The sequence below is a fragment of the Megalobrama amblycephala genome, linkage group LG19 (assembly GCF_018812025.1).
Source record: "Megalobrama amblycephala isolate DHTTF-2021 linkage group LG19, ASM1881202v1, whole genome shotgun sequence".
NCBI classification, from domain to species: Eukaryota; Metazoa; Chordata; class Actinopteri; order Cypriniformes; family Xenocyprididae; genus Megalobrama; species Megalobrama amblycephala.
In genome coordinates this window covers 2,145,260-2,217,348 of record NC_063062.1, presented here as the reverse complement: position 1 = coordinate 2,217,348, position 72,089 = coordinate 2,145,260, and the positions used below count along the sequence as shown (strand labels likewise).

General features: G+C 35.9%; 4 protein-coding genes across 6 annotated transcripts in view; 2 read left to right on the top strand and 2 right to left on the bottom strand.

Moving 5' to 3' along the window:
* secisbp2l (SECIS binding protein 2-like) overlaps positions 1 to 21,473 on the bottom strand; it is a 44,463-nt gene extending 22,990 nt beyond the window's left edge. The window contains exons 1-3 of one of the 2 annotated variants that reach the window (XM_048167959.1): positions 21,363 to 21,473; positions 21,091 to 21,184; positions 17,437 to 17,590 (exon numbers count right to left, since the gene is read on the bottom strand). Coding sequence is in view for 1 of the 2 variants with exons in the window: in XM_048167958.1 (XP_048023915.1) it covers positions 21,091 to 21,093 (3 nt within the window). In the remaining variant the exon portion in view is untranslated. The remainder of the gene's footprint in view (positions 1 to 17,436; positions 17,591 to 21,090; positions 21,185 to 21,362) is intronic. The other variant, XM_048167958.1, reaches the window with a different exon arrangement.
* A 2,122-nt stretch (positions 21,474 to 23,595) lies between these two features.
* Positions 23,596 to 32,577, top strand: fgf7 (fibroblast growth factor 7). Of its 2 annotated transcripts, none has more exons than XM_048167962.1 (4): positions 23,596 to 23,973; positions 25,215 to 25,658; positions 31,228 to 31,334; positions 31,482 to 32,577. In XM_048167962.1, the coding sequence occupies exons 2-4, from the start codon at positions 25,376 to 25,378 to the stop codon at positions 31,695 to 31,697; spliced, it is 606 nt and encodes a 201-aa protein (XP_048023919.1). In that variant the 5' UTR covers positions 23,596 to 23,973; positions 25,215 to 25,375; the 3' UTR covers positions 31,698 to 32,577. The 2 variants fall into 2 exon arrangements, with proteins under 2 accessions (XP_048023919.1, XP_048023920.1); XM_048167963.1 differs by having other exon boundaries at positions 25,188 to 25,658.
* Positions 32,578 to 41,469: 8,892 nt separating this feature from the next.
* Positions 41,470 to 47,533, top strand: dtwd1 (DTW domain containing 1). Its single transcript, XM_048167961.1, has 4 exons — positions 41,470 to 41,691; positions 43,450 to 43,593; positions 43,668 to 43,863; positions 47,123 to 47,533. Exons 1-4 carry the CDS (start codon positions 41,494 to 41,496, stop codon positions 47,347 to 47,349), a joined length of 765 nt encoding a protein of 254 aa, XP_048023918.1. The 5' UTR covers positions 41,470 to 41,493; the 3' UTR covers positions 47,350 to 47,533.
* On the bottom strand, positions 47,341 to 69,439 carry LOC125253813 (NAD(P) transhydrogenase, mitochondrial-like). The gene is made up of 21 exons (XM_048167954.1): positions 69,180 to 69,439; positions 66,572 to 66,801; positions 66,285 to 66,502; positions 66,114 to 66,201; positions 64,361 to 64,449; positions 64,091 to 64,278; positions 63,877 to 64,010; positions 63,602 to 63,793; positions 63,335 to 63,488; positions 61,260 to 61,421; positions 61,074 to 61,184; positions 60,833 to 60,978; positions 60,558 to 60,753; positions 58,701 to 58,934; positions 58,449 to 58,609; positions 56,397 to 56,576; positions 56,158 to 56,317; positions 52,288 to 52,369; positions 49,624 to 49,742; positions 47,777 to 47,892; positions 47,341 to 47,693 (listed from the first exon to the last, which is right to left on the bottom strand). The coding sequence occupies exons 1-21, from the start codon at positions 69,280 to 69,282 to the stop codon at positions 47,547 to 47,549; spliced, it is 3,210 nt and encodes a 1,069-aa protein (XP_048023911.1). The 5' UTR covers positions 69,283 to 69,439; the 3' UTR covers positions 47,341 to 47,546.
* Positions 69,440 to 72,089: the final 2,650 nt, after the last annotated feature.

Genomic DNA, 72,089 nt, shown 5'->3' with positions numbered 1-72,089 from the left:
ATCATGTTTATTTTAGGAGATACAAGAAGTGAATAGGGAAAGAAATTATATATAAATATTCCTATTAATTATTAGATATTATTATGAAAATGTTGCCAATTTTTACTCCCATTATTTCACTTCTTTTGCTCCAAGGACACAATAATATGCAAATTAGATACAGCGTATAGATGCATTGTATTGAATGGGAAAATGCATGACTATTTTACCCACATATTGCATAAAATAAAATGGCATATCAATTAATTCCATTATATCTTTCATAACATAGTTGAGAATCATCTTTATACAAAACAATCCTGAAGCCTAAAAATATATAATAATAAATATATATAAATAATAAATAGATATAATAAATTAATCTGATGAAAAAATGAGCAAAGTTGCAGTTTAGAGCTGAAATAATCTGATATATTTCAGAGAGAGAGAGACCAGGGAATTTATGTAGGATATGACCTAATTTTGTCCATTATTGGATTGTGGAAACATAATTAGACTACAGTATTATTGGCTAGTATTAATGTTTGCAGCCTTACGCCAACTGAACGAAATGGTGTCTCAGAAACAAAATTGTTTTTCTTTTTTCTGAATTGTTTACAACGAAGAACATTTATTAAAGGGTTAATTCACCCAAAAATTAAAATTCTGTCATTTATTACTCACCCTCATGTCAATCCACACATCTTTTGTGTCGAATCATGATTCGGATCGCGTGTCAAACCACCAACGGCTGAAATCACGTGACTTTGGCGCTCCGAATCATGATTCGACACGCTGATTCATAACGCTCCGAAGCTTCCTGAAGCAGTGTTTTGAAATCTGCCATCACTAAATAAGTTGTTATTTTGTTTTTTTTGGCGCACCAAAAATATTCTTCACTTTATAATATTAATATTGAACCACTGTACTCACATGACCTGATTTAAATATGTTTTTAGTACATTAATGGATCTTGTCATTGCTGGCTATGCAGGCCTCACTGAGCCATCGGATTTCATCAAAAATATCTTAATTTGTGTTCTGAAGATGAACGAAGGTCTCACGGGTGTGGAACGACATGAGGGAGAATAATAAATGACATAATTTTCATTTTTGGGTGAACTAACCCTTTAATAAAGTCAGTTTTGTCATTTGTCATAAGTCAAATTGACCCGAGTCGCTGTTGCAATGTGATTTAGACAATAATCAAGCATGTGATTCCTTCATTATCACCAACACCAAGCAACACTTAACCTTAAACATGACACTGATGTGACACCCAGCATTGTAAAGCTCAGATTTGTTTTGTACATTTTCCCAAAATTAATGATGTCATTGTGTTCTGTGAATTCATGAAAAGAAAGCTCTATTTTTAACCCAACCCATACATCCCACAAAACAATACTGTTCTCACTATTCTTCAAAACAACCCTAGAATTACTGGCACAGAAAACATAAACCAGCCATTGAGTTCAGAGATTTCACAGACACAAACTATAGGATTTCTGATATTATCTGATGGGCCGGACCCACACAAGTGTGCACTTACACACTTCATGCCTTTATAGGGTGTGACTTACACAGTATACAGCATAAATGAGTACACCCCCTATGAACAAATACAAAATATGTATTTCCTTTATAATCACTAATACAATTCATGGAAAGATGGCAAAACTAAAATGTTTTAAACATAATAAAAACTGAGATATATATATCATTAATTGCCATAAAATAAGTAAATTAGCCAATTTTGTTTAAAATAAGGAGTGCAGAAATGAGTACACCCTAGATTTAATTCAACAAATGTATAATATTATAGCACTTAGTATGCACTCCATAATTTTGAATATACTGCTCTGACCCTTCTTGGCACGGAGTGTACAAGTTCATGACAAATTGTCACATCTGTCCTGGATGATGAGCTCCTTAAATGCCCTGATCTTTAATGGGGAGTGTTGCTCAACTCGTCTCAGGTGCTCAAGAGTGTTAAGATTGAGTGCAATACATGTCCACAGGAGGGTTTTCACCTCATTATCATGTTGAAAAAATGCCCAACAATGCAGGGAATGAGGAAACATCTTCTGTTTCAAGTTTGTGTATCAAATTACACAGTGGTGTTGGAATTCATGACAGCATTGATAAAGCACAACTCCCTCACACCTTCAGCACTCACACATCCCTATATAAGAGCTTTACTACCTCTGAACTTTACTGTGGGAACCAGGCACTTCTCACTGTACTCCTCCTCTAGCAACACCAGAATATTTTGGATGCTGTTAGATACAAAATGATTGATTTGGTCTCATGACACCAGAGTATTGATTCCTAGAATCTATATTTTGTAAATATGGGCTTTGGAAATGGCTAACTGACTTTATTGTGCTTTGGCTACAGTAGTAGTTCCAGTGAGAACAACAACCACACAGCAAAAAAATCCCACAGTTAAATCAACTCTGCTCAGAGTACATATGGCCCCTCTCTAAATAACACTGAAGCAGAGTTAAATTTAATGAGATAATTAAGCGATTAATATAGTAATGACTGCGCATTAGTGATGAACACCTGCTGTTAACAAGCAGAATCACTCAAGAAATAAGAAAAAACACAAGAACTTCAAGTGACTTAAGTCACAGCCTTATTAGTTGCTTAATTATCTCATTAACTTTAACTCTGCTTCAGTGTTACTTTAACACTATTTAGAGAGGAATCATATGCACTCTGAGCAGAGCTGATTTAACTCTGGGGATTTTGCTGTGCATGCATGTCATTTCTGCAGGCTGCATCTTACTCTGTGAGATAAACAGTCACTCTTTTCATAGCTTCTGCTGGCTCTGAGACACTCGCTTGGTATTTCTCCTGCTCTTTGTCTAACAAAAAAAAAACCCTCATCACTAAATGAAAGCTTAAAATGAAGGTCTGATTATTCCATTGATTTTGAATTTTTGTGTTACTTTTGCTGTATTTTCACACTTAAAACAATGATTTGGTAATCCTCTTGTACCACTGTCCTCTTTTGTGCTAAGAAATAAGTCTCCTGACAGTTCTCTCCCAAGTGCTTCCATTGTTGTCAGCATTAAGAAGCAGCAATAACCAGCAGAAGCGTAGCAGATCTATTCCACCAAGACCAAACACTCAGAGAGTTGTCATGACAGGAATCTATTTGTACCAGAAATTTTATAACAGACCTTTTCATGATGCAATCTGGATAGAAAGCTTTTGTTAAGATGTTATTAATTTATAGAAATTAATTTAGTTTGTCTTAAATATTTTGTTCTATGGAGTATTTTGTATGTTTTATTACTCTTGATGCTTACTTTATGTCTGTTTTACTAATGTATTTTGTTTATTTGTAATGCAAAGCTAAAAAAGGTTTAATATTAAAAGTTTAATATTATCATCATTTCAGTTCATGTCACTCTATCAATGGAAAGCCTGACAACTCTCACATTCACCTACAGGTGGCGCTGTTGTATTTCATTCTATCAGGGGGGAAAAAAACATGGATCTCAAACTTACTTGCTTGCCTTAGTAAAATGACCTGAAAACCTAGGTGAAAAAAGTACATTGCTATAATATACTTAAAGTGCTCTATTTTCATGCACTAATTTTGTACTTAATATACTAAAAGTTCTTCTTTAGTACTTCTTAAGAACATCTAAGTGTACTCAACTGGGCTATTTTGAGACAGCATGAAATATGAACTAAAATGTGCTTTTAATATACTATCTCTGTTTTTAAAAAAATGTATTTACTTATAGTACATTTGAACCCATAGTGTGCTACAAGTGGTAACTAAATATATTTTTTAAATACAGAGTATATTAAAAGCACATTTTAGTTCATATTTCATGCTGTCTCAAATAGCACAGTTGAGTACACTTAGATGTTCTTAAGATGATCTTAAGAAGTACTAAAGAAGAATTTTTTAGTATATTAAGTACAAAATTAGTGCACGAAAATAGAGCACTTTAAGTATATTATTGAAATGCTGTTTTGTTCACCTGGGAATCTGAAAGCGATCAAAGCGCTGCTCACCTGTGTGTGCTCATTAGAGTATTTGTTGTGTAATTAACAGACACATATAAAAAACACAATTAAATTAAACACTTGTGGTTGTGACTAAACAAACTAGGAATTCTTCTCACTGCCAGATGGAACAGCCCAGAATTAGTGCGTCCCAAATCATGCAAGCTACACTGAAAATAGTATGATAAAGGTGTCTGGATGATTTACAGTCTGGAAGCTTTTCAAAGTCCATCCACACATGCTTTTCGGGTAATATTACCCACGAGCCCTTGTGCAAAGGATCTGGAGGAGGTCAATACCGTTCTCTCTTGACTTTATTAATTTTGTTCTAACACTTGTGCACAAAATCAATCAATATGCATCAATGGGAATTGTTACGTATTAAGACATTATTATTTAGTATTATTGGCATAGTGTGAAAAATACTATAGTGTTTTTGAACCATACTATAGTAAATTGTAGTATACTGTATATATTATAGTATTTACAACACTTTGTTAATGAATGCTACAGCATAATGTAGTATTAACTATAGTGAACTGATAAACTATAATAAATACTGTAGTATACTTTAGTTTTTACTACAGTAAACTGTAGTGTATATTGTAGTATAATATACCATAAAGTTGTAGAAAACTTAGTACAATATTGGGTAAAATAATTTGTTTATATTACTATTAGTTGTTATATTATCACAGCAACTACAGAATTACCACAATAATAATTAAGTACTTTACTGTAGTATGGTTCAAAAACACTATAGTATTTACTATAAATTACTATAGTATTTTTTCACCTGGGTATCACTGGCTGCTAACTACATCTAGCCTAGTGAATAGTAGGATATAAGTGTATATCTACCACATAAGAAAAAAATGTTTTATAAATCATAATTATGACACTAAAAGTCGAAATTATGACTTAAAACTCAAAGTTTTCATAACTATGACACAGAAAGTCATAATTTCGACTTATCTTATAATTTTGACTTTTTAATATCACAATTATGACTTTGTATGTTATTGTGATTTATCAAAACATGTTTTTTATGTGGCTTTCATACACTTATGTGTCCTGCTGTCAAACACATCTAAATGAGACTTTATCGCCCATTTAATGTCAGTTTTCCAATAAAATTTTTATGCCTCTGCTAATGAGCATTAATGTAAGCCTGTTTTTGACCCTCACTTATTTTTGGCACGCATCCACTGCTGCTCTGTGCGTGTAATTTTATGGGTTAAAAAAAGTCAGACAGAGTTTTAGATCTCACGGAGGAGCGTGCGCAGCCCCCCTCCGGTCACCATAACGGGATGCGTGACTACACATGTTGTGTTTTTACTTTTTACAAGGCTTGCGCGTGATTCTGCTTTTATACACTCATTTAAGTCCACGGGGTTGTTTTTTACACATCAAACCCCAGACGCCCTGAGAGCACGCGCACCGCTGGAGTCTCGCACGCAACCACATGCGCGCGCGCAGACTCGAACCATGTGGATGCGATGAGGCCACACACACTCATACAGAGTTTCTGGGACAAGCCTTCTATCTTTTCTCACAGCATTATTATTGATGCCTTATGACTGATGGCTTGTTCTTACAATTATTCAAAGAAACTGAGAAGAGAGGAGACAGAGATCAGACTTCTGACCGAATCCATCAATGTCATACACTTATGCACATCTCTCATAGACTACCATTGTTTATAAATTGAGATGAAGACCCTATAGACTACATTCATACACATTATGACATTATAGCTTTTTTTTTAATTAAGACTCATTTATGATTACTGACTTTTTACAGCATCTGTCCCTTACCTAGCTAAAAGGAAACGTTCTCAGAAGTTATGAACAAACATTCTTCCAGTAACGTTTGTTCAAAGTTATCTGTTCCTTAATAACATTCTCAAAACATCAGCACAAAAATATTATTTACACGTCATTCATGGAATGTTTTTCTGAAACATTTTATTAAGACACTAGGCTTAATGTTTTAAACATTTTTTCAGATGGTTCAGAGAACATTCAGAAGTAACGATTCAAAAATGATAAAATTTAGAAAACATTCCCTTAATGTTTTCTCTAACATTCACATAACCAAGATGTGTTTCTGAATTTGGTTGCTTTGTGAGTATTTGCAGTGTTTCTGTATTTGGTTGCTTTGAGTATTTGCAGTGTTTCTATTTGGTTGCTTTGTGAGTATTTGCAGTGTTTCTGTATTTGGTTGCTTTGTGAGTATTTGCAGTGTTTCTGTATTTGGTTGCTTTGTGAGTATTTGCAGTGTTTCTGTATTTGGTTGCTTTGTGAGTATTTGCAGTGTTTCTGTATTTGGCTGCTTTGTGAGTATTTGCAGTGTTTCTGTATTTGGTTGCGTTGTGAGTATTTGCAGTGTGTTTCTGTATTTGGTTGCGTTGTGAGTATTTGCAGTGTTTCTGTATTTGGTTGCATTGTGAGTATTTGCAGTGTTTCTGTATTTGGTTGCTTTGTGAGTATTTGCAGTGTGTTTCTGTATTTGGTTGCGTTGTGAGTATTTGCAGTGTGTTTCTGTATTTGGTTGCTTTGTGAGTATTTTCAGTGTGTTTCTGTATTTGGTTGCTTTGTGAGTATTTGCAGTGTTTCTGTATTTGGTTGCGTTGTGAGTATTTGCAGTGTTTCTGTATTTGGTTGCGTTGTGAGTATTTGCAGTGTTTCTGTATTTGGTTGCTTTGTGAGTATTGGCTGCAAGTTTCTGTATTTGGTTGCGTTGCAAGTGTTTGCGGCACATTTCTGTATTTTGTTGCATTTTGAGTATTTGCAGTGTTTCTGTATTTGGTTGCATTGTAAGCATTTGCAGCGCGTTTCTGTATTTGGTTGCTTTGTGAGTATTTGCAGTGTTTCTGAATATGGTTGCTTTGTGAGTATTTGCAGTGTTTCTGTGTTTGGTTGCTTTGTGAGTATTTGCAGTGTGTTTCTGTATTTGGTTGTGTTGTGAGTATTTGCAGTGTGTTTCTGTATTTGGTTGCTTTGTGAGTATTTGCAGTGTTTCTATATTTGGTTGCTTTGTGAGTATTGGCTGCAAGTTTCTGTATTTGGTTGCGTTGTGAGTATTTGCAGTGTGTTTCTGTATTTGGTTGCTTTGTGAGTATTTGCAGTGTTTCTATATTTGGTTGCTTTGTGAGTATTTGCAGTGTTTCTATATTTGGTTGCTTTGTGAGTATTTGCAGTGTGTTTCTGTATTTGGTTGCTTTGTGAGTATTTGCAGTGTGTTTCTGTATTTGGTTGCGTTGTGAGTATTTGCAGTGTTTCTGTATTTGGTTGCGTTGTGAGTATTTGCAGTGTTTCTGTATTTGGTTGCTTTGTGAGTATTTGCAGTGTGCAAGTGTTTGCGGCACATTTCTGTATTTTGTTGCATTTTGAGTATTTGCAGTGTTTCTGTATTTGGTTGCATTGTAAGCATTTGCAGCGCGTTTCTGTATTTGGTTGCTTTGTGAGTATTTGCAGTGTTTCTGAATATGGTTGCTTTGTGAGTATTTGCAGTGTTTCTGTGTTTGGTTGCTTTGTGAGTATTTGCAGTGTGTTTCTGTATTTGGTTGTGTTGTGAGTATTTGCAGTGTGTTTCTGTATTTGGTTGCTTTGTGAGTATTTGCAGTGTTTCTATATTTGGTTGCTTTGTGAGTATTGGCTGCAAGTTTCTGTATTTGGTTGCGTTGTGAGTATTTGCAGTGTGTTTCTGTATTTGGTTGCTTTGTGAGTATTTGCAGTGTTTCTATATTTGGTTGCTTTGTGAGTATTTGCAGTGTTTCTATATTTGGTTGCTTTGTGAGTATTTGCAGTGTGTTTCTGTATTTGGTTGCTTTGTGAGTATTTGCAGTGTTTCTATATTTGGTTGCTTTGTGAGTATTTGCAGTGTGTTTCTGTATTTGGTTGCGTTGTGAGTATTTGCAGTGTTTCTGTATTTGGTTGCGTTGTGAGTATTTGCAGTGTTTCTGTATTTGGTTGCTTTGTGAGTATTTGCAGTGTGTTTCTGTATTTGGTTGCGTTGTGAGTATTTGCAGTGTGTTTCTGTATTTGGTTGCTTTGTGAGTATTTTCAGTGTGTTTCTGTATTTGGTTGCTTTGTGAGTATTTGCAGTGTTTCTGTATTTGGTGGCGTTGTGAGTATTTGCAGTGTTTCTGTATTTGGTTGCGTTGTGAGTATTTGCAGTGTTTCTGTATTTGGTTGCGTTGTGAGTATTTGCAGTGTGTTTCTGTATTTGGTTGCTTTGTGAGTATTGGCTGCAAGTTTCTGTATTTGGTTGCGTTGCAAGTGTTTGCGGCACATTTCTGTATTTTGTTGCATTTTGAGTATTTGCAGTGTTTCTGTATTTGGTTGCATTGTAAGCATTTGCAGCGCGTTTCTGTATTTGGTTGCTTTGTGAGTATTTGCAGTGTTTCTGAATATGGTTGCTTTGTGAGTATTTGCAGTGTTTCTGTGTTTGGTTGCTTTGTGAGTATTTGCAGTGTGTTTCTGTATTTGGTTGTGTTGTGAGTATTTGCAGTGTGTTTCTGTATTTGGTTGCTTTGTGAGTATTTGCAGTGTTTCTATATTTGGTTGCTTTGTGAGTATTGGCTGCAAGTTTCTGTATTTGGTTGCGTTGTGAGTATTTGCAGTGTGTTTCTGTATTTGGTTGCTTTGTGAGTATTTGCAGTGTTTCTATATTTGGTTGCTTTGTGAGTATTTGCAGTGTTTCTATATTTGGTTGCTTTGTGAGTATTTGCAGTGTGTTTCTGTATTTGGCTGCTTTGTGAGTATTTGCAGTGTTTCTATATTTGGTTGCTTTGTGAGTATTTGCAGTGTGTTTCTGTATTTGGTTGCTTTGTGAGTATTTGCAGTGTTTCTGTATTTGGTTGCGTTGTGAGTATTTGCAGCGCATTTCTGTATTTGGTTGCTTTGTGAGTATTTGCAGTGTTTCTGTATTTGGTTGCGTTGTGAGTATTTGCAGTGTTTCTGTATTTGGTTGCGTTGTGAGTATTTGCAGTGTTTCTGTATTTGGTTGCGTTGTGAGTATTTGCAGTGTGTTTCTGTATTTGGTTGCTTTGTGAGTATTTGCAGTGTTTCTGAATTTGGTTGCTTTGTGAGTATTTGCAGTGTTTCTGTGTTTGGTTGCTTTGTGAGTATTTGCAGTGTGTTTCTGTATTTGGTTGTGTTGTGAGTATTTGCAGTGTGTTTCTGTATTTGGTTGCTTTGTGAGTATTTGCAGTGTTTCTATATTTGGTTGCTTTGTGAGTATTTGCAGTGTTTCTATATTTGGTTGCTTTGTGAGTATTGGCTGCAAGTTTCTGTATTTGGTTGCGTTGTGAGTATTTGCAGTGTGTTTCTGTATTTGGTTGCTTTGTGAGTATTTGCAGTGTTTCTATATTTGGTTGCTTTGTGAGTATTTGCAGTGTGTTTCTGTATTTGGTTGCTTTGTGAGTATTTGCAGTGTTTCTATATTTGGTTGCTTTGTGAGTATTTGCAGTGTGTTTCTGTATTTGGTTGCTTTGTGAGTATTTGCAGTGTTTCTATATTTGGTTGCTTTGTGAGCAGGGCTTGACATTAACACCCGCCAACCCGCCAAATGCGGGTAGATTTCAGCTGTGGCGGGTAAGACAGCCACTCTCACTAGCCACTTTGGCGGGTTGAATATAATTTCAGTTTACAGCCAAATGATCGTCGAAGATCGTTGTAGCACAAAATTACAATCCAATCACACAATTCGTTATTTACGTGCAGTTAGTGAAGGAGGGATAGGCGGAATTGCGCTGAATGACACACAACAGAAGCGCTCTGTCGCGTGCGCGATCAGTTCTCCTCGCGCCTGAATAGTAAAATACATGTACACACAGATGTCTAAATGTCCATCGTGTGGAGTATCTCGCGTGAATACAGTCGGTTATGGCTTAAGTGGACGTAAACAGGTGGGTAATAACTGGATATGCGTCAGTTACGTCCATGCATTCAGCAGCCCAATTAAATAGGCCTACCTGTCTGTCATTAATGTTAATCAAACAACAAAATATGTTAAATAAATGTAGGCTATATGTTAAATAAACCTACTGTATCTGAAAAAAGATTATTTTTTAATGTACTATTGTTTTTGTAATTTGCTTCTTTGTTCTTTTATATAGCCTAACACAATTTCTCATATTAGCCCATGCTCATATTGTCCACCTCTTGCCCACCTGTACATACCAGCTGATATACAATGTAGTCTTGATTTGGGTGGTCAATCTGCATTTAAAAGTTTGGAAGGGTTTTAAATCTTCTAAATCAAGTAAAATGACTCAAAATAAAGTAATTTAAGCATAACAAAGTCAACTTTAATCATATAAAATGTAATTTACCAACATCAAAATTGTGGCCAGTGAAAATGCTGAGTGGCTAGTAACTTTGGAAAACCACTAGCCACAGTGGCTGGTGAGCAAAAAAGTTAATGTCAAGCCCTGTTTGTGAGTATTTGCAGCGCATTTCTGTATTTGGTTGCGTTGTGAGTATTTGCAGTGTTTCTGTATTTGGTTGCGTTGTGTTTATTTGCAGCGTTTCTGTATTTGGTTGCTTTGTGAGTATTTGCAGCGCATTTCTGTATTTGGTTGCGTTGTGAGTATTTGCAGTGTTTCTGTATTTGGTTGCGTTGTGTTTATTTGCAGCGTTTCTGTATTTGGTTGCTTTGTGAGTATTTGCAGTGTTTCTATATTTGGTTGCTTTGTGAGTATTTGCAGTGTTTCTATATTTGGTTGCTTTGTGAGTATTTGCAGTGTTTCTATATTTGGTTGCTTTGTGAGTATTGGCTGCAAGTTTCTGAATTTGGTTGCGTTGTAAGCATTTGTGGCGCGTTTCTGTATTTGGTTGCATTTTGAGTATTTGCTGCAAGTTTCTGAATTTGGTTGCTTTTTGAGTATTTGCAGCGCATTTCTGTATTTGGTTGCTTTGTGAGTATTTGCAGCGCATTTCTGTATTTGGTTGCGTTGTGAGTATTTGCAGTGTTTCTGTATTTGGTTGCGTTGTGAGTATTTGCAGCGCATTTCTGTATTTGGTTGCTTTGTGAGTATTTGCAGCACATGTGTTGTCAAACTGATGAAGATGTTTTCTTAATTTGCTGGTGTTTTTTCTATCTCCTTTTGTACCTCCTTTTCAACATGAGGGTGAATTAATGATGACAGAATGTTGTTTTTTTTCCTGAACTATTCCTTTGAGAGGATCTATTATATTTTTGAGAACATGTTGTCCTTCACATAATGAAATGAAGTTCACACACATTCACGCAGATGCTCTGATGTCCTCACTATATCAAGCCTTTTTCTCATCAAATCATTAGAATACACTCGAATCAGATGCAGAGACAGTCATTCGACTTTGAGAATCTGATGTGACATGATGCAGGTGAAGTGAGTCTGATGTGTTTGCGATGTTTACCAGATACAGATGTTCACTCATAAAGACCTTCATGTCGCTGTTTGCAATGAAAAGCTGAAGCTGTGAGGAAAAAGAAGAACATCAGTCCACTGGAACAATAAGATCATAATATCATTCTCTGTCTTTCAGTGGGCCGACTGTCTGAAGTAAATATTATCACACAAATTACAGCCTATCATCATCTGGCACTTTGCTCACATTTGACCATGGAAACTGTAAACTGTTTTTCACCTCTGACACAAACTCTCCGTAACTCCAGGACGGATTGTGTGCAGGTGTAAAAGATGATGTAATGTGAGTAATGAGACATGATTATGCAAGTTAAAGCATAAAACTATTGTTATGGACGTAGATATTGAAGTCTTTGCCAACGGCGTTCTCAGCCAAGCTCTAATGAATCTCAAGTGAGTTTCAGCAGGTCTGCCCTGACTGACCATCACTGGAAAACAACAGAAAACAGCTCCACATGTGCTCAGCGAGAGAACGCTTCTGAAAGATGAACGGCTTTGAGACATTAGTAACAGCAGGTCAACATGACCAGATTCTCCTTGAGACCTGCAGCCGAGTGTCGTGTAAAGCTGCGCTGTGGTCCTCCAAATCCCTCCGGGACCGTTTCCCACTTCCCACCAGAACAAAAAAAATCCAGCTCTGATTTACTGTTGGATAATCAGTCGTGTTTACCCGAGGTGGGGGGGCACAGTCTGTGTGGCCACGACAGAGAATCATCTGCCCTGAGCGAAAGAGAGAGAGAGAACGGATGATAATATCATGCCATGATGACATGCAGATCCTGCAGCTCCACACAGACACTCGGAGCAGATGCAAGAGTCTGCAAATTACACCTTTGCATGCGAACTGTGAACAGATGTGAGGAGCAATTAGAGAGGTGCACACACACACACACACACTTAACTATATAAGTGAGGACAGACTGTTATTGTTTTTGTATACAGAGATACTGTAAAAATACTATAGACTAAACCAAAAACACTCAAAAAAATAATACGTTGGATTTACTTAATTTTTTTTATGTCAACAGGTTCCACGTAACTTGGTTATTTTGCATTTAATTAACGTTATTTATGTCAGTTAACTTAAATTTATTACATAAGGTTAAAGGATTAGTTCACTTTCAAATTAAAATTTCCTGATAATTTACTCACCTCCATATCATCCAAGATGTTCATGTCTTTCTCTCTTCAGTTGAAAATAAATCAAGGTTTTTGATGAAAAAATTCCAGGATTTTTCTCCATATAGTGGACTTCACTGGACTTATTGTTATATACTTGCACTAGCATATTGTATATGACAATTTCGTTCAAAGTTTGACCTGTGGAGGGCAGTAATACACTTAGCAGTGTCTACACTGCTGGAATTCTAATAGAGAAGAAGAAGAAAACTAGTTCAAGATGAGCATTTATGGTTAAAATGTATAAATTTATTTATTTTTTTTAGAAAATTGACAATGGTTTCTCTAGATAAGACTCTTATTCCACATCTGGGATCATGTAGAGCTCTTTGAAGCTGCACTGAAACTGACATTTGGACCTTCAACCCGTTGAACCCCAGTGAAGTCCACTATATGGAGAAAAATCCTGGAATGTTTTCCTCTTTTCTTTTCGACTGAAGAAAGAAAGACATGAACATCTTGAATGACATGGAGGTGAGTAAATTATCAGGAAAAATGTATCTAAAAGTGGACTAATCCTTTAACTCAACGCTATTTAGTTGAACCAGGTCAACATTCTTAATTTTGTCCAAAACCATTAAGTTTAATTATCCTAAAATTAATATCAAACAGAAATGAAAACAAATAATACAGTTTAATTGTTTAGTTCAAGATCAATTTTCACAACTTTTACTAAATCTTTACACTGTAAATATTGTTAGGTGTTAGCCAGAAGATGGTTTTATTCCATCTATGGCATGCCCAAAATAGTTGTTTTTATTATTAAAACAACTTTAATTGTTGTTAGCTAACCCAAGCATATGTTCTACACTTCACCACAATGGTAACCCCAAAACTATTAACATAACAGAAACTTTTAAAAACCAACATAATAGAACAGTAAACATTAAAAAGTCTCTCCATTTTCTAATGTTGCTAAAAAACTGCTTAAAATAACACTTTATTTCAACATTTACCCAAATCAGCCCCTTTGCAAAGCATGATGGGAAGTCAAAGTCCTGTTTGATTGAGTCCTGGTTGAGTTAACTTGATTGAAACATGTTATTTTATTATAAAAACATCAAGTTAAGTCAAAAAGTAATCGTTTCAAGTCAGTTCAACATTTGAACCAGAAACCTAATACAATGATGTTGAATTAAAATAAGTTGTTTAAATAAAGTGAACAGCATCGAAAAATCATTTTTTGGACTGCACACTAAAAAGTTTTACATTAAATCTAAACTGCATTAAATAAGATGACATCTTCACCCTTTATTAAAATATTAAATATTTTGTAATCACATTGCGACTGATAATAATGCAATGAAACATGCCGACATCATTTTTGTCCAGACTGTCTTACAAAACACATGCTGTCACAGTTATGCTCAGTTTGGGTATCATTTTCATTGTTTTCAGTCGCTGTTTAGTCTACCTTAGTTAGTTTTCCCTTGTTCTTCTTAGTTTCCCGCCACTAGTTTGTTACTCCTTGGTTACTCATTAATTAGATCACACCTGTTTGTGTTCAGTTTCATTATGTTGAGTTTATAAGCCCTTCAGCTCTGCCTGGTGTTGTTGTGTTTTACATGCTGTTTCATTTGTGTTTCATCACTCTTGGATTTGATTAATAAATAACATTTCAATTTGAATGATTTCGTCTATCTTCTTCATCCTCTGACTCAACGTTACACATGCAAAAACAAGAAACAGTGAAATATTAATAACTGATATGTATGCTTTTTCCTGTCAGCTTTTGTTTTTATATGCATTTTTTTTTTGCATATAAAATAAACTTGCAGCTGTATTTTGCCTTTTTTTGCCAAACAATTTTGTCAGATAAACACCCTGTTTAGTGTTTTGTTCTTTCCTCATATTTAAAAATATTTAAAAAATATCAAATATTTTGATGTTTCAGTTGAACTTGTAGCGTCATTAACAGCAAATATCCCCTATTCGGACATCACTTACATATACAGTAGATGATATGTTGATAATCACATTTCCATTTAGCAACAATCTTTTCTTCAGCTCAGGCATAAAACCACATCTGTTATCTCACACACACACACACACATGTGCAGCTCCAGTGCAGACGAGTTCATGATAGTTCACACAGTTCATGATAGCGATTGCTGAAATAAAGCGAGCGGACCGCACAGCTCACGGGTCAAAGCATTACATCACACTGATGATGACAGGAGCCTCGCATCACCCACCCAAACACATGCGTTTGATGGACATGCCGTCTGGCAGCGATTCTGTCTTTAGCAGAGAACAGACATCCACTCGGCTTCAGGAAAAACACTGGATCCTCTCAATCAGTCTCTTCTAAACTTCACCTATACTGTACTATGAATATATTTGTATATACTACACTCTTTATTGGGATCGATGGTTCCATGAAGAACCTTTAACATCCACCTTTCCTTTGCAAAAAAAAGGTTCTGTATAGCGGAAAAACGTTCTTTAGATCATTAAAATGTTCTTCACACTAAGAAAAAAAAATGGTTCTTTTAAGAACTGATCACTGAAAGGTTCTTTGAGGAACCAAAAATGATTCTTCTATGGCATTACTGTGAAAACAAACCTTTTTTTTCAATCCTCTGTTGCTCTCACTGTAAAAAAAAAATATATATATATATATTTTCAGGATTTGTTCTCAGAACATTTTTTCTTTTGTCAAATCAACTTCAATAATTAATGTGGTTCAGATAACATATATTTTGAGTTTTTGTTGATTAAACCAATCGCCTGCATTGTATTAACGCAAATTTCACCAGGTAACTTACTTTTTTAAGTAAAACCAACAATCCTTTTTACAGTGTGGTACTTCTTGACCAATTGACCCTTCGCCTGGAGTTTGACTGACAAACGATCTAACCAATCAGAACACCGAATCCGCCATTTTGTCCGACAAAGCAGTCAGGAGTTATGCTGCGTTCACACCGAACATGTCTGGGGCGACTGATATACATGTTAAGTCAATGTAAATGCGCGTCTAGACGTCCTGCGGCACGAATCAAGCGTCTGACCCCCTAGACGCTCGAGTTGAAAAATCCGAACATTGGCGAATATTCGCGGCGCGTTAACCAATCAGAGACTCTGCTTTGGTAGTCACATGTTTATGATGTTATCAGCGGTGTAGACGAGAACAAAGATGGAGGACAAATTAATAGTCGCTGTGTGTGGCCACCCTGAGCTCTATGATGTGTCATCATATTTTTATGGAGACAGGAATAAAAAGGACCTTGCCTGGAAGAGGATAAGCGAGGAAATCTGGTTAGTTGTAATATGCTTTGCATGATTTTAGCTGTTGATACTAGCCTGCCTTACATCCATATCTGCCATTATCTAGCAAGGAGGCCGGCAAATACACTGGGCAGCACGCCAGGCAGAAGCCCTTCCCATGATGCGAATTCGCGTCTGAACACACTTTGTTTAGACGCGCGAATAGAGCGAATTTGACGCGCGATTCGCGTTTGGTGTGAACGCAGCATTAGAAGATTAACCTCGGTGGAGTTAAACTTAAAAAATGGTGTGTATTGACGTCTTTCCGCGTTTGAAACAACATTCCTTCTGATGTTCATTCATGTTTATTTGATGCTATAAATGAACTAGTAGGAAGAGATGATCGGTTCACGAGCCGCTTGAGCTGAGGCGCTACAGCGATCTGTCACGACACATTAAAGAGCCAAAAAAAACGCTTTTTATTGTTCGAATTTCTTAAAAAACTACTCAGTTTGAAAGCTGGGCTTTGTTTAATATCATAAGTCAAGTCAAGTCACCTTTATTTGTATAGCGCTTTTTACAATGTATTGTGTCAAAGCAGCTTTACATTGATAACTGGTACCTTATTTTGGGCTCAGGGGTTGAAACCCACACTGGAGTGAACTGAAACAAACTCTGGAGTTCTTCTCACTGGCACAGACTTGGGAACATCATTCTCTGAAGGCATTGGCAATGCTGTAATCCATCCTTGAGTGCTTGTTATGGTCTGCATCTAACTCAAAAAGCAGGCAACCAGGCAGTGCAAACACATCTTAACATAACAGTGACTAGACAAAGAGTGCAGACAAGGGTGCAGCTTAAATAGGAACCAGAAACCAGATAATTAACTAAAGACATAATCATGGGAACAAATGAGTGGTGGGAAACTGAACAAAGGAACACAGCAACAGAAAACACAAGCAAAAGACAAACCGAAGATGTGTCAGTTCTCTGGCTCTTTTTTTGCATGTCAACATCACAAATTACAAGTGATGTTCCTCATTTGTAAGTTGCTTTAGACATTTGCTATACAATTGAACTGAACTGATCATATATCAGCTTACACAAAAATAGAGTTGCAGTCCACTCCAGAGAGAGAGAGAGAGAGAGTGTGTGAGGTGATCTGGCCAGCAGTTATGGACTCTCTCTCTCTCTCTCTCTCTCTCTCTCTCTTGGCACTACAGACTCTGAAATCAAAAACAGAATGTTTGAGCTCATTCTTTGCATTACTACTGTTCAATTATGATTTACAAGAGCGTCAGCGCTGAGAAATCTCACGCAACATCGTGACTCAAAGAACAAAATCAGTCTGTCTGAAAGCGTCTGCAGTCGATTGAATTGTTCAGATGTGAATCGTCCTCTATGAGCTTCAGTTCAGCGCATCATAAACAGTTTAAGAATTCAGATTTATTCAAACAGAACGGTTTCTAAACATCATGTGAATGTCAGAGCACTACCAGTCTAACAAAAAGCCTTTCTGAGCGCATTGCGTGGCCCACCACTGGCCCACCCACACACACACACACACACACACACACACACACATACACTCTCCAGCTGACCTCTGAGGGCGAGACACTCACCTGTCTTCAGTCCAACATCTGAAGCGCTGCTCATTCAGAATCTGTGGATCATCTTCAGAGGTGCACATGAACTTTTCAACCTGTGTGGGACGTCTGCAGCTTTATAAATCTCATGCTGTAGTTGTAACCCACATTGACACTGATTAAAGGGCTCCTGAAATGATGAATGAAGCCTCATGATGGTGTCATTTAACTTTACTACCATCAGCCACATCAAGACACAGAGAGAGAGAGAAGGTGAAGCTCGAACATGAGTTATGAGGGAGTTAAGCATTTTTATGCTGCACAGAAGCATTAAACCTGCCACTCTGCACACGGTCAATATTATCAAATTATTCAAATCAGCTATGAAGAAAACAATACAATCATATATTCTTGAGACAAGGATGCAAAAAAAGTGACAAAGCTGCCTCCTGAGAAGAAATATTTTGATGTATTGTCTTATATAAAGTCAGAATTGCGAGATATAAAGTCAGAGTTGCGAGTTATAAAGTCAGAGTTGCGAGTTATAAAGTCAGAGTTGCGAGATATAAAGTCAGAATTGCGAGTTATAAAGTCAGAATTGCGAGATATAAAGTCAGAATTGCGAGTTATAAAGTCAGAATTGCGAGTTATAAAGTCAGAATTGCGAGATATAAAGTCAGAATTGAGTGATATAAAGTCAGAATTGCGAGATATAAAGTCAGAATTGCGAGTTATGAAGTCAGAATTGCGAGTTATAAAGTCAGAATTGCGAGATATAAAGTCAGAATTGTGTGATATAAAGTCAGAATTGCGAGTTATAAAGTCAGAATTGCGAGATATAAAGTCAGAATTGCGAGATATAAAGTCAGAGTTGCGAGTTATAAAGTCAGAGTTGCGAGTTATAAAGTCAGAATTGCGAGATATAAAGTCAGAATTGCGAGATATAAAGTCAGAATTGCGAGTTATAAAGTCAGAATTGTGTGATATAAAGTCAGAATTGCGAGTTATAAAGTCAGAATTGCGAGTTATAAAGTCAGAATTGCGAGATATAAAGTCAGAATTGAGTGATATAAAGTCAGAATTGCGAGATATAAAGTCAGAATTGCGAGTTATAAAGTCAGAGTTGTGTGATATAAAGTCAGAATTGCGAGTTATAAAGTCAGAATTGCGAGTTATAAAGTCAGAATTGCGAGATATAAAGTCAGAATTGTGTGATATAAAGTCAGAATTGCGAGTTATAAAGTCAGAATTGCGAGATATAAAGTCAGAATTGAGTGATATAAAGTCAGAATTGCGAGATATAAAGTCAGAATTGCGAGTTATGAAGTCAGAATTGCGAGTTATAAAGTCAGAATTGCGAGATATAAAGTCAGAATTGTGTGATATAAAGTCAGAATTGCGAGTTATAAAGTCAGAATTGCGAGATATAAAGTCAGAATTGCGAGATATAAAGTCAGAGTTGCGAGTTATAAAGTCAGAGTTGCGAGTTATAAAGTCAGAATTGCGAGATATAAAGTCAGAATTGCGAGATATAAAGTCAGAATTGCGAGTTATAAAGTCAGAATTGTGTGATATAAAGTCAGAATTGCGAGTTATAAAGTCAGAATTGCGAGATATATAGTCAGAATTGCGAGTTATAAAGTCAGAATTGCGAGATATAAAGTCAGATTTGCGAGTTATAAAGTCAGAATTGCGTGATATAAAGTCAGAATTGCGAGATATAAAGTCAGAATTGCGAGATATAAAGTAAGAATTGCGTGATATAAAGTCAGAATTGCGTGATATAAAGTCAGAATTGCGAGATATAAAGTCAGAATTGCGAGATATAAAGTCAGATTTGCGAGTTATAAAGTCAGAATTGCGTGATATAAAGTCAGAATTGCGAGATATAAAGTCAGAATTGCGAGATATAAAGTCAGAATTGTGTGATATAAAGTCAGAATTGTGAGATATAAAGTCAGAATTGCGAGTTATAAAGTCAGAATTGCGAGATATAAAGTCAGAATTGCGTGATATAAAGTCAGAATTGCGTGATATAAAGTCAGAATTGCGAGATATAAAGTCAGATTTGCGAGTTATAAAGTCAGAATTGCGTGATATAAAGTCAGAATTGCGAGATATAAAGTCAGAATTGCGAGATATAAAGTCAGAATTGTGTGATATAAAGTCAGAATTGTGAGATATAAAGTCAGAATTGCGAGTTATAAAGTCAGAATTGCGAGATATAAAGTCAGAATTGCGTGATATAAAGTCAGAATTGCGTGATATAAAGTCAGAATTGCGAGATATAAAGTCAGAATTGTGTGATATAAAGTCAGAATTGCGAGTTATAAAGTCAGAATTGCGAGTTATAAAGTCAGAATTGCGAGTTATAAAGTCAGAATTGAGTGATATAAAGTCAGAATTGCGAGATATAAAGTCAGAATTGCGAGTTATAAAGTCAGAATTGCGAGTTATAAAGTCAGAATTGTGTGATATAAAGTCAGAATTGCGAGTTATAAAGTCAGAATTGCGAGATATAAAGTCAGAATTCGAGTTATAAAGTCAGAATTGCGAGATATAAAGTCAGAGTTGCGAGTTATAAAGTCAGAGTTGCGAGTTATAAAGTCAGAATTGCGAGATATAAAGTCAGAATTGCGAGATATAAAGTCAGAATTGCGAGTTATAAAGTCAGAATTGTGTGATATAAAGTCAGAATTGCGAGTTATAAAGTCAGAATTGCGAGATATAAAGTCAGATTTGCGAGTTATAAAGTCAGAATTGCGTGATATAAAGTCAGAATTGCGAGATATAAAGTCAGAATTGCGAGATATAAAGTCAGAATTGCGTGATATAAAGTCAGAATTGCGTGATATAAAGTCAGAATTGCGAGATATAAAGTCAGAATTGCGAGATATAAAGTCAGATTTGCGAGTTATAAAGTCAGAATTGCGTGATATAAAGTCAGAATTGCGAGATATAAAGTCAGAATTGCGAGATATAAAGTCAGAATTGTGTGATATAAAGTCAGAATTGCGAGATATAAAGTCAGAATTGCGAGATATAAAGTCAGAATTGCGTGATATAAAGTCAGAATTGCGTGATATAAAGTCAGAATTGCGAGATATAAAGTCAGAATTGCGAGATATAAAGTCAGAATTGCGTGATATATAGTCAGAATTGCGAGTTATAAAGTCAGAATTGTGTGATATAAAGTCAGAATTGCGAGTTATAAAGTCAGAATTGTGAGATATAAAGTCAGAATTGCGAGATATAAAGTCAGAATTGCGTGATATAAAGTCAGAATTGCGAGATATAAAGTCAGAATTGCGAGATATAAAGTCAGAATTGCGTGATATATAGTCTGAATTGCGAGTTATAAAGTCAGAATTGCGAGATATAAAGTCAGAATTGCGTGATATAAACTCGCAATTGCATGTTATAATGTGCAATTGTAAGGGAAAAAAGACTTGACATTTTCTCAGAATTGCGAGTTTATATCTCATGTTATAAAGTCAGAATTGCGTGATAAAAATGTCTGATTCAAACTAATGACTTCAGTGAACTCTGACAATATGAGAAATCAGAGGGGAAAAAATTATATATCTAGACCAAAGTTATAAGCAGAAGAAAGAGTCAAATATGAGCAGTTGGTGGCGCTATAAAGTGTGTTAACCAGTCAGATCCTAAGCAGTGCTTCAAACATCTTACCATGTAATTCAACAGGCCGCCATCGATTCCAGGTCCGATGATGATGATGATGTCACAACAGAAACAATAGGAGCAACACCTTCAGCCCTCGACCCTAATAAACACAGATAACAGAAGTGAACTAATGCAATCAAACATTATCAGAAGCATTCACATTTGTAATGAGCTGTTGATTTTTCACATGTACACGTTTTTCTCCTCTATCCATCCAAGACTTGAGCAGCTATTTAAAGAACAGCCCACCGTTAACAGCCATGATCCCATGAGCTCACCAATTAAGAGGGAATGTAGAAAGCAGCGGATTAACCCAAACTCCACCCGCTCCTCAGAATAGACTGACCTTAAACCCCGAGAGCAGGTGAGAGCCAAGCGCCATCTCGCTGTTGATGAAGCACAGACAAAACAAGCTCACACTTTCATCAGTTCTGGTGTTTATTGATATTATATGTCAAAGTTACTCTCCATAAGCCAAGAGTAAACAGACGTAAACGGGATTGCATGTTCGTTTGGGTTATAACAGCCGTTTCAGGTGCAATTAAAACAGCAGGAGAGCTGCAAATCCGTCCGACAGAGTCGTCTAAAGTTCACAAACATGAGCTCTCTCTCTCTTTCCACCAGAACTGCTTTGATGTGTCACTCGCTCTATCATTTCAGTCATAAACTCAAATGGCCGCTGGGACTGTAAACATAGTGAGCAATACAGTCCAGTGAACGCAGAGAGATTCAGTTCAGTGAGAACCTGATGCGAGTTTCAGGATGAAACTCATTTAGAGAAGCGACAAATGCATCAGATTAACCCTTTCTCACAGTTTGACTCGGCTTTGAATCTCTTTAACGGTGGTAAAACAATTAAACAGCAGGGAATAAACAACATTTATTCATTTTGCAGAAATGCATAATGAGAATTACAATGATATAACCATGCATGATTAGCACAGGAAAATAAACGTTTCTTCCTCTACACTGCATTCCAAATTATTATGGAAGTGACATATCAGTAAGATTTCAGTACAATAAACATTGAGATTTTAGTTTTTCTAAGAAAATGTTTGTTTGTTTATTTATCCATGTCTTTTTAGATCAAAATTACATTTTAAATTATAAATCACTCACAAATCTTATGATAATTTGATAAACTCCATTCAGTTTCACACAATATTAGTTGTTTTCGTGCCTTTTGCACATCATTGCACCATTTCATGCTTTTCATCTTCAGAAAGATCTTTCTTCATCCCATATTGCATGAGAACTGTGACTTGCTTATAAACAAACAAACATTTTCTTAGAAAAACTAAAATCTGAATGTTTATTGTACTGAAATCTTACTGATATGTCACTTGCATAATAATTTGGAACACAGTGTAAAGAGTCTGTTGACATCCAGTCAAACTCTACAGTATTTAATAGTCAAATGTCAACCCAACTAACAGGTAACATTCTCAGAACGTTGTGGCAAGGTTCTCTCAATGTTCCGAACAAACATTCTTCCAGTAACGTTAATAGAACGTTTGTTCAAAGTTATAATAACGTTCTCAAAATGTCAGCACAAAAATATGTATTTTTTCTGAAACGTTTTAGTTGGATGTTCGTCAAACATTTTTTAAGTGTTACTACTTATTTTAGAACATTAAAAAGTAACGTTCCCATAATAAAGTTCGCATAACCAAGAAAAAACATTTCTGACTTCAAAAAAAATGGACGTTTTGAGCATTCAGAAATAATGTTTTCATAACATAATGCCAAAACGAACATATTTTTGTTAGCTGGGAACATGAACATGAACTCATCCTCAAAAAAACAAACAAAACTACACCAGACGAAAGAAAATATGATCCAGATTTGTACTAAGTATGTTTTATGCAGCGGCTGTAAGGAGGATGAAACCATCAAATTTTCTGTTCTGATGTTCAAATGTAAAATCTGGTTGCAGGCAGCAGAATCTTCCTGCACAGAAACTTTAGATCGCATGCTCCTGTAAAACCTAATTACGTTTTTAAGGTGAAAGGAAATACAAGGCTTCTCCGTTTGCAAATGACCGTGAGCTTTTAGATCAGCCGTTTTACGAGCCATCGTTTGGTAAATGAAAGAGCAAACTGGAGCGTCCAGAGGTCTGCGTGTCTGTCGGCCGTGCGCAGCGTCTCCCTCGGGGCTCCAAACGCTGGGAACGTTTGATGTGCCGAGAGCTGCAGAGGCCAGGTGTGTAAAACTGTAAATTTGCCTCCTAAATACAAACAGGAAAAGTGAAAGAGTGCTTGACCTTCTGCAGAGATGAACCATTCCAGCAGTGAACGGCCCTCTGTTTAGCTTCCTCAATTGTGGCCCGCCTTGTTAGATTTATTACCCTCATAGATTCACTATCAGCCTTTGAATTCAACTCATGCTTTGATGTTTGTCTGTAAGACAGCAACAAATGACAGACGAGACCCTTCAGATCACATATGAGAGCTGAGGGATCTTGAGAACGTCACGGCATGCGATTTCTTTTAATAAATCGGTGGATGTCGATGCAACAGCAGTTTCTGTGTGCAGATCTCGCAGGATTCTTCCTGCATGCCTCAGAGAGAGAGAGAGAGAGAGAACGGCTGCGCTCATGTTTACGGCTCCCTCTCACGTCCACCGGAGGCCTGGCTAGCAGAAACGGATGATTCTCTCTCTCTCTCTTTCGTTCTCTCGCTCCAGCATCCCAGTGACAGCTGAGTGGCTGAGGCGTAATTGCAGAGAAGTGAGGTCAGCGAGAGGCTTTTATCAGAGATTGCGCAGCGTTCAGCAACACGAGAAGATGCACAGCGCAGACGGGCTGCCCCAAAACTCCCTCTCTCGGTGCGTCACATTGGAAGTTTCTCTGGAATCGTCTGGACTGAAGCGCACGTCGTGGAGGCACAAGTAAGTCACTTTTAAAGACTTTATTACAACACTTTAAATCAATATATTGTGTCGTAAGTTAGGTTGGCAGAAACTAGGCAGAGAGACCGAGTGAGACAGCGACAAATATAATGTAATTTAAGGTATCGGTAGAGCAATACTGAGACATTTAAAATACTGATAGAGCAATTTTCAGACATTTAAAGCAGCAATATTGAGTAGTGATATTTAAAGTGGTGACAGACATTTAAATTACAGATAAAGTGGTATTGAGATTTAAAGTAGCAATAGAGCAATATTCAGACATTTAAAGTAGAAACAGAGGGATATTAAGCGATTTAAACCAGTGATAGAGCAATACGGAAACATATGAAGAAGTGTCAGAGAGAATTATTTTATATTATGATATTTTAATTAGTGAAACAGCAATATTGCAACATTTAAAGTAGGAATAGAGTGATACTGAAACATTTGAAAAAGTGATAAGGAGATATTGAGATGCTTCAAGTAGGGATAGATACAATGCTGAGACATTTAAAGTAACAATAGAGTGACATTAAAAGTAACAGTAGAGCAACACTGAAACGTTTAAAGTAGTGATAGAGTGACAGTGAAACATTTAAAGTAACATTTGAGCGATACTGAAACATTTAAAGCAGCGATAGAGCAACATTGAGACATTAAAAGTAGCAGTAGAGCAAAATGTAAATATTTAAGGTAACAACTGAGCAACACTGAAACTTTTAAAGTAACAATTGAGTGATACTGAAACATTTAAAGTAACAAATCAGCGATGCTGAAACATTTAAAGTAACAATGGAGTGACACAAACATTTAAAGTAATTTAAATGTTTAAAGTAACAATCAAGAAACATTGAAACATTTAAAGTAACAACTGAGCAACACTGAAGCATTTAAAGTAGTGATAGAATGACACTGAAACGTTTAAAGTAACAATTGAGCAACATTGAGACATTAAAAGTAACAGTAGAGCGACACTGAAACATTTAAAGTAACAATTGAGCGACACTGAAACATTTAAAGTAGCGATATAGTGACAGTGAGACACTAATTTTAAAGACATTGAACATGCAGAATCTGATTCATATGTGAATGATGTTGATTATTGAGATGAACAGTGATAAAGTGTATGTCTCCTGTATCTTCATCAGAAATGGACAGTGAGTGAAGCACCCGTTTGTTGATTTGTATCATTTGACTGTCATTAACAACAGAAACTAATACACTGCTGCCTCCTCCAGCTCTGAGGAGATTCTGATGCTGCAGGAGGAGGTCCGACTTCACTCCACAATCTGAGGATTTTACTGGGAAAGGGTCCAAGCGGATCTCCCACGGCTTGAAGATCCAACCAGAGTTTTGCCTTCAGTATGTGGATCATGAACTCCTTGAGAAACGCAGTATAATGCGCAAATGGACGCTGTCATGGAAACTGCCTAAGTTGCCGTGTGGACTGTGGTTGCACGTCGTGCTGGTTGTCAGCCGTGTGTGCGTGTGTGATGGCGAGAGAGTCGCTGGGCAGGCGTCTGTGACTGACTGTTCCAAACATGAACGCCACACCAGAAACTACGACTACATGGAAGGAGGGGACGTTCGAATCCGACGCCTCTATAGTCGCACACAGTGGTTTCTGATGATCGACGAGAACGGGAATATCAATGGAACGCAGGATCCCAACAACTGCTACAGTAAGAGATTATCACTCACTTCTGACATGTCTGACTGAGGTTCTACCTTAATTTCAAAAAACACATTTGGTCTTCATGTGTCAGGAGCTTCACGGAGGATTTATCAGTGGAGAGACAATGAAACATTCAAAGTAGCGATAGAGTGACATTGAGACAAATAAAATAGCCATAGAGTGATATTGAAACATTTAAAGTAGCGATAGAGCGACATTGAGACATTTAAAGTAGCCATAGAGCGACACTGATACATTTTAAGTAGCCATAGAGCAACATTGAGACATTTGAAGTAGCGATAGAGTGACAATGAGGCATTTAAAGTAGCCATAGAGCGACATTGAGACAAATAAAGTAGCTATAGAGCAACACTGAGACATTGAAGTAGCCATAGAGTGACTTTGATACATTTAAAGTAGCGATAGTGACATTGAGACAAATAAAGTAGCCATAGTGCAACATGGATACATTTAAAGCAGCGATAGAGCAACATTGAGGCATTTAAAGTAGCGATAGAGCGATATGGATACATTTAAAGTAGAGATAGAGCGATATGGATACATTTAAAGTAGAGATAGAGCGATACTGATACATTTAAAGTAGTAATAGAGTGATACTGATACATTTAAAGTAGCAATAGAGCGATATGGATACATTTAAAGTAGCGACAGAGCGACATGGATACATTTAAAGTAGAGATAGAGCGATATGGATACATTTAAAGTAGAGATAGAGCGATACTGATACATTTAAAGTACTAATAGAGTGATACTGATACATTTAAAGTAGCAATAGAGCGATATGGATACATTTAAAGTAGCGACAGAGCGACATGGATACATTTAAAGTAGCGATAGAGCGACATGGATACATTTAAAGTAGCGATAGAGCGATATGGATACATTTAAAGTTGCGATAGAGCAACACTGATACATTTAAAGTAGCGATAGAGCGATATTGATACATTTAAAGTAGCGATAGAGCGATATGGATACATTTAAAGTAGCGATAGAGCAACACTGATACATTTAAAGTAGCGACAGAGCGATATTGATACATTTAAAGTAGCGATAGAGCGACATTGATACATTTAAAGTAGCGATAGAGCGATATTGATACATTTAAAGTAGCGATAGAGCGATATTGATACATTTAAAGTAGCGATAGAGCGACATTGATACATTTAAAGTAGCGACATGGATACATTTAAAGTAGCGATAGAGCGATATTGATACATTTAAAGTAGCGATAGAGCGATATTGATACATTTAAAGTAGCGATAGAGCGACATTGATACATTTAAAGTAGCGATAGAGCGACATGGATACACATTTAAAATAGCGATAGAGCAACATGGATACAATTAAAGTAGCGATAGAGCGATATGGATACATTTAAAGTAGCGATAGAGCAACACTGATACATTTAAAGTAGCGACAGAGCGACATGGATACATTTAAAGTAGCGACAGAGCGACATGGATACATTTAACGTAGCGATAGAGCGATACTGATACATATAAAGTAGAGATAGAGCGACATGGATACATTTAAAGTAGCGATAGAGCGATATGGATACATTTAAAGTAGCGATAGAGCGACATGGATACATTTAAAGTAGCGATAGAGCGACATGGATACATTTAAAGTAGCGATAGAGCGATACTGATACATTTAAAGTAGCGACAGAGCGACATGGATACATGGATACATTTAAAGTAGCGATAGAGTGATATGGATACATTTAACGTAGCGATAGAGCGATACTGATACATATAAAGTAGCGATAGAGCGACATGGATACATTTAAAGTAGCGATAGAGCGACATGGATACATTTAAAGTAGCGACAGAGCTACATGGATACATTTAAAGTAGCGATAGAGTGATATGGATACATTTAACGTAGCGATAGAGCGATACTGATACATATAAAGTAGAGATAGAGCGACATGGATACATTTAAAGTAGCGATAGAGCGATATGGATACATTTAAAGTAGCGATAGAGCGACATGGATACATTTAAAGTAGCGACAGAGCGACATGGATACATTTAAAGTAGCGATAGAGCGATACTGATACATTTAAAGTAGCGACAGAGCGACATGGATACATTTAAAGTAGCGATAGAGTGATATGGATACATTTAACGTAGCGATAGAGCGATACTGATACATATAAAGTAGAGATAGAGCGACATGGATACATTTAAAGTAGCGATAGAGCGATACTGAGACATTTAAAGCAGTGATAGAGCAACAAAAGCTTTCATTAGTTAGATTCACAAACAATATTACATTATATTATGCTAAACCGATCATGTGCATTATGTACTTTTAAATATGAATTTCAAAAAATATCATAGTTGCATGTCACTTTAAATGTCACTATTGATTTGTTGAGTGTTTTATAATCTAATAATGTTTATTAAGCATTATTAGACTACACATTAATTTATGTAAGTTTATGTCCGGTAAAGACTCTTTACATTATATTAGTAGAAAGTGATATCCCACTGTATCTGAGGGTGAAGGAATCAGCCTGGTCAGAATTCCAGTGGGATTATTAGCAGGTCGCGAGGCAGTGTGACGAGGGAGTGACAGGCGTAAAGAGAAACAGGTGCTCTGTGTTGGGGCCGTATTTATAGCTCTTGTTTCACTTCGTTAGAGGACTTAGTGGTCAGAAGTTAAAAGTCAATGTGGTTACAATGGAAGTACAACTCACTGAAAAAGATGTCTATTTTTGTCAAAACAAATTGTGAAGCAAACTGAAACTCAAATTCAGACTTGAGGCTGATGATACATGCATAACAATAATAATAACTAATAATAATTAAAATGTTTATTAATCCCTTTACAGTATAACGTCAGCCTCAAGCATGTTTGGTTATTAGTAATTTTGTTTGTGTATGAGAAGAAAGTCGTCGTGTTGGCGTGACGGCATGCATCTCTGCTCCAGAGGGAAAATGATTACGTCAGCTGGCGCTGAAAAGAAGAAAAATTGATACAGCCAGATGTGGCCGACAACTGCACGCACAGAGCGCATGCAAGACATGCAGTGAGGGTAGGAGAGGGGTGGACAGCGCCGTGGGAGAGAAAAGCAGACGCGTTTTGAGGTTCTGTCAGAGTTGTGCCGTGACAGCAGCTTATTATACCATTAGAGCTGCTCACATGTAAACCAAACACTTCCAGAGACGCACACATGTATTTGAGTGTCCTTACACAACTCACACACACACGGAGCTTAAAACGACAAGAAAACATGAGCGAAACAACAAACAGGCCCTTCAGCTGTGAAATATCTGATATGGAGTGCAACTGGAGCTTGTCGACTTTTAACTCACTGTTGATTGAACCATCTGATACTGATATTTCATCTTCAGTTAAGATCTTATATTCAGAAACGAAACTGTTTTTCCCTATAAAAATAGACTTTTGAAAGGTGAACCGTGTCATTAAACAGAAAAATCAGCTCAGGCCACGTCATGGCATGGGATTCTCAAACAAAAAAAGTTCATAAGATTCAAAAGAATCAACCTTCTACTGTCATATTAGTTAGTATTTTAAAACCAAAAAATGACACACGTCACCTTTAAACCATAAATTAAATTAAATGTGTTTTGAAATGAATTAAGTGGCCAAATATCCAAAGAATTAAATGTCTGCATTTACGAACCACTTCCCCCCCATCAGATTTAACCCTTCGGTGCTCTACGATCAAATTTTGACCAAAAAATGTTATTTATTTATTTCTTATTTATTTATTTTGTACTTTATCTAAATGGTATGACTGTTGTGGCACTTGGTATGTGAACACGCACAAAAAAAAAAAAAATGTGGACATGATTCTAAAAGGTTAAATGGTCCAAAAAATAGTCACAAAATTACGGAAGAGGATTAGGGCCAAGCAATAATAAAAAAATAAAACCATCTCGAGAAAAAACTCGTTAAATTTCGAGAAAAAAGTCGAGATAAAATGTTGAAAATAAACTCATTAAATTATGACTTTATTCTCAACATTTTATCTCGAATTTTTTCTCGAAATTTAACTAGTTTTTTCTCATAATTTAATGAATTTGTTCTCATAATTTAACAACTTTTTTCTCGTAATTTAATGACTTTATTCTCAACATTTTATCTCGACTTTTTTCTCGAAATTTAACGAGTTTTTTCTCGAAATTGAACAACTTTAATCTCAAGATGGTTTTAATTTTTTATTAATGCTTGGCCCTAATCCTCTTCCGTACAAAATAGTTAAAAATGACCGGCATAGAAATGAATAAAGTCATTAAATTACGAGAAAAAAGTCATTAAATTATGAGAATAAACTCATTAAATTACGAGAAAAATGTCGTTAAATTTCGGGAAAAAAGTCGAGATAAAATGTTGAGAATAAAGTCATTAAATTACGAGAAAAAAGTCGTTAAATTACGAGAATAAACTCATTAAATTACGAGAAAAATGTCATTAAATTTCGAGAAAAAAAGTCGAGATAAAATGTTGAGAATAAACGTATTAAATTATGACTTTATTCTCAACATTTTATCTCGAATTTTTTCTCGAAATTTAACAAGTTTTTTTCTCGTAATTTAACGAGTTTATTCTCAACATTTTATTTCGACTTTTTCCATGAAATTTAACGAGTTTTTTCTCGAAATTTTACAACTTTAATCTCGAGATGGTTTTAATTTTTTATTATTGCTTGGCCCTAATCCTCTTCCGTACAAAATAGTTAAAAATGACTGCCATAGAAATTAATGAGCAAATAATAAATAAAATATACAGAATTTTGGGAGGTGGGGGGGATAGGTACAATCTACAAATCAGTCATGATGCAGGAAAAAGCACGCAGCAATGAAGGGGTTAACTGAAAAATACTTTGCATGGATTAAATAATTGTACTGTAAAAAAAATTGTGGGAAAAAAATGGATCATAATTATTGCATAAATATTACTTAGTACCATAACACTCCCTCAAATGCAAAATATTAAATAAAAAATATTATTGAACAAAAATATATTAAACTGATTTTACTGCTTCCTTTATACAAATGGATTTTGAAAGGTGAAGTGTGTTATTAAACAGAAATTAAATCAGCTCAGGCCACTTCAGGCTGGATGGGATTCTTCTCAAACAAATAAAGTTCATACTTTTTGTATCTTATTAGGTAGTATTTTAAATGTGTTTTAAATGTGGACATGATTCAAAAAGGATAAATGGTCCTAAAATGGTCCTAATTGACCGTCATAGAAATGAATGGGTGAATAAAAAATAAATTTGGGGGTGTACAATCTACAAATCAGCCATGATGCAGAAAAAAGCACACAGCAATGAAGGGGTTAATTGAAAAATTAAATAATTATATTGTATTGTAAAAAAATTAAGGAAACAAATAGAACATAACATATTACTTACTACCATAAGATTCCCTCAAAATATTCATGTAACCCCTAAACGAGGAGCAGCAGAGGGTTAAATCAAAACAAATGTGACCCTAAAAAGTATATTTGGCTCCAAACACATACAGCGCTGCGTTTCTTCAAACGCTCAGGCTGATCCACTGTCTGTGTTTCAGGTGTTCTGGAGATCAGGACGGTTTCTGAGGGAGGCGTGTTGGCCATAAAAGGACTGAAGAGCCAGTATTACATTTCCATGAACCGCACCGGAATGTTACAGGGCAAAGTAAAACCCCTCCGTCTTTTAATCTGATTCCAGCTAATGCATTCTCACGTTTCATGGCTGATTTAAGAGTAAATATAGCGAATGAGCAAACTAGAGTTTACGGCAAATTAAAGTTCTGTCGTACCTGTTTTCACCTCTCCCAAACAGAAAGACTACAACGACAGCTGCAACTTCAAAGAAGTGTTTTTAGAGAACTACTACACAGCGTACGCCTCGGTCAAAAAGACTAAAGACGGCAAAGAGATGTTCATCGCTCTGTCAAAAAACGGACGGCCGCTGAAAGGAAAGAAGACGAGGAGAGAGAGCATCACTTCTCACTTCATCCCTCGAAAGTGCAAGGAAGACGAGAAGAAGCTGGCGTGAAGTGATGCATGTCAGTAATTCAGCTGCAAACATTATCAATAAAACACACTTTCTTTCTTCGCCACTCGAGACACACGAGAAGATGCTGGTGAAACGGCACCAGGGTTTATATACGAAAAGGTTTTGGACTCGTGTAAACAAACAGTTATAAATACTCCTGTGTGTTTTGAGATAAAAACTATTTTTATATTTTTTAGAGAGAATAACCAGAGCGTCTATGTTTCTGTTCACTGCACTTTCACAGCCATTAAGAATGAAAACGCCAAATAAACACTGCAATGCATTTATACGAACGATGTGTGTACGACAATATCGCACACCACTAACATCCATCCTGAGGAGTTTTCCTTTTCGTTTAGTTTGAGACATTCCGTTCTCGTTTCCATTTCAATGAGAAAATCAGTTCTTTAATTTGTTTAATCTTTGGGTCATTTATTAGCTCTAAAAATCACATGCAATTAACATTCATCTTCCTGCTCTTATAGTGACTGTATTCTAAGAAATGCAATGTTTGTCTTCACAATCTTCCATCGCTCATTCATAAACGACTTTCCTTTTCATTATTGATCAACCGCCTTCATATATAGACACTTTCAATCGGATGAAATCAAACGCATTATGGTGAAATGGGTTTGTCTGACCGTATTTAGTTTCCACATAATCACTCAGTGCTCTAATGTGATTGTGTCCATGTGTTGTTGTGTGTTATTTATGATATTTATATGTGTCGCTGGCTCTGAAATAATCGTCTGTATTCTGTGCTGCAAACACTCACACAGAGAGTCAAGCAGGAGTTTATATTTTGCTGCTAGGATACTAAGTGAAATCTGAGGTTTTATATGATTATAGATCAATCTCAATAAAACATGTATGTACCTTCCTCTGGAGTGGCGTGTTCTGAGATGTTCACGAGGCCTTTATCTGGACACAAAAAACAGATGATCGGCTTCACAAATCGCTCACTTCATTTATCTTATTTTCTCTTTTTAACACCAGTTGCGTCCGCTAAACCGGCTGGGAGAAAATTCACTGCAAGAAATTAAGTTACCGAACGCTAATCATCATAATGATGACATCAAATGAACCACAGTGATTGACAGGATTGACAGAAAATGACCTTTCACAGTAACATTCAGTGTTTTACAGTAAGACCTTCCTATGGAAGCCCATTTCAGCCACATAAGAAAAAAAAATCATAAAAGTCAAAATTTTCAGATAAAAAGTCGAAATTATAACATTCAGAGTACTAATACCAAGTCAAAATGATGACAGAAACTTTTATCTAATCATTTCTACTGTTTAATCTCATAATTATGACTTGGTATGTCCTAATTATGATTTAGTGTCACAATTTCAAAAATTCTGACTCAAAATTTTGATTTTTTTTTCATCTCATAATTAAGATTTACTGTCATAATTTTGATTTTTTTTCTTTTGTCAACTATGACTTAGTATGTCATAATTATGATTGTCATAATTTTAACTTTTTATGCATAATTATGACAAAAAGTCAAAATTCTGTCATAATTTTGATTTTTTTATCTCATAATTATGATTTAATGTCATAATTTTGACTTTTTGACAATTTATTGTCATAATTGATTTTTTGTCAAATATGACAAAAAGTCAAAATTATGACTTTGTATGTCATAATCTCAACTTTTTATCTCAATTATGACTTAGTATTTCATAATTATGATCATGTCGTAATTTTGACCTTTTGACAATTTATTGACATAATTGATTTTTTGTCAAATATGACAAAAAGTCAAAATTATGACTTTGTATGTCATAATCTCAACTTTTTATCTCAATTATGACTTAGTATTTCATAACTATGCTCATGTCATAATTTTGACTTTTTGACAATTTATAGCATAACTGAATTTTTGTCAATTATGACAGTCAAAATTATGACTTTGTATGTCATAATCTCAACTTTTTATCTCAATTATGACTTAGTATTTCATAATTATGATCATGTCATAATTTTTACTTTTTGACAATTTATTGTCATAATTGATTTTTTGTCAAATATGACAAAAAGTCAAAATTATGACTTTGTATGTCATCATTTTCAACTTTTATCTCAATTATGACAGTATTTCATAACTATGATCATGTCATAATTTTGACTTTTTGACAATTTATAGCATAATTGAATTTTTGTCAATTATGAAAAAAAAAATCTAAATTATGAATTTTGTGTCATAATTTCAACTTTTATCTCAATTATGACTTTAGTATTTATGATCATGTCATAATTTTGACTTTTTGATAATTTATTGTCATTGAATTTTTGTCAATTATGACAGTCAAAATTATGATCATATGTGATACTGATCATATTTATGTCATCATTTTCAACTTTTATCTCAATTATGACAGTATTTCATAATTATGATAATGTCATAATTTTGACTTTTTGGCATATTTTTAACATCTCATAAATATGACTTAGTATGTCATAATTGACTTTTCATCAATTTTTTTGTGAAATCTCATAAATATGTCTTTTTATGTCGTAATTATGATTTACAAAAGCATGATTTGTGGCTGAAATGGGCTTCCAGCAAAATAAGTGTTATCTCAGCGATTTCATGTCTCACGATACACTTTCTGTCTACTCTTAATAAAATAAATTACACTCTAATCAATATTTAATCATCATATATGTATTGATTTGACAAGTTGCTCAGTCTTCAGTGTTTATGTACTGTACATGTTGTTTCTTGTGGATGTATTTTATCTAGATCGATGGAGTCAGTTGTAGCATCTCGAGGGATTGAGTGAAACATGATTCCCGTGAGGTGAACGAGAGAAATGTGCTGGACGACTGCCACACACACACACACACACACACACACACACACACACACACCCTTCTCTTGACCCAAACATAGTTAGAGTAAGGTGAGCACTTCTGCCAAGTCACGCAAAGTTGGTTTTAGCGTATAATTTGTAACATGTTCTGAATGTAAACAGACTCTCACTGAGGGCCGTTTGTGAGCGACGGCGACTGACGGGCCGGGCCTCACACTAAAAGAGACATGATTCATTTATCAGATAAAAGGTTTGATTCGAATCCATCTGGACTTTACAATCAGTGCGTTTCATCACCGTCTGTGAATGAATCTTAGAATCACTTGTCATTTAATGAAGTTTGTCCTGTATCTCTATGATAAAAGCTCAGCTTAAACGCGTCTCACATTCATCTGGCATTTGTTCGTTTGTTTGTTGGTCATGTGGTCGAAAGCCTTCAGCACAGCATGAGTTCAGCATGTTTGAGTCCAAATAAAATCAAAACCGTGGGCGATTCTGGCAGTGGAACCTGTGGACACGTCGATTGAGTTTTATCAAAGCTTTGAATCTAAATGAGACCTGATCAAGTCTAAAACAACACAGAGATTGATCACATATGGGCGAATCCCTCGAGACCATGACCGCCTCACAATTCAACATCGAAAGAAAAAACACACTTTATTTTGCCTGAAAAAAATGAAACCTATTTTTAGGATAATTGCATTGTGACATTATTTTCATAACAACTAAATGCAGAATTCAACCCATAAATTCTCATTAATGTAATGCATAATAAAGACATCATGAAATACATTAATGCAAAAAAAAGAAAAATGGTCCTTGTTTTAGGGTAAAATGTGACTTAGACCAGTGTTATTTTAGTATTATTGATATACTATTATAGTTTTTATTAATATTTTGAATGTTTTTATTTTTATATTTTCTGTTTTAATTTTAGTTAAAGTTTTGGTAACTGTGTTGTGCGTTTTTGTCATTTTTAACAGTACGTTTAAATAGTTTTTTTATTTTTAAAAATCTTTAATTTAAAGTTTATTTTATTTCAAGTGCAAGTTTTAGTTAGTAATGTTTTCTTGAGATTTACAGACACTGAACCAAAAGAGTTCTGATTTGCATTAATTGAATAATTCCAGCAACATGTGGCCAGTTTCACCTGCAGACAGTTGCACACAGCAGGAATCAGTCAAGACGCAGGGATGAGTACATGTGACCTCTCATGAACCAATCACCAGATGGCAAAGACAGGAAGTCCACACGCACCTGAGCAGCTCGCTGTCCTTACAGAGACAGAAGAAAGAGTGTGAGAGACGTGACTGACACGCTGTCAGATAATAACTGTATCAGATAATAACACAGAATCCAGTCGTTAAAGGGATTGTTCACCCAAAAATGAAAATAATGTCATTAATTACTCACCTTCATGTCGTTCCACACCCATAAGACCTTCGTGTTGAACCGCTGATTCGACACGCTGATTCATAACGCTCCGAAGCTTCCTGAAGCAGTGTTTTGAAATCGGCCATCACTATATAAGTCGTTATTTTGTTTTTTAAATATTCTCGTGGCTTTATAATATTAATATTGAACCACTGTACTCACATGAACTGATTTAAATATGTTTTTAGTACATTAATGGATCTTGAGAGAGGAAATGTCATTGCTCAGGCCTCACTGAGCCATCGGATTTCATCAAAAATATCTTAATTTGTGTTCTGAAGATGAATGAAGGTCTTACGGGTGTGAAACGGCATGAGGGAGAGTAATTAATGACATTATTTTCATTTCTGGGTGAACTAACCCTTTAATAAAATGTCACTTCACCAGCATTTCACCATGTAATTTGAGAAAAACTATCAGCAAATATATATAAATATATCTGTTAAAGAAATCATGATTACTATTTATAATAATAATAATAATAATAATAATAAATTAAACTGTACAGCATTTTATTTCACACAAAAAAAAAATGCAATCTTTTGTTATGGAATTATGTTTTCATTTAATTACATTTTAAAAGATTGATTACATTTTATATGAATTCATTTGATTATACATGCATTAGAAATGACAATGAACATTTTATAAACCCCTTAAAACCAGCTAAATTAAAATGAAAAAGAATTTGGATAAAAATAAAAGGGATTTCATAAGCGGTTTCTCCTCCAGAGGGCGCCTGCGGCACTTTCTGGACACGTCTGTACAGGTTTGCATGTTTAAATAGTTACCAAGGACTAGTATCTGAGGTCATCTCTAGAAAACGCTTAAATAAAACATCTCATCATGACTGTGATTGGTCCAGCCCTGCCTGCGCTCAGAAAAGTAACACGTACCACGTGACAACATCACTTCAGCAGCGGTCTGGATGCCAGTGGCTTGCATTAAAAAGCTTTAAAGTCACCATGAAACCAACATTGACAATATTTGTTTTGTGTTTTAATTCAATATTGCAGTGTTTATTTCTAAATGATTTATCGGTTATTGTTCCTGGTAATCTTGAATCATAACTTAGCAAACCACAACCATCCAATCAATTCCCCACAGACAAAATCAAGCCCCGCCCTACATTTGTTCTTGTTTGAAAAGCGATTCACTCGGCACAATAAACAATACGTCATCCTGACTATAACAGAGCATTGTTAATCATTTAAGAATACCAATAAAATCTGCTCTTTCTCGTCAGAAAAGTTCAGCTTCATCATACCTGAGCGAACAGAAGAATCACGGCTGAGATGATCAAAACCGCTGTAACTGATCAACAGATCAGACAGAGAAACATTAATATCAGACGTTCAGAGATGTTATAAAACAATATTTTTTTGTGTGTGTCACTGCAATAAACCTACAACAGTCTGATGAAGTGAAGCGCTGGCAGATCTTCAGAGCAGTTTCATGCCTTTTTAATCATTCTCTCTAATATTATTTAGCTCTGTATCTGTGATAGAGTGCCTGTCCGCTGAGTCAAGAGGATCTATTATCATTCGTCTCGGATCACATCAGTGTGTTATTGTCTTCATCTGAATCTGCTGTGACCAGCCAAACAGCTTCATTCATCCTCACCACAAACAGATGGTGACAAATTAAAAGTATTAAAGGCGATTGGTACGTTTACTCTCTGCCAAATGATCAGCGCAGACCATGTGAAGTCCAGATGCATTAAACAGACGTGCCCAGACAGGCGGCTGGAGCTCCGGATTCTTGGGAAAAGACGGAGTTCTGAAGATTCACTTTAATCTGAAGCATCTGCAGGTCTTTTTGCATGGATTCAATGGTGTCATTGGGAAAAGGGACTCTGGCTTTGAGGTCTTCATATATTTCTCCAGAGTGACGGTAGAGAAGAGAGGAAGACTCGTCCAGATTCTCCTCACACGTCACTGGCCAATCAACCTGAAACAAATGGTGTATTAAGGCAATAAGCTCCGCATCGGGCATTACAACTGTTCTAAATTCACTGTAAACCACAGTGCCACCTACTGGTGGTTGTAGTAAATCACACAAAGCAGGAGAATTCAAACAAACACTTTGTTATTAATTCACAAAGATACACACAGGAGATTGCAGAAGAAAACGAACTAAATAAAGACAATCCCGGACAATGAACTGAGGCTTAAATACAGACAGTGTAATCAACAGAAAACAGAACAGGTGCGAATATTTATTAACAACCAAGGAAACTAACAATGTATAGGAACTCAGGGGCTATTTACATGACACAGTTTTCAACAAGAAATGGAAAACGTTTCATGCGTAAAATGCAAAAAACGCAAATGGGAAAACGGTGTTTAGTCTATCCACCTTATTTTTCAACGCGATGGTAAGGTGTTTTCTGTGAATGTGTGAGACTTCAGATGTATTAGCTACTATAGGGAAATAACGATACGAATATCGAAGTGCAGTAAACTGAAAAAATAAGGTGGATAGGCATGCGCGTGTGGTGCGAATGCTCTGTAAAAGAATCCGTATGCACCTTTTTTTACAAAGTGACATCGCCAACTACTTGTCTGGCATGCATAATACAGCGTTTTTAGTCATTTTCGCGGATCCGTTTAAACGGTGTTTTGATAACGTTGTTACCTTGAGGCAAAACGAGCACAAGAAAAACTGTGAAAATGAAACCGAAACGCGGCTTTACAGGGCATATTGCTTTTATAAAATCGTTAGTCCGTTCATTAGAACTATAACAATAAAGATATAATTCTAAAAACCGTATTAAATATAAAATACGGAGCCCTGCACATGACATGCAAGAAAAAAAATTAATGATTTATAAATCAAGGGAACAAAATAGTAAATTGTGCGCAAGATTTACTACTTCGTTCCCTCGATTTACTAAATTGTGCGCACAATTTACAATTTCGTTCCCTCGATTTATAAATCATGTGCATCATTTATAAATCGAGGGAACGAAATAGTAATTCGTGCACACGATTTAGCCTACTATTTTTTTCTTGCATGTCATGTCCGGGGCTCCGTAATAAAAAAATAGCACCACAAATATAACGATAACAGCACAGAGAAACGGTATTATTGGAATCACTTTCAGAACAAATTTTTCCAGCTGATGAATGATAAAAAGATTGACAGCCAATCAGAATCCATCCTGCTTATTTAAAGCGGCAGACGATAAAACTGCAGCGCGCTTAAAATAAACAGAACAATATTGTGCGTTAGTGTAAACGTTAATGTAGATATCGTTATAGGTGTGAACAGGGCTTAATTTACAATGGCTTCGAACGCAGCTTAACCAATCAGAAACAAGGACCGGTGTTGTGGCGAATTTTGACCCCCTGACAAATTATTACCCCCCCCCCCGTTGAAGTCGCTACCGAATTGCCTAATCTTAACCCCACCCCTAATCCTAACTCCTCCCCCACAACTACTCCTAAACCTACCAATACTAGGGGGGTACTAATCTGGCAGGGGGTCGAAATTCGGCACAACACCGGAACTATCCGATTTATAATACCCTGTAAAGCACTGTACATTTATGGGATGTCTTAAATAAGATTAAAAAAACAACAAAACAATTGAGTGGATCACAAAAACTCACGATAATGTCACATTTCATTTTAAATAATTTAATTCTACATAACAAAATAAGGCATATTTTTAGGACCAGATGTGATTATTAATATGTTTTGCACTGTGATTTTATTTCATGACAATGCATCATACAACAATATAAAACTAGCATTAATTATATGCAACAAATACTAACATGATGTATAAATACTTTATTTTATATCGTCATTAGGGCTGGGTAAAAAATATTGACTTCTCGATTTTAATCGATTTTCAGTTTTACGGACCGATATCGATTCTTAAATCCCAAGAATCGATTAGTCTAGTCTGTTTTCAGTTGATGAATGAGCAGAATATGTAGCGCCGCCCATCCAATAAATCACAATAATCTTTGTGCTTTGTTACTTTTGATATGAAGCAAAGTCTCCATCGTCCATCTTATTATGAGATTCAAAAAATAAATACCGTTTAATGTGGCGTGACAGATCGCTTTAGATCCTCAGTTAAAGAGAAGCATGTGATCATCCTCTCCTCCGCTTTAATACCAGTTACAGCGAAATAAACATGAACATCTGAAGGTATGTAAAAATATACAGTACAACTTACTGAAATCCGTATCATGTCTTGTGTAATTGCTCAATCAGTGTTTCAACCTCGGAAAGACTCAATAAAACAGCTTGTAAACAATGTCACGTGACGTCACATTTACCTCAGAAAAACATATTCAGTGACCATAAACTCATTAGTCAGCTAGAAAAGTGAACTCTAGAAAGCAACATTCTGATAAATATAGCGTTACATATTCATTATAATTTTTAATCTTCTCAAATATTTAATGCATGTTTGAATAAATCAGTTATGACAGCCGTGATTTAAATGTTTATATTTCAAAAAAATTAATTGGAATAGAAATATGATTATAATTCTAAACTTTATTTATAATAAAAACATAATTGAGTGTAATTTAAGTGTTTGTATATAAATAAGTTAATTAATTAATTAACTTATTTATATACAAACACTTAAATTACACTCAATTATGTTTTTATTATAAATAAAAACATAAGTGTTTGTATATAAATAAGTTAGTGTTTGTATATAAATAAGTTAATTAATTAATTACCTTTAATATTATTATAGAAGTACCAGCTGACTTTAGTTTACAGCATTAATTGAGAGATTTTTTCTTCCTCAAGAAAATGTGCCATGTACTGTAACTTAAATACTACATCCAAAATAATCGATATCGAATCGAATTGAAATTGTAATCGAATCGAATCGGAAGCATAATCAAATCGAATCGTGAAAATTGTCTCAATACCCAGCCCTTGATTCATGAGAATTTGAAGGGAAAATGTGCTGGATTGTCATAATATCCCAATGCAAAAGTTTTCCATCGCTCCATGAGTATTTTAAATGAATATAAATATAATAATTTATATTTTTGACCCGTCAGTTTTCTTTAAAAAAAGTTTTAAAGGCTTAAATGTGAAGCTTATCATTTTATAAAACTTTTTGTTTGTCAAAACATGTATTACTGTTGTTTAAATCGTCGTTTTTACCGTCATTTTATTATGGTATGTACCTGAGGTATTCCTCGCCACAGAAGTTTTGGCGGGATTTCCTGAGACTCATCCAATAATGACATTTAACGTTACATACATTAATAATTATAGTTAACTAAGCTGCTTTATTCTGTTTAATTGTCATTTTAACTCACCAGTCGTTGAGATTTAATAAATTCGTCGAAGGAGCAAATCTTATTTGTCTGTTTCTCCATCTCAAACAACAATCCGCGTCTGTTGCTAGGTAACCCACCACTCTTCCTGCTTCCTCGAGCTCGTGAGTGCTTCCGGCGCGCATTGCACACGTGGTATTGTTGTCATCACTTTCAGTCTATGGTGTGTGTGTGTGTGTGTGTGTGTGGACGGTGTGGACGCGTTTGCTTACAGTCATGTCGGATGAGGACTGCGCTGCTGCGGGGGAGAGGAGCTCTCTGAGCGGCCTGCTGCTCGCCTCGCACGCCCCGCTGGATGACGCGCAGCGCGCGGGCCGGATGAAGTGCTCGCGGTGCGGCGCGTCGCGCATGTTCTACTGCTACAGCTGCTGCGCGTTGGTCGGGCTGGAACCGCGGGACGTTCCGAGCGTCAAGGTCCGTGAAAACATCACATTAAACCGCTGTAGAATCAAATAACTCGCCTTCATACTGAACAAGTTAATATAATTACTTAAATAAAATAAAATTCTATCTGTGCACCGTTAAAGAACAATTATTAAACCAAAAGTGTAAATTCTGTCTTCATTTACTCACCATCATATCTGCATTTTTACATTCCATGAAAGTTTTTGGATACTGATGCTTTCAAACTCCAAAAATAACAAGATTCTGAAAATTAAATCATATGAAAGTAGTAAATTTTTTGTTTTTAATGGAATATATTGTCTTCTCTTCTCTGATGATTCCTGTCACTCACATGAGATCCACCAATAGCAAACCAAAACCATCCAATCATTTCCCCACAGACAAAATAAAGCCCCGCCCTACATTTGTTCTTGTTCGTGAAGCCGTTTTATTCGGATTAGGGAAGAAAAAAGATCAGCACCATATAAGGAGAAGCAGAAATCTCATTGGTTCTTGCATGTGTCGAATTTAAATGTGCACAAATGAAGCTGTTGCAAAGTTAATTTGTAGACCAACCTAATTCTTCATGACTTAATTAAAGGATTAGTTCACTTTCAAATTAAAACTTCCTGATAATTTACTCACCCCCATGTCATCCAAGATGTTCATGTCTTTCTTTTATCAGTCGAGAGGAAATGAAGGTTTTTGATGAAAACATTCCAGGAATTTTCTCCATATAGTAGACTTCACTGGAGACCAAACGGTTGACGGTCAAAATTAGTTTCAAAGGGCTTTAAACGATACCAGACGAGGAATAAGAAAAAAAAAAAAAAAAAAAAAAAAAAAAAAAAACATATATATTTTTTTTTTTTTTTATTATATACGTTTTACCCATAAATGCTCATCTTGAACTAGCTCTCTTCATCTTCACTATTAGAATTCCAGCAGTGTAGACACTGCTAAGTGTATTACTGCCCTCCACAGGTTAAAGTTTGAACTAAATTGTCATATACAATATGCTAGTGCAAGTATATAACAATTAGTTCAAACTTTGACCTGTGGAGGGCAGTAACACACTTAGCACTGGAATTCTAATAGAGAAGAAGAGAGCTAGTTCAAGATGAGCATTTATGGTTAAAATGTATCAAATTTATTTATTTATTTATTTATTTTTAGAAAATAACCGATGGTTTCTCTAGATAAGACTCTTATTCCTCGTCTGGGATCATGTAGAGCTCTTTGAAGCTGCACTGAAACTGACATTTGGACCTTCAACCGTTTGGGCTCCATTGAAGTCCACTATATGGAGAAAAATCCTGGAATGTTTTCCTCAAAAACCTTCATTTCTTTTTGACTGAAGGAAGAAAGAAAGACATGAATATCTTGGATGACATGGGGGCGAGTAAATTATCAGGAAATTTTAATTTGAAGGTGAACTAATCCTTTAACTCTCTTTTAGGAATTGTCGGTTTGGATTACGAGTAGAATAAGGTCTGTGGTGAACATTACTGGAAGAGACTTGAACATTTTGGCTTTCGACCTCATAAAAGTTACTCAATAAATCCAAAACCACTTTTCTAAAAATCCCTCAGCAAACTCAGGGCTGCCAAACACTCATTCTTTTCATAGCTTTATTATTTTTAGGAATAATGATTTGAGAGAGTCAGCTCCTCATATGAATAAACGTCTCTTTTCACGTTCGACGTAAAAAGAAGCGTTTGGAACAGTTCTTCTGAAGCACATGGTGTGTTTGTTAAAGCTCATGAAACATTTGTCTGCCATTTTCAGCTGCCGGTGAAGATCGACATCATCAAACACCCCAATGAAACAGACGGCAAGAGCACGGCGGTGCAGGCCAGACTCCTCGCGCCGCAGGACGTCACCATCTACACATACCCCTGCATCCCTGAGTTGGACCAGAGCGCAGAAAACGTAAGGAAAACCCCCGTGAACCTGCCGTGTGCTCAGACCGCCTCGGGTAATACAGGTGCCTGTTCTTCCCACAGATCGTGCTGGTGTTTCCCGGTCCAGATGCCATGACGGTGGAGGAATTATGGGAGTATTTTTCTGCCGGTGGAGCGCAGAGAGTGAAGAGATTAAAAGCGGCTTCTGAAACTCGCACCTGCCCGATCCAGAGAGTGGTTTTCATTGATAGCACCTGGAACCAAACCACCAGAATCATCACGGATGAACGTCTTCAAGGTGCCAGCAGATTCTCTCTCATCTTTAGGGCTTTTCACGCTTGAACTAGTTAACCCTGGGTCATTTTAAACCTGCGTTAATGGAATCCTGGGTTATATTGCTCCTAATTTACCAGAGATTAACAATTAATCCTGTTTATTTTTACGCTGACATTTCACATAGTACATATAGACACATAGTGTCTTGGGTTAACATTATTTGTCTTGGGTTAAAGTTATTTGTCTTGGGTTAACATTATTATTTGCCTTGGGTTAAAGTTATTTGTCTTGGGTTAACATTATTTGTCTTGGGTTAACATTATTTGCCTTAGGTTAAAGTTATTTGTCATGGGTTAAAGTTATTTGTCTTGGGTTAACATTATTTGTCTTGGGTTAACATTATTATTTGCCTTGGGTTAAAGTTATTTGTCTTGGGTTAACATTATTTCTCTTGGGTTAACATTATTATTTGCCTTGGGTTAAAGTTATTTTTCTTGGGTTAACATTATTATTTGTCTTGGGTTAAAGTTATTTTTCTTGGGTTAACATTATTATTTGCCTTGGGTTAAAGTTATATTTCTTGGGTTAACATTATTATTTGCCTTGGGTTAAAGTTATTTGTCTTGGGTTAACATTATTTGTCTTGGGTTAACATTATTTGCCTTAGGTTAAAGTTATTTGTCTTGGGTTAACATTATTTGTCTTGGGTTAAAGTTATTTGTCTTGGGTTAACATTATTATTTGCCTTGGGTTAAAGTTATTTGTCTTGGGTTAACATTATTTGCCTTAGGTTAAAGTTATTTGTCATGGGTTAAAGTTATTTGTCTTGGGTTAACATTATTTGTCTTGGGTTAAAGTTATTTGTCTTGGGTTAACATTATTATTTGCCTTGGGTTAAAGTTATTTGTCTTGGGTTAACATTATTTCTCTTGGGTTAACATTATTATTTGCCTTGGGTTAAAGTTATTTTTCTTGGGTTAACATTATTATTTGTCTTGGGTTAAAGTTATTTTTCTTGGGTTAACATTATTATTTGCCTTGGGTTAAAGTTATATTTCTTGGGTTAACATTATTATTTGCCTTGGGTTAAAGTTATTTGTCTCGGGTTATCATTATTTTTCTTGGGTTAAAGTTATTTGTCTTGGGTTAACATTATTATTTGCCTTGGGTTAAAGTTATTTTTCTTGGGTTAAGATTATTTGCCTTAGGTTAAAGTTATTTGTCTTGGGTTAACATTATTTGTCCTGGGTTAAAGTTAATTGACTTGGGTTAGAGTTGTTTGCCTTGGGTTAAAGTTATTTGTCTTGGGTTAACATTATTATTTGTCTTGGGTTAAAGTCATTTGCCTTGGGTTAAGGTTATTTGTCTCGGGTTAACATTATTATTTGTCTTGGGTTAAAGTTATTTGCCTTGGGTGAAAGTTATTTGTCTCGGGTTAACATTATTTGTCTGGGTTATTTGTCTCGGGTTAACATTATTTGTTTGGGTTATTTGTCTCGGGTTAACATTATTTGTCTTGGGTTAAAGTTATTTTTCTTGGGTTAACATTATTATTTGCCTTGGGTTAAAGTTATATTTCTTGGGTTAACATTATTATTTGCCTTGGGTTAAAGTTATTTGTCTCGGGTTATCATTATTTTTCTTGGGTTAAAGTTATTTGTCTTGGGTTAACATTATTATTTGCCTTGGGTTAAAGTTATTTTTCTTGGGTTAAGATTATTTTCCTTAGGTTAAAGTTATTTGTCTTGGGTTAACATTATTTGTCCTGGGTTAAAGTTAATTGTCTTGGGTTAGAGTTGTTTGCCTTGGGTTAAAGTTATTTGTCTTGGGTTAAAGTTATTTGTCTTGGGTTAACATTATTATTTGTCTTGGGTTAAAGTCATTTGCCTTGGGTTAAGGTTATTTGTCTCGGGTTAACATTATTATTTGTCTTGGGTTAAAGTTATTTGCCTTGTGTGAAAGTTATTTGTCTCGGGTTAACATTATTTGTCTGGGTTATTTGTCTCGGGTTAACATTATTTGTCTTGGGTTAAAGTTATTTGCCTTGGGTTAAGGTTATTTGTCTTGGGTTAACATTATTATTTGTCTTGGGTTAAAGTTATTTGCCTTGGGTTAAGGTTATTTGTCTCGGGTTAACATTATTTGTCTGGGTTATTTGTCTCGGGTTAACATTATTTGTCTTGGGTTAAAGTTATTTGCCTTGGGTTAAGGTTATTTGTCTCGGGTTAACATTATTTGTCTGGGTTATTTGTCTCGGGTTAACATTATTTGTCTTGGGTTAAAGTTATTTGTCTCGGGTTAACATTATTTGTCTGGGTTAAAGTTATTTGTCTCGGGTTAACATTATTTGTCTGGGTTATTTGTCTCGGGTTAACATTATTTGTCTTGGGTTAAAGTTATTTGTCTCGGGTTAACATTATTTGTCTTGGGTTAGAGTTGTTTGCCTTGGGTTAAAGTTATTTGTCTTGGGTTAAGTTATTTGTCTTGGGTTAACATTATTATTTGTCTTGGGTTAAAGTCATTTGCCTTGGGTTAAGGTTATTTGTCTCGGGTTAACATTATTATTTGTCTTGGGTTAAAGTTATTTGCCTTGGGTGAAAGTTATTTGTCTCGGGTTAACATTATTTGTCTGGGTTATTTGTCTCGGGTTAACATTATTTGTTTGGGTTATTTGTCTCGGGTTAACATTATTTGTCTTGGGTTAAAGTTATTTGCCTTGGGTTAAGGTTATTTGTCTTGGGTTAACATTATTATTTGTCTTGGGTTAAAGTTATTTGCCTTGGGTTAAGGTTATTTGTCTCGGGTTAACATTATTTGTCTGGGTTATTTGTCTCGGGTTAACATTATTTGTCTTGGGTTAAAGTTATTTGCCTTGGGTTAAGGTTATTTGTCTCGGGTTAACATTATTTGTCTGGGTTATTTGTCTCGGGTTAACATTATTTCTCTGGGTTATTTGTCTCGGGTTAACATTATTTGTCTTGGGTTAAAGTTATTTGTCTCGGGTTAACATTATTTGTCTGGGTTATTTGTCTCGGGTTAACATTATTTGTCTTGGGTTAAAGTTATTTGTCTCGGGTTAACATTATTTGTCTGGGTTATTTGTCTCGGGTTAACATTATTTGTCTTGGGTTAGAGTTATTTGTCTTGGGTTAACATTATTTTACCCAGGGTTAAAAGGGGGGTTTTAGAATGACAATAACCCGGGGTTAGCGCAGTGTGAATAGCCCTTTTGTATGCGTTTGTTTATCTCATGTAACTTTATTAATGTTCTTTCTCTACAGCTTTACCAAATGTGGAGCTCAAGAGCAGAAGAACCTGTTTTTGGCGGCATCAGAAAGGCTGTCCGGACACATACCTGGCCACAATAGAGGCCGTTTACTACTTCCTGAAGGACCTGCACAGCCACTACTTCTCCGAATACACGGGAGAATACGACAACCTGCTGTTCTTCTTCTCATTCCTGCATAAACTGATCAATAAAGCCAAACAGGCTGCTGGGAAAGTGTGACGAGAAACTCTCACGTCTGTTTTATTTGAACGCAATGGATGCATTTTGTCACAGTGAGATTTGAATATTTTTATTTACAAGTCAAAGTCTGCATGCATATTCCCAGTGTGACTGAAACATTCACTGATTTTATTTTTAAGGCACTTCAATGTGTATTTGACAATAAATGTTTTCTTGTACACTCTTCTCGTGTCATGTTAGTAATAGGCCTCTCTGATTTTGGCCTGTAAACTGTCGCAGGTCTTCTTGGCGTCTCCCAGGAGCATGGCAGTGTTGGGCTTGTAGAAAATGGGGTTATCGACGGCAGCGTAACCCACACCCAAAGTGCGCTTCATCACGATCACCTGCACACAAACACACACGCTGATTCAAACGGCTGCTGCTGTTCGTACGGCACAATCTGTATAATCACTGAAAAACCTCACACCTGCTTAGACTTCCACACTTCCAGTACCGGCATCCCGGCGATTATGGAGTTTGGATCTTCCTGTGCGGCGGAGTTGACGGTGTCATTGGCTCCGATCACGAGCGTCAGGTCGGTTTCTGCCGCACAGAAGAAATCGAGAGAACAGTTCAGACGGGCGCTCTATTAGAAGCTCTCATGCGATGGGATCGTGTTTCTCCCTCGTTCTCTACATGCTTATCTGCTCCAGCTAAACAAAAACACGTGCTGCCCTCTGACGAGCCGCAGAGACGCCAGTTGCGGCAACTCGGGGTTGCATGTCTAGGCACAATTACATAATCAAAATGAATTATTACAAAGATCAGAATCCACATGTGTCCCCAACCGCTGCCAAACAACTTCACAGCAGTCTGTGGATCATCAGCTCATCCGTCTGACGGGCTGCATCTGACAGATATGAGATGTGTTTCACACTGTAAGCGTAAACAATCCACTGACTGAACAGTCAAACGGGCAAATAACTCGATTGCTACTTTGTGTTTGATGGAAATCAATGAGCATAAAAATTGGCTATTAGTATTGCTATATTTGTTTTGAAAGAAATTAATGCTTTTATTCAGCAAGGATGAATTAAATTGATCAAAAGTGACATTATGTTCAAATAAATGCTGTTCTTTTGAACTTTCTATTCATCAAAGAATCCTGAAAAATAAAATGTATGACCGTTTCCACAAATATATGTACTGTTTTCAACACTGATAATCATCATCATAAATGTTTCTTGAGCAGCAAATCATCATATTAAAATGATTTCTGAAGGATCATGTGACACTGAAGACTGGAGTAATGATGCTGAAAATTCAGCTTTGATCACAGAAATAAATTACATTTTACTATTTATTCACACAGAAAACAGCTGTTTTAAATTGTAATAATATTTAGTGATTTTTACTGTTTTTAATCAAATAAATTCAGCTTTGATCACAGGAATAAATTATATTTTACTATATATTCACATGGAAAACAGCTGATTGACATTGTAATAATATTTAGTGATTTTTACTGTATTTTTAATCAAATAAATTCAGCTTTGATCACAGGAATAAATTATATTTTACTATATATTCACATAGAAAACAGCTGTTTTAAATAGTAATAATATTTAGTGATTTTTACTGTTTTTAATCAAATAAATTCAGCTTTGATCACAGGAATAAATTATATTTTACTATATATTCACATAGAAAACAGCTGTTTTAAATAGTAATAATATTTAGTGATTTTACTGTATTTTTAATCAAATAAATTCAGCTTTGATCACAGGAATAAATTATATTTTACTATATATTCACATGGAAAACAGCTGATTGACATTGTAATAATATTTAGTGATTTTTACTGTATTTTTAATCAAATAAATTCAGCTTTGATCACAGGAATAAATTATATTTTACTATATATTCACATAGAAAACTGCTCATTTACATTGTAATAATATTTAGTGATTTTTACTGTATTTTTAATCAAATAAAATCAGCTTTGATCACAGGAATAAATTAAATTTTTCAATATATTCATATAAAAAACAGCTATTTTAAATTGTAATAATATTTCACAATTTTTAAAAGTCTTAATGACCCAACACTAGAGTTTACGTAATGATCAGATCAGTTATTTAAATACAGAACAAATTTAACGCATAGCCCTTAATGCACACATTTGATTACTGTAAATAAAATGGATAAGAATATGAAACATGGGAAAACATGGAAAATTTGAAAAATGTGCATCTCATTGTGCAGTGATGCACTTTGCAACACAGTGTCAGACTGCAAATTGGCTCTTTTGATGAACATGCTGTTAAATCTGACCTGGGAAATCCTCGTTGATCTCGTCCATCTCTAGAACCACGTCGTACGGGACGCCAGCCTCAGCCAAGAGCACATTGAGCTGTCCGGGCATGCGTCCGGCCACCGGGTGAATCCCAAACCTGACCGACACACAGATGATAATCAACTAGAGCAGATTCTTCATAATACAGTATTAAAAATGATTACTCAGTATTTCTGTCTTGTTTTCCAGTAAAAATATCAAACATTCTCAAATCAAGATACATTTACTGGAGAAGCAAAATGACTAAAGATATTAAATATTGTTTGCAGAAAAATGCATCAAAATGAAGTGAGTTTGTGCTTAAAACAAGAACAAATATCTGCCGATATATTTGTTTGTTAACTGTTTTATCATACATTTTGTTAGTATGCTTGTAGAATGTTTTAATACATTGCTAGCATGATTTAGCATGTGGTTAGCATATTGGTTATATGAATTAGCACATTGCTAACATGATTTTGCATTTTGCTAGCATGTTTTAACACATTGCTAACATGGCTTAACTTGATACTAGCATTTTTAGCATGTTGTTATCATAAATTAACACATTACTATTGTCTTAGCAAATTTGCTAACATGTTTGCTAGTATGTTTCAACTTTGTTAGCATATTTTAACATTGCTAGTATTTGTTTTAACACATTGCTAGCATGAATTAACATGTTGTTAGCATTTTTTAACATGTTGCTAATATTTTTAACACATTGTTAACATTATTTAACATGTTGCTAATATGTTTTAACACATTGCTAACATGATTTATCATTTTGTTAGCATGTTTTAGCACATTGGTCACATGAATTACCACATTGCTAGCATGATTTAGCACACTGTTAACATAATGTTTAACACATTGCTAACATGACTTAGCTTAATGCTAGAATGTTTTAACATGTTTCCAGTATGTGTTAACACACTGGTAGCATGACTTAGCTTGATGCTAACATGTTTTAACATGTTGCTATCATTACTTAACATGTTACTACTGTCTTAGCAATTGCTAACATGATGCTAACGTTTCAACTCTTTGTTAACATATTTTAACATTGCTAGCATGTTTAACATGTTGCTAGTATGTTTTAACACATCGCTAAAATGACTTAGCTTGATGTTAGCATATTTTAACATGTTGCTAATATTTTTAACACATTGTTAACATTATTTAACATGTTGCTAGTATGTTTTAACACATTGCTAGCATGATTTAGCATTTTGTTAGCATGTTTTATCACATTGGTCACATGAATTAGCACATTGCTAGCATGATTTAGCACACTGTTAGCATAAGCATGTTGCCAGTATGTTTTAACACATTGCTAGCATTACTTAGCTTGTTGCAAGAATTTGTAACATGTTGCCATCATTAATTAACGTGTTAATACTGTCTTAGCAATTGCTAACATTTTGCCAACATGTTTCTACTCTTTGTTAGCATATTTTAACATTGCTAGCATGTTTAACATGTTGCTAGTATGTTTTAACACATCGCTAACATGACTTAGCTTGATGTTAGCGTATTTTAACATGTTGCTAATATTTTTAACACATTGTTAACATTATTTAACATGTTGCTAGTATGTTTTAACACATTGCTAGCATTATTTAACATTTTGTTAGCATGTTTTAGCACATTGGTCACATGAATTAGCACACTGCTAGCATGATTTAGCACACTGTTAGCATAAGCATGTTGCCAGTATGTTTTAACACATTGCTAGCATGACTTAGCTTGTTGCAAGAATTTGTAACATGTTGCCATCATTAATTAACGTGTTAATACTGTTCTGAGCAATTGCTCTTTTTTTGCCAACATGTTTCAACTCTTTGTTAGCATGTTTTAACATTGCCAGTATATTTTAACACATTGCTAACATGATTTAGAATGTTGTTAGCATGTTTTAGCACATTGGTAGAATGAATTAACATGTTGTTAAAAATACATTCACTGGCGAAGCAAAATGAGATATTGCGTCGTTTAATTGAAACATGCATCAAAATGAAGTGAGTTTGTAGGCTATCTGCCAGTCATAAAAATAAACTTCATTCAAAAGGAAAACAAGATGATTTTTCTGACTGGCAGATATTTGTTCTTGTTTTACGCACAAACTCACTTCATTTTGATACATGTTTCAATTAAACGACGTAATATCTCAAGTCATTTCGCATTAAGAATGTTTAGATATTTGAAATGGAAAACAAGATAAAAATACTTTTTGCAGCGTATAAATTATGCATAATTATGCAACTAACCCTAACCATAATCACGTAGTAAGTACATGTTGTTAATTAATATTACTCAGAACTTATTTGTATAAATTCACTCTAACAAGAGCACCTTAAAATAAAGTGTAGCCGTTGATTCTCCACGCAATAAATTCTTGCTTCTCCACCATCTGCGGCGTAAATACTCTGAGAATGTTTTACACTTTCCCTCTTTATTTACAGAAAGGCTGCATTTTTACCAGCGTTTTTTTTTATTAGACACAGATGTGTTTTGTCTTCTCTTTAACAGAATTACGCCGCTGACCTGCCAAGTATTCAAGACATTAAAAACATTGGAAGTGTGAGAGTTCAGCATGCAATTATTTTTGGAGGTTATTTTGATGTTCTCGCTGATTTAAGAGGTCATGAGCTGCGTCTGACCTCACAGTCTTGCCCTGCTCTCTCAACATCTTCACCATGTCAGCGATTGGATACTGAGCCTTGGCCGCGCACAGACCCCAGCCTGTCCGAGAGAAAACACACACACACACACACTTCATGTAAGTTATTAATCTTCTGTCTTTTCCCAGAATCTCGAGCAGCGTGAGGTCATGGAGGAATCCCCTAAACCCTTTTCACTTGATGTTTCAAGATCCACATTTGCTTCAAGTTTCCTGCTAATAACGGCAGGAGCGTGGAGAATTGTGTCATCAGCCGCGTGTGTGCGGACTTTCAGGGAAATCCGTTTGATTACATTCAGATTGCAGAGTTTCCTGAACTCCAGATGTCTCCCTACAGGACGATCGCGTGTGGAGACGAGACACGCACATGTGACCCGTGTTTCAGGCTGCTCAACATCAGATTTCTCACCCATTTCTCTCTCGTTTTGAGTCGAGACTGAAGATATTATGTATAAGCAACTAACAGGGAACGTTCTCAGAACGTTGTGGCAAGGTTCTGAACAAACGTTCTTCCTGTAGCATTTGTTTAAAGTTATCTAGTCTTTAATAACGTTCTCAAAACATTAGCACAAAAACATATAGTTGGATGTTCGTCTAACATTTTTTAAATGTTACAAAAGTAACGTTCATTTTTTTAAATGTTACAAAAGTAACGTTCATTTTTTAAATGTTACAAAAGTAACGTTCATTTTTTTAAATGTTACAAAAGTAACGTTCATTTTTTAAAATTGTTACAAAAGTAACGTTCATTTTTTTTAAATGTTACAAAAATAACGTTAATTTTTTAAATTGTTACAAAAGTAACGTTCATTTTTTAAATTGTTACAAAAGTAACGCTCATTTTTTAAATTGTTACAAAAGTAACGTTCATTTTTTTAAATGTTACAAAAGTAACGTTAATTTTTTTTAAATGTTACAAAAGTAACGTTCATTTTTTAAATTGTTACAAAAGTAACGTTCATTTTTTAAATTGTTACAAAAGTAACGTTCATTTTTTAAATGTTACAAAAGTAACGTTCATTTTTTTAAATGTTACAAAAGTAACGTTCATTTTTTAAAATTGTTACAAAAGTAACGTTCATTTTTTAAATGTTACAAAAGTAACGTTCATTTTTTAAATTGTTACAAAAGTAACGTTCATTTTTTTTAAATGTTACAAAAGTAACGTTCATTTTTTAAATGTTACAAAAGTAACGTTCATTTTTTTTAATTGTTACAAAAGTAACGTTCATTTTTTTAAATGTTACAAAAGTAACGTTCATTTTTAAAATGTTACAAAAGTAACGTTCTTTTTTAAATGTTACAAAAGTAACGTTCATTTTTTTATTGTTACAAAAGTAATGTTCTTTTTTTAAATGTTACAAAAGTAACGTTCATTTTTTTATTGTTACAAAAGTAACGTTCCAATAATGATTGCAAAATGGAACGTTCCTTTAACGTTTGCCTAACAAAGAAAAAAAACTTTTTATAACTTAATGGGAACTTTAACAAAACGTTCTTAGAACATATTTTTGTTAGCGCGACTTTCAATTAGCATCTGGGTGCGCGATATGAGCAAAATTTTTAACGGATACGCATCATTTTAATCACGTGATACACATCAGCTAATAGCAATTAGGTTTGTCATCACATCTGAAAACTTTACAGATTCATAATTCTCAAAATCACAACAAACCAAATGACTAACTTCAGCTGTCAACTAAAAATTGAAGTTCATTGGGACAAACTTTTATGTTTACTTGACAAAGTCTTGTCTTTTAGGGCTGTTAGCATGTTCTATCATGTTGTTAACAAGTTTTATCATGCTTTTAGCATGTCTAGTTATTTTGCTTTTTGCTAGCATGCTTGTAGAATGTTTTAGTGCATTTATAACATGAATTAACATGTTACTACCATGTCTTATCAATTGCTAACATGTTGCTAGCATGTTTTAATATTACTAATATGTTTTAACAAATTGTTAGCATGATTTAACATGTTGCTAGCATATTTTAACACATTGCTAACATGATTTAACATTTTGCTAGTATGTTTTAACACATTGCTAGCATTACTTAGCTTGTTGCTAGCATGTTTTAACATGTTGCCAGTATGTCTTAACACATTGTTAGCATTATTTAACATTTTGTTAGTATGTTTTAGCACATTGCTTGAATGAATTAACATGTCACAAGCATGATTTTGCATGCTGCTAACACTTTGCTAACATGTTTTGAGATTGCTTGTATTTTTTTTAACACATTGATAACATGCTGTCGACCTGTCTTGCATGTGTCTAGCATTATTTTGCATTTCGCTAGCATGCTTGTAGAATGTTTCAGTAGATTGCTAGCATGAATTAACATGTTGCAAGCATTTTAACATGATACTACCATGTCTTACCAATTGTTAACATGTTGCTGGCATTTTTAACACTTTGTTAACATGTTTTAACACATTGGTAATATGAATTAGCACTACTAACATGACTTAACAGGCTTCTAGCATGTTTAACACATTGCTAGCATGACTTAGCATGTTTTAACAAATTGTCAGTATGTTTTAACATATTGTTTGAATGAATTAGCATTTTGCAAGCATGATTTAACATGCTAACATGTTTTAACACATTGTTAGGATGATTTAGCATTTGTTAGCATGTTTTAGCACATTGGTAACATGAATTGGTGCGTTGCTAGCATGATTTACTGTAACATGCTGCTACCATGTTGATAGTATGTTTTAACATATTGTTAGCATTTTTTAACATGTTGCTAATATGTTTTAGCACATTGCTTGAATGAATTAGCATGCTGCTAACATGTTTTAAGATTGCTAGTATTTTTTAACACATATTGCTAACATGATTTAACATATTGTTAACATGAATTAGCACATTGCTAGCATGATTTACTGTAACTGTTGATAGTATGTTTTAACACATTTCTAATATGGCTTAGCTTCTTGCTAGCATGTTTTAACATGTTGTCAGTATGTTTATCACATTACTAACATGAATTAACACATTGTTAGCATTACTTAGCATGCTGCTAGCACATTGCTAGTTGCTAGCATGTTTTAGCATGTTTTGCTAACATGTCCTAAGCTAGTTGCTAAGCTTTGCTACTGATAGATATTTGGTTTATGAAGCTACTCTATTCGAGTTACTGTATAAAAGTTTTGACCCCCTCTATAGGATTTTTCTTAGTTTTGATCATCCATTTAACAAAAACTGAAGATCTGACCTGAGTTCAGTGGATCTAAAGCTCTAGGAGGAGATACTGACTAACTTTAGTCTCAGAAAAAGAAGAAACCTAAACAGGATTTCAGTCTTTGTCAAGACAACATAACTATTAAACCGTACAGTGTATTTCAAACTTAAATAAAACAACATATACTAATAGATCTGGGTGATGTTTCTATCATCTCCAAATGTGTTACAGCAGGAGAAAAGTGTGTTAGTGTGATTCCCCCTGCTGGCAGATGTTGCAACTACACCATTCAACATCTTTTTCCATTGAATAATATCTGTGTGCGCTAACATCTCAATATATTATTACACACACTTCATCAGAGCCTTGATTCTTTCAGCTCATAATTCAGGCTCAGTCACTATCCCTTCATCCTTTGACAAACACTGACCTCTAGTGTTGAGAAAACAGGCTGACAGGAATGAAACAGCTTCATAAGTTCAGTGCATTTGATGCATATAATCTCTTTTATCAGCTCACCTCATCTCACAGATATCTATTATTTTGATTGTTTTGACTGTTTTTGATTTTGATTGTTTTTATATTTGAAGAACCAGGAATGTGTGTGTGTGTGTGTGTGTGTGTGTGTGTGTGTGTGTGTGTGTGTGTGTGTGTCGCACCAGGCGTTATAATAATGCTGCTGGCCTCTTTGATCATTTCGATCGACTGATCCACGTTGACTTCCGTGTGCGTGCCGACGATCTCCATGGGCTTCCCGCCGGCGGTGGACGTGGTCCCGTATCCTCCGAGGATGACGTTCGGCAGCGAGCGGTTCATGGCCTGCAGAAGACACACACTGGTCATCTTCAGAGCTGGAGGATCTCCTCTGGTGTCTCACACCGGGCTCACGGTTACTCACCACACACATGATGTAGGACAGGATGGCACCGGATGAGCCAATCAGAGCGCCGACGATGGTCATGAGGTTGTTGTCCAGCAGGAATCCCTCGGCACACAGAGCCCAGCCTGAGTAACTGTTCAACACCGTGATGACCACGGGCATGTCGGCTCCTCCGATGGCTGCGGTGAGCGTCACACCCTACACACACACACACACACACACACACACACACACACACACACACACACACACACAAACACACAAACACACACACACACACACACACACACACCTGTGTTACATTGACCTTCCCACAAGGAGTTCAGATGGGCAGCGGTCACTGTGTTTAAAGTTTCTAAGCACTAAAATGAACTAAAAATATTTCTTATCAAGATCTTTCTTATTTTAATTCTTTTTTTTTTTGTCTTGAAGAACCAGGATTCACATGTTCATGGAAAACCTGGATATATGAGGAAGACTCATTCTAAAAGTGTGATTTCTAGACCTGGAAAAGTCATAAAATCTATCTAAATCTACAAAAATATATATTTGTTAACACTTTACAATAAGATCTCATTTGTTAACATGAGTTAATGCATTCATTTTTAATTTTACTAGTTTTGCCAAGCTCTAAAATATTTTATCTGGTAGAAAATGTGAGTAAATTCATATTTATGATATTTAAAATTATGCTAAAAAAATATGTAAAATATATTAACAATATTTATGATATTTATCAATATTTATGATATTTAAAATTATTAAAAAATTATATTAAAAAATATGTAAAATATTTTAACAATATTTATGATATTTTTCCATATTTATATTTAAAATAATGTAAAAAAAAAAAAAAAAAAAAAAGCTATTTAAAATATTTTTAAATAAAAATATTTTTAAAAATTAAATATAAAAAATACATTTGGCAACACTTTATAATAAGGTCTAATTTGTGAACATGAGTTAATGCATTAATTTTTTAATTTTACCAGTTTTGCCAAGCTCTAAAACATTTTATCTGGTAAAAACCGTGAGTAAAACAATATTTATGATATTTAAAATTATGTTTAAAAATATTTAAATTATGTAAAATATATTAACAATATTTATGTTATATACCAATATTAATGATATTTAAAATTATGTAAAAACAAACAAACAAAAAAACTATAAAATAAATATATTTATTTTAATATTTTTAAATATTTTTAAATAAAAATATAAAAAATTATATTTGTTAACACTTTATAATAAAGTCTCATTTGTTAACATGATTTAATGCATTCATTTTTAATTTTACTAGTTTTGGCAAGCTCTAAAATATTTTATCTGGTAGAAACTGTGAATAAAACAACAAAATATGTAAAATATTTTAACAATATTTATGATATATTTTTCAATATTTATTATATTTAAAATTATGTTTGGTAACACTTCACAATAAGGTCTCATTTGTTAACATTAGTTAATGCATTCATTTTTAATTTTACTAGTTTTGGCATGCTCTAAAATATTTTATCTGATAGAAATTGAGTAAAAATATTTTAAAAATATTGTAAATATTTTTAAATAAAATATGATAAATATATAAAATATTTAAATAAAAAATATATTTGGTAACACTACAATAAGGTCTCATTTTTTAACATTAGTTAATGCATTAACTAACATGAACTAATAATGAGCAATACATTTTTTTTACAGTATTTTAATTTACATTTATTAATGTTAGTCAAAAATGTTCATAATTATTTCACTGTGCTTTAACTAATATTAACAGATATAATTTTTGATCTTTAAAATGTATTAGTAAATGTTGAAATTAACATTAACTATTAATAATAAATGCAGTAGAAGTATTGTTCATTGTTAGCTCATGTTAACTAATGTTAACAAATGAAACCCTATTTTAAAACATGTTGTTCATGGTTGTTTTAAGGAGTTGACCTCTATGACCTTTCTAGTTGTTTTTATAACTGGAAAAGGTTTTTAAAAAATCATTCAATATATTTAGAGCAGTAATGAGAGAAACGCGCAGTGTGTTTGAGGTGTTTGTGAGGTTCAGCGCACCATGATGGTGGAGAGGCCGGAGACACCCAGCAGACATCCCATGCCTGTGCTGTAACTGTCGCTCAGCATGAAGGGAATCATCCCGCCCACCGACGCCGCCATCAGACCCGCGTTCAGCATGTGACGGCCCGGCAGCATCAGAGGAGACGAGTCCAACACACCTGAACACACACACCAGTTCTGACTATTATTTCAGGCTTTACTGGGCTAAACATCTCATTTTGTAGGAGAGAACGACTTCAGTGAACCCACCTTGTAATTTCCCGTAGGCCACCAGAGAGCCGCTGAAGGTCACTCCGCCGATGTATGTGCCCAGATACGCCACGATCTTCAGTACGCCGGCCGCCGGATGGACGTCCAGGTGCGGCTGCTCGATCATGAACTCGGCGACGCAGGTCAGAACCGCCGCCAGACCCACCAGACTGTGGAACGCGGCGACCAGCTGAGGCAGATCTGAGATCTCGATGCGCTTGGCGATGGTCAGACCTGATCATGTGATCAAACACACACACACACACAATGCAACGGTCAAAATCTACTTGATAAACCACAAACATTTTCTTCAAACATCACACTTTATGAATTTAACAAATACAAAATGCAAAAAATGTGTATTTTTATTAATGTTAAAATGGTGTTATTTATGAATTTGAGTATGTGCTAATCCATTTCGTTGTGAATGCAGTGCGTTGCAGAGAGACTCCGCCCACATGCTCTTCTGATTGGCTGTGATTTTGAATCAATTTGGTTGCGAGTGCAGTGAGCTTGCAGAGAGACTCCGCCCACATGCTCTTCTGATTGGCTGTGATTTATTTAGTTGCGAGTGCAGTGCGCTTGCAGTGAGACTCCGCCCACTCTCTCTTCTGATTGGCTGTGATTTCTTTAGTTGCGAGTGTAGTGTGCTTGCAGTGAGACTCCGCCCACACTCTCTTCTGATTGGTTGTGATTGATTTAACTGCGAGTGCAGTGTGCTTGCAGAGAGACTCCGCCCACATGCTCTTCTGATTGGCTGTGATTGATTTAACTGCAAGTGCAGTGTGCTTGCAGAGAGACTCCGCCCACATGCTCTTCTGATTGGCTGTGATTGATTTAACTGCGAGTGCAGTGTGTTGCAGAGAGACTCCGCCCACATGCTCTTCTGATTGGCTGTGATTGATTTGGTTGCGAGTGCAGTGTGCTTGCAGAGAGACTCCGCCCACACGCTCTTCTGATTGGCTGTGATTGATTTAGTTGCGAGTGCAGTGTGCTTGCAGAGAGACTCCGCCCACATGCTCTTCTGATTGGCTGTGATTGATTTAACTGCGAGTGCAGTGCGCTTGCAGAGAGACTCCGCCCACATGCTCTTCTGATTGGCTGTGATTGATTTAGTTGCGAGTGCAGTGCGCTTGCAGAAAGACTCCGCCCACACGCTCTTCTGATTGGCTGTGATTGATTTAGTTGCGAGTGCAGTGCGCTTGCAGAAAGACTCCGCCCACACGCTCTTCTGATTGGCTGTGATTTATTTAGTTGCGAGTGCAGTGCGCTTGCAGAAAGACTCCGCCCACACGCTCTTCTGATTGGCTGTGATTTATTTAGTTGCGAGTGCAGTGCGCTTGCAGTGAGACTCCGCCCATACTCTCTTCTTATTGGCTGTGATTTTGAATCAATTTGGTTGCGAGTGCAGTGCGCTTGCAGAGAGACTCCGCCCACACATTCTTCTGATTGGCTGTGATTGATATAATTGTGAGTGCAGTGAGCTGCAGAGAGACTCCGCCCACACACTCTTTTGATTGGCTGTGACTGATTTAAATGCGAGTACAGTGCGCTTGCAGAGAGACTCCGCCCACACTCTCTTCTGATTGGCTGTGATTGATTTAATTGTGAGTGCAGTGCATTGCAGAGAGACTCCGACCACAAGCTGTTCTGATTGGCTGTGACTTTGAATCGACTTGGTTGCGAGTGCAGTGCGTTGCAGAGAGACTCTTCTGATTGGCTGTGATTTTAGATTGATTTTGACGCGTCTGATGTGGACAGATGGAATCTTATCGCATCACGTCTGGTTAGGACACTGTGTTAGTCCAGGAATCAACAATAAAATCCAGTGCTGAGGCAGGAATGAGCGGTTCTTACCCAGAGTTCCACCTGTTGCCATTGCAAGGGACATCTGCGACAGGAGTTCCGGTGAGGGTTTCAGAGCGCCCAGCGTAGCCGCAATGCCTCCTGCCACCCCGATCATGCCCAGCGCGTTACCCAAACGACTGGTGCGCTGAGCGGAGAGACCAGCAAGAGCTCCGACGCAGCACAGACCTGAGCCCAGGTACATCATCTACACACACACACACACACACACACAGATTATAGAGTCATGTGACTCTCACATGACTTCACCATCACACGTGCAGCACCTGCTCAATGCTGTATCCGCCGGCCAGAGACGCCCCGTATCCGCCCACAAACACCAGTCCGGGCAGCGAGTAGAGATAGTTGTGCTCCGGAGGGTCCGTCGGCCTCTTAAACATGTCCAGCATCCTCTGGGTGATCAGGAAACCACCTGAAGATCACATGATGACGCATCAGTACTGTGTGTGAGATGTGACCCGTTAATAATATAACTGCAATATATATAAATATAGTTTGTGCTCTGACCGGCGATGTTGATGGAGGACACAAACGCAGCGAGCAGAGCCAGAGATTCAGGCACAGACGAGGGAGTCAAACCTCCACCCATCAGCACCAGCCCACCCACCGCTGTCAGACCTGCACACACACACACACACACATCAGTATACACACACACATCAGTACACACACTCACACCTGTGTGAGCCTCACCTGAGATGGCGTTGGTCACTGACATGAGCGGCGAGTGCAGTGCCGGCGTAACACCCCACACGGTGTGATATCCCACAATTCCCGCGAGGCCAAAGGTCGTCACCATCTGAGTGAAGGCAGCATTGGGAGAGGCGATTCCCAAAGCCAACACGGTCGAGAGACCTTGACAGCCACACACACACACACAGAGAGAGAGAGAGAGAGAGAGAGAGAGAGAGAGAGAGAGAGAGAGAGTGTTCATTTGTTCATTGAATCATTCATTAATTCACTCATTAATTCATTCGTTTGTTTGTTGTTGTATTTTATTGTCATATCAGTTTCACAGCAGGTACAGATTCAACATTCAATAAATACAAACATTTAATAAACTCAACTTAAAGAAAGAGAAAAAGACTAAACAATTTTGTACAAACATCATAACTCTATAAAATGTTCTTTACTTGATCTTGTGATAAAAAAATCTTTAGTTTTTCTGGATGTATTTTACAAAACAAGTCCTTCAAAGTTTGTCCTGATTCGTTTGTTTGTTCATGCATTCATACATCAATTCATCTGTTCATTCATTTCATTCCTTTGCATCATTCATTCACTCATCCATCTTTCATTCACTCACTGGTTTGTTAATTTAGTCATTCGTTCATTTGTTCATTCATTCATTCATTCATTCAATTATTTGTTAATTTAGCCATTCATTCATTCATTCATTCGTTCGGTCATTCATTCGTTTGTTCGATCATTCATTCATTCATTCATTCATTCATTCATTCATTCATTCGTTCATTCATTCATTCATCCATCCGGTCATTCATTCGTTATCGATCATTAATTCATCCGGTCATTCATTTATTTGTTCATTCATTCATTCATTCATCTGTTCGATCATTCATTCATTCATTCATCCGGTCATTCATTCGTTTGTTTGGTCATTCATTCATATTCATTCATCCGAACATAAATTCATCCAGTCATTCATTCATCCAGTCATTCATTCATCCAGTCATTCATTCATTCATTCATTTGTTCAATCATTCATTCATTCATTCATCCGGTCATTCATTCGTTTGTTCGATCATTTATTCATTCTTTCATTCATCCGGTCATTCATTCGTTTGTTTGATCATTCATTCATTCATCCGGTCATTCATTCGTTTGTTTGATCATTCATTCATATCCATTCATCCGATCCTAAATTCATCCAGTCATTCATTCATTTGTTCGATCATTCATTCATTCATCCGGTCATTCATTAATTTGTTCGATCATTCATTCATCCGGTCATTCATTCATTCATTCATTCATTCATCCATCCGGTCATTAATTTGTTATCGATCATTAATTCATCTGGTCATTCATTAATTTGTTCATTCATTCATTCATTCATTTGTTCGATCATTCATTCATTCATTCATTCATTCATTCAGTTATTAGTTCATTTGTTGGTTCATTCCTTTGATAGTTCATTTAGTCTTTAATTCATTCATTCGTTTGTTCATTCATTCATTTACTCATTTGTTCATTCACTCACTCATTTGTTCATTAATTCATTTATTCATTTGTTCATTCAATCATTCATTCATTCATTCCATTATTTGTTAATTTAGCCATTCATTAGTTTTATTTATTCATTCATTCATTCGGTCATTCATTCGTTTGTTCGATCATTCATTCATTCATTTATTCATTCATTCATCCGGTCATTCATTCTTTTGTTTGATCATTCATTCATTCATTAACTTGTTCATTTATTAATTTGTTCATTCATTCAGTTATTCATTAGTTAATTTGTTGTTTCATTCCTTTAATAGTTCATTTAGTCTTTTATTAATTCGTTTGTGCATTCATTCTTTCATTTACTTATTCGTTCATTCATTCGTTCATTCACTCACTCATTTGTTCATTAGTTCATTCATTTGTTCATTCATTCATTCACTCATTCATTCATTTATTTGTTAGTTAATTTCATCTTTCATTCATTCATTCATTCATTCATTTGTTAGTTCTTTTAGTCATTCATTCATATGTTAGTTCATTCATTCATTTAATTCTTTCATTCAGTCGTTCGTGTGATTTCTGACCTGTTGTGTAGACGCCCGCTGATGTCATTGTGCGTTTAAAAGGGGAAATTACGGCCTGTTTCTCAGCTTCCAGCTCAGCGACGCTCTTGATTTTGGCGGGTGCCGGCGGTGGGCTGGTTTTTGGCAGCGGTGCGGGAAAAAGATTCTGACCTTCCTAGAAACGGGAAACAAAATATGAATATAGTTTATGGTGAATTTAATAAGGTTTTGTGTGATTTCTAATGTCATGCACGTCACAGGAGTGAGTTTATTTGGGTTTTGATTCACCTTCATCACCATAGTCCCTCTGATCACATGATCCAGCGTGCCGTAATCAAACTCCTCCAACGGCTCGAAGTGGAAGAACTCTTTATCAGGGCTGATGGCCTTCAGCAGCTTGATGATGTTGTTGGAGTAAAGCGAGCTGGACTGCGTGGGCATCTGACTGGGCAGATCCGTGAAGCCGATGTGCGTCACGCCCTACACAACAGACCAGCAGCACACGTCAGATTCACTCCACGACGCCACTGTCGCCACACGCTGAAGAACAGACGCACAGATACCTGATGGACGTAAAGCTGTCCAGGTTTGATGGTCTCGATGTTTCCCCCGGCCTCCGCCGCCAGATCCACCACCACAGATCCGTCCTTCATGCTCTCCACCATCTCACGCTTTATCAGCACTGGAGCTCTTTTACCTGAACGCAACACGACACACACACACTAAAATGTAATACAAGATTTTTTTTGTATTATATATATATGTGTTTGTGTTCACCAGGAATTAGAGCCGTGGTAATGACGATGTCGACTTCCTTGCACTGTTTGGCAAACAGACTCATCTCGGCCTCCAGGAACTCTTTAGACATTTCTTTGGCGTAACCTCCGACCCCTTCGCCCGACTCTGCGATATTCACTTCCAGTGGCTCCGCGCCGAACGATTTGAACTGCTCCAGAGCTGCCGGTCTACCGGGAGACAGACAGACAGACACCGATCAGGACGGCTTCATGCTGATCTCAGTCAGACAGATAAAGCGGCGTCACACACCTGGTGTCGAATCCTCTGACGATGGCGCCCATTGATTTCGCAGCTCCAGCCGCAGCCAGACCCGCGACACCACCACCGATGACCAGCACCTGCACACAAACTTCTGTTTAACTCCATTTACTTCAGTAATCCTTCCTCAAGAACTGAAGACATTATATCTGATTGGCAAAAGTCTCGTTTATTCACTCATGGCCTCAAAACATATTTGGACAATTAAGTCACACTTAAACATGTCTGAATGCCTTTCAATGACAAAGTCAAAATAGATCTAGAGTTTTAAGTTGTTAAAGTCTTATTGATTAGACATGCATTTGATTATTAAAATTGAATTAAAACATTAAAATGGAATTCAGAAAAATTAAAACAGAAAACACAGAATTTGGGAAAAATAAAACATATTTCATAGGCCCTAAAAATTAAATGTTTGCTTTTTGATTAGTAAAATGTGAAATAAATAAATAAATAAACAAAAACAAACAGAATTTGGGGTAAAAAAGACATTTAGAAAATTTAGAAAAATTAAAATAGCAAAAAATAAATAAATAAATAAAAATCCAGAAAAATGAATAGACAAAACAAGAATTTGGAAAAAAATAAAACGGAAAACATGTTTCACAGGGCCCTAAAATTTAATTTAAGTTTGTTAAACTTTTAATAAATTGCTTAAATTGTACAAGTTTCATGATTTTAATTAATTCAACATGCTTTTTGATTATTAAAATTTAGTAATTTCGTAATTTAGTTTTAAAATTTTCCAATTAACGGAGTCCAGAAAATTTAAAATAGAAAAAAAACAGTGTTCAGAAAAATTTTAATGGTTAAATTAATGGTTAATTATTTTCCCATTAAAATGGTCCAGAACAATTAAAATGGGAAAAAATGGAATCCAGGAAAATTAAAATGAAAAAAAAAAATATTACAATATAAAAAAAATGGAATTTGGGAAAAAATAAAATGAAATTTGGGAAAAAAAAATAAAACACATTTCGTAGGGCCCAAAAAATTTTTTTTTTGGTTTTTGATTACTTAAATTAAAAAAGTAAAAATAAAATAAAAATTAAATAAAAAGAATCCAGAAAAATTTAAATAGAAAAAAAAACATTGGGAAAAATAAAACTTTTCATAAGGCCCTAAACATTTAGTTTTTGCTTTTGTTTTTGCATTTACTAAAATTTAGTTTACCTTTTAAAACGGTGCAAAAAAATGAAATTGCAAAAAAAACCTGAAAAATTAAAACAGAAAAAAAAAAAGAATTTGGAAAATAATAATACTTTCATAGTGCCCTATAAATGTAATGTTTGTTAAACTTTTAATAAATTGTTATTAAATTGTACAATTTTCATGATTTTAATTAATTAGATGTGGACTCATTTAACTTAAAATTAAAATAGAATGGAATTACTAAAATGATTACTAAAATTTAGTGTAATAATTTAATGGAATCCAGAAATATTGAAGGGAAAAATTTTGGGGGGGGGGGAATAAAACATATTTCATAAGACCCTAAAGATGTAATTTGTATAAAACTTTCCATTAATGGATGTTAAATTGGACAAGTTTTATGATTTTAATTACTTAGACATGCTTTTTGATTACTAAAATTTTTAGACCAGAAAATCAAAAATAGAAAAAAAATGGAATAAAAAAAATGAAAACAGAAAAAATGGAATATGGGAAAAAGTCAAACAGACTTTATAGAGCCCTAGGATCCTCACTGATCAGCCGGTTTTACATGTGACTGCATTTAGTGTACCTTCGCCGGAGGAACTTTTCCAGCCGCTGTGATCTGACCCGTGAAAAACCTTCCGAAGTGATTGGCTGCGAGAACCACAGCCTTATACCTGCCGACGAGAGCGAGATTTGAGATTTGAGATTTGATCATCAGAAGGACTTCCACAGAGAGCGCGGGACGCGTCAGTCTCACCCTGCGATGTTGGCCATGGAGCTGAGGGCGTCGTATCCCTGTGCGATGGTGACGCGCGGCACCTGGTCCATCGCCAGCACCGTACAGCGCTGTTCGCTCAGCCGCTGCATGAGCTCGGGGTTCTGCGCCGGGTAGATGAAGCTCACCAGGGTGGATCTGGGCTTCAGCAGCTCCGCCTCGTGGACCCGTAACCCCTCGTTAAACACCGGCGCTCGAACCTACGGCACAGAGTCCGCTGCCGTCAGCAGAACTGAGCAGATGCGGGATATGAGCGGCTTTATCCTCACCTTCAGGACCAGATCTGATCCGAACGCTCCTTTGGTGTCGGTGATCTGCGCTCCAGCGGCCCGATACTGATCGTCAGAGAACTTCGCTTCACGTCCAGCTCCGGATTCCACCTGCACCCTGAAGCCCTGCTTGACCAGCAACTCCACACCCGCGGGCGACACGGCCACCCGCCGCTCCTTCTCGAAGATCTCCTTAGGGACTCCCACCAGCACATCTTTATACCGCACACCTGACACACACACACACACACACACACACACACACACATACATACACACACACACATACATACATAAGAGAGACACAGGAGGAAACCAACTACAGTAGGAGCATCCCAGAGCTCCCTAGAAACTGCATAGCAACCACCTAGTAACAGCTCAGAACACCTCGGCAACCACATAGCAACGCCCCGGCAACTGGAAAACACCTTAGCACTGTAGTGGAGAGTTTTGGACGGCAAATATCACTCACATTATTTTCAGAAAAAGTTTAAATCTAGTTAGAATTTCTATTGACCAGAATTATTATCGTTCACTAAAACTAAACCCCCCCAAAAAACAGCTACTAAATTACATGAAAACAACATTTCTCATTTTCATTTAGTTTAATTTATGTAGTACAATAACTAAAACTGAAATACAATTATAAAAGAAAATAATAAAAATGACAAAAACAACATTACTAAAACTTTAACTAAAACTAGGTGAGTAAAGTTTGATGACAAAGCCAGGCTTTTTCAAGTCTGAAAACGTTTTAAAAACCTTAAGTTTTAAGATTTTTAGTTTAAGTTTAAAGTTTAAAGTGGTTTTAAAGTTTGAATGTTTTGAAGGCAATAAACTCAGAACATTGCTAACATGACTTAGCATGTTACATTTTGCTAACATGATTTAACATTGCTAGCATGCCGTTAGCAAGATTAGCACATTGTTAGCATGATTTTAGCATTGCTAGCATTCCGTTAGCAAGATTAGCACATTGTTAGCATGATTAGCATGTTGTTAGCATTAGTTAGCATTTTGCTAACTTGATTTAACACATTGCTATCATGTTGCTAACATGATTTAGCACATTGCTAACATGATAAGCATGTTGCTAGCATGATTAAGAACATTGCTACCATGATTTAACATTTTGCTATCATGTTTATAGCATTATTAGCATGTTGCTAGCATTATTTAACATGCTGTTAGCATTTTGCTAGCAAGATTTAACATGCTATCATGATTTAACATGTTAGAATTTTGCTAACTTGATTTAACACATTGCTAACATGTTGCTAACATGATTTAGCACACATTGCTAGCATGATAAGCATGTTGCTATCATGACTTAACATGTTTGCTGAAATTATATGACAACACATTGCTAACATGTTTCTAGCATGATTTACATGTTATTATGATTTAACATGTTGCTATCATGACTTAGTATGTAACAAGTTTTGCTAACATGATTTAACATTTCTAGCATGTAGTTAGCTAGATTAGAACATTGCATTGCATTAGCATTATTAGCATGCTGTTACCATTATATAACATGTTGATAGCATGATTTAGCATGTTGTTAGCATGTTGCTAGCTTAATTAAGCACATTGCTAGTATGACTTAACACTTTGCTAGCATGTTGCTAGCTTTATTTAGCACATTGCTAACGTGATTTAGCATATTGCTAGCATGATTTAACATGTTGCTAGCATGATTTAGCATGTTGCTAGCTTGATTTAGCATTATGCTAGCATGATTTCCGAATCTTAACGCTCCGTAAGCTTCCTGAAGCAGTGTTTTGAAATCGGCCATCACTAAATAAGTCGTTATTTTGTTTTTTTGACGCACCAAAAATATTCTCGTGGCTTTATAATATTAATATTGAACCACTGTACTCACATGAACTGATTTAAATATGTTTTTAGTACATTAATGGATCTTGAGAGAGGAAATGTCATTGCTCAGGCCTCACTGAGCCATCGGATTTCATCAAAAATATCTTAATTTGTGTTCTGAAGATGAACGAAGGTCTTACGGGTGTGGAACGAATTAAAATTAATATATTATGATTAATACAATTAATATTATCATTAATAAATTAAAATAATAATTAAAATAACTTTATTAAAATGCTAAAAATTAATAATCATAATTTTCACCACTCAATAACTAATGTTTCTGTTTGTTTTCCAGTTTCCAGGGGCTCTGAACATTGTTAGATAATGGCGTCAAAAACATCGAGCCGCACTGATTTAGAGGCTCAGCAGCTGTTTTCTGTCTCCCACAATGCTTTTTTCCCAGGTTTTACCCTCTACGTTACAATGCATCAGTGGGAACATTTTGTACGCACACAGACGGCGGATCAGCTAACACATTTCTCTCCATAACTGGCGACATCCAATCAGAGCGAGGCAGCAGACATTATTAGAAGCTCATTGGCAGAGATCCAGTGCCCTTGCGTACTCAAGCACAAGCGAAAGGGAAGTGACATGCAGTGCGCACTTCTCCTTTAACTGACCTCTCTTATCTGCAGCACAGAAAGACTAAATCACATGTGTTATGACTCTCAACACTTTCAGCTGTAAATAAGACGCTCTCTGTCCCGCCAGTTCCAGATCTCACCTTTAACAGCCTGTTGATCACACAGAACAGAGAAGGTCTGGAAGAATCTCCTCGCCGGCCGCTGCACCGAGCAGCAGGTCACGCAGCGCAGCAGACACGACATGTCTCGGGCGTCTCTGAGGAACACAACACACACTCTCAACAGCACACACACACTCTCCGTCAGACGCAGACACGCATGATCTAGCGGCGGCACGGCCGGACACAGACTGCAGGCCTGTAGGGTGACACCTGCCGCTCTCGGACGGCCACGCGAGACCAGTGACGAGAGAGCAGGGAAAGATGCCAAGACACACACACACACACAGCTTTACTGTATTAATAAACCAATCTGATGCTTTCTTCCATGTGATGTTGCAGTTTGAGCATGAAAAAGTGGGAGTTCTTCTCTATATCAGTGTCAGTGTTTCTGAGATCCATCTTGAGTTTTCTTCACAATATGCCTCATTTAAATAATTAATATGCAGAATAAAGGGGCGGGGCCTGCTTGAGTTTTTTAAAACTGGCGGTTATGGTAAGGGGCGGGACATTTCCCAAACACCAATCACAACACACTGCTCCAGCCAACCAATCAGAGCACATTGTGCTTTTCAGAAGGCGGAGCTTCATAGAGACAGGAACTAAACAGAGCATTACTGACAGACTGGGAAGAGAGGAGCTGCAACAATGGAGAATATGAGGAAAATAATCAACATTCAAACAGGAAAACCTGTCCTGTTGTTCGGGGCAACCTGTCACTCACATAGGGGTAGTAGCAAGCAACCTATCTGCTATATGATGCTACTACCCTACTAGAATTGCGCCTTGTGGGATTAATAAAGTTCTTAACCTAACTTAACCATCCAATCAATTCGCCACAGACAAAATCAAGCCCCGCCCTACATTTGTTCTTGTTTGAGAAGCGTTTCACTCGGATATATACGGCACAGATAGATAGAGAGGGTGTTTTACCATGTTGCTAGCATGATTTAACACATTGCTAACATGTTGCTAACATAATTGAACATTGCTAGAATGATAAGCATGTTGCTAGCATGATTTAACATGTTGCTGTTATGATTTAGCATGTTGCTAATATGATTTAGCATGTTGCTAATCTGATTTAGCATTTGGCTAATATGATTTAGCATGTAACATTAGCAAGATTAGAACATTGTTAGCGTGATTTAACATGTTGATAGCATGATTTAACACATTGCTAACATGTTGCTAACATAATTGTACATTGCTAGAATGATAAGTATCGCTAGCATGATTTGCATGACTTGCATGACATAGCATGTTGCCAACATGATTTAGCATGTAACATTAGCAAAATTAGAACATTGTTAGCATAATTTAACACATTGCTAAAATGTTTCTAGCATGATTAACATGTTGTTATCATTTTGCAATGGAGAATATGGGGGAAATAATGAACATTCAAGCATGAGGGCAACCTGTCACTCACATGAGATCCACCAATAGCAAACCACAACCATCCAATCAATTCGCCACAGACAAAATCAAGCCCCGCCCTACATTTGTTCTTGTTTGAGAAGCGTTTCACTCGGATATATACGGCACAGATAGATAGAGAGGGTGTTTTACCATGTTGCTAGCATGATTTAACATGTTGCTGTTATGATTTAGCATGTTGCTAATATGATTTAGCATGTTGCTAATATGATTTAGCATGTTGCTAATATGATTTAGCATGTAACATTAGCAAGATTAGAACACTGTTAGCGTGATTTAACATGTTGATAGCATGATTTAACACATTGGTAACATGTTGCTAACATAATTGTACATTGCTAGAATGATAAGTATCGCTAGCATGATTTGCATGACTTAGCATGTTGTCAACATGATTTAGCATTTAACATTAGCAAAATTAGAACATTGTTAGCATAATTTAACACATTGCTAAAATGTTTCTAGCATGATTAGCATGTTGTTATCATTTTGCAATGGAGAATATGGGGGAAATAATGAACATTCAAGCATGAGGGCAACCTGTCACTCACATGAGATCCACCAATAGCAAACCACAACCATCCAATCAATTCGCCACAGACAAAATCAAGCCCCGCCCTACATTTGTTCTTGTTTGAGAAGCGTTTCACTCGGATATATACGGCACAGATAGATAGAGAGGGTGTTTTACCATGTTGCTAGCATGATTTAACACATTGCTAACTTGTTGCTAACATAATTGAAAATTGCTAGAATGATAAGCATGTTGCTAGCATGATTTAACATGTTGCTGTTATGATTTAGCATTGTTGCTAATATGATTTAGCATGTTGCTAATATGATTTAGCATTTTGCTAATATGATTTAGCATGTAACATTAGCAAGATTAGAACATTGTTAGCGTGATTTAACATGTTGATAGCATGATTTAACACATTGCTAACATGTTGCTAACATAATTGTACATTGCTAGAATGATAAGTATCGCTAGCATGATTTGCATGACTTGCATGACATAGCATGTTGCCAACATGATTTAGCATGTAACATTAGCAAAATTAGAACATTGTTAGCATAATTTAACACATTGCTAAAATGTTTCTAGCATGATTAACATGTTGTTATCATTTTGCAATGGAGAATATGGGGGAAATAATGAACATTCAAGCATGAGGGCAACCTGTCACTCACATGAGATCCACCAATAGCAAACCACAACCATCCAATCAATTCGCCACAGACAAAATCAAGCCCCGCCCTACATTTGTTCTTGTTTGAGAAGCGTTTCACTCGGATATATACGGCACAGATAGATAGAGAGGGTGTTTTACCATGTTGCTAGCATGATTTAACACATTGCTAACATGTTGCTAACATAATTGAACATTGCTAGAATGATAAGCATGTTGCTAGCATGATTTAACATGTTGCTGTTATGATTTAGCATGTTGC

What these genes read in the sequence shown, in the direction of transcription:
- dtwd1 (XM_048167961.1), top strand. Translation starts at nt 41,494, where the DNA reads ATGTCGGATGAGGACTGCGCTGCTGCGGGGGAGAGGAGCTCTCTGAGC. An exon ending in GGGACGTTCCGAGCGTCAAG is followed by an intron (nt 41,692 to 43,449) that starts GTCCGTGAAAAC and finishes TGCCATTTTCAG; the next exon opens with CTGCCGGTGAAGATCGACAT. An exon ending in TGGACCAGAGCGCAGAAAAC is followed by an intron (nt 43,594 to 43,667) that starts GTAAGGAAAACC and finishes TTCTTCCCACAG; the next exon opens with ATCGTGCTGGTGTTTCCCGG.
- fgf7 (XM_048167962.1), top strand. Translation starts at nt 25,376, where the DNA reads ATGCGCAAATGGACGCTGTCATGGAAACTGCCTAAGTTGCCGTGTGGA. An exon ending in GGATCCCAACAACTGCTACA is followed by an intron (nt 25,659 to 31,227) that starts GTAAGAGATTAT and finishes TCTGTGTTTCAG; the next exon opens with GTGTTCTGGAGATCAGGACG. An exon ending in CCGGAATGTTACAGGGCAAA is followed by an intron (nt 31,335 to 31,481) that starts GTAAAACCCCTC and finishes TCTCCCAAACAG; the next exon opens with AAAGACTACAACGACAGCTG.
- LOC125253813 (XM_048167954.1), bottom strand. Translation starts at nt 69,282, where the DNA reads ATGTCGTGTCTGCTGCGCTGCGTGACCTGCTGCTCGGTGCAGCGGCCG. An exon ending in TACCACGGCTCTAATTCCTG is followed by an intron (nt 64,011 to 64,090) that starts GTGAACACAAAC and finishes TGTTGCGTTCAG; the next exon opens with GTAAAAGAGCTCCAGTGCTG. An exon ending in CAGCATTATTATAACGCCTG is followed by an intron (nt 52,370 to 56,157) that starts GTGCGACACACA and finishes TCTCTCGGACAG; the next exon opens with GCTGGGGTCTGTGCGCGGCC.